Source organism: Procambarus clarkii, chromosome 8 (assembly GCF_040958095.1).
Source record: "Procambarus clarkii isolate CNS0578487 chromosome 8, FALCON_Pclarkii_2.0, whole genome shotgun sequence".
Taxonomy (NCBI): domain Eukaryota; kingdom Metazoa; phylum Arthropoda; class Malacostraca; order Decapoda; family Cambaridae; genus Procambarus; species Procambarus clarkii.
The window spans coordinates 19345208-19417296 of record NC_091157.1 but is presented as its reverse complement, the minus strand read 5'-3'; positions in this window follow the sequence as shown (position 1 = coordinate 19417296).

Below are 72089 nucleotides of genomic sequence, written 5' to 3'. Positions count from 1 at the left end.
AGAGAGAGAGGGTGGTCAACATGAGAGAGAGAGAGGGGTCAACATGAGAGAGAGAGGGGGTCAACATAAGAGAGAGAGGGGGGTCAACATGAGAGAGAGGGGGGGTCTACATGAGAGAGAGGGGGTCAACATGAGAGAGAGAGGGGGTCAACATGAGAGAGAGGGGGGTCAACATGAGAGAGAGGGGGTCAACATGAGAGAGAGGGGGGTCAACATGAGTGAGAGGGGGGTCAACATGAGAGAGAGGGGGGGTCAACATGAGAGAGAGGGGGGGTCAACATGAGAGAGAGGGGGGTTCAACATGAGAGATAGGGGGGTCAACATGAGAGAGAGAGGGGGGTCAACATGAGAGAGAGAGAGGGGTCAACATGAGAGAGAGAGGGGGTCAACATAAGAGAGAGAGGGGGGTCAACATGAGAGAGAGGGGGTCTACATGAGAGAGAGGGGGTCAACATGAGAGAGAGAGGGGGTCAACATGAGAGAGAGGGGGGTCAACATGAGAGAGAGGGGGTCAACATGAGAGAGAGGGGGGTCAACATGAGTGAGAGGGGGGTCAACATGAGAGAGAGGGGGGGTCAACATGAGAGAGAGGGGGGGTCAACATAGAGAGAGGGGGGTCAACATAGAGAGAGAGGGGGTCAACATGATAGAGAGAGGGGGTCAACTTGAGAGAGAGAGAGGGGTCAACATGAGAGCGAGAGGGGGTCACCATGAGAGAGTGGGGGGTCAACATGAGAGAGAGGGGGGTCAACATGAGAGAGAGAGGGGGGTCAACATGAGAGAGAGGGGGGTCAACATGAGAGAGAGGGGGGGGTCAACATGAGAGAGAGGGGGGTCAACATGATAGAGAGAGGGGGTCAACATGAGAGAGAGAGAGGGGTCAACATGAGAGCGAGAGGGGGTCACCATGAGAGAGTGGGGGGTCAACATGAGAGAGAGGGGGTTCTACATGAGAGAGAGGGGGTCAACATGAGAAAGAGGGGGCGTCAACATGAGAGAGAGGTGATCAACATGAGAGAGAGGGGTGGTCAACATGAGAGAGAGGGGTGGTCAACATGAGAGAGAGGGGGGTCAACATGAGAGAGAGGTGATCAACATGAGAGAGAGGGGGGGTCAACATGAGAGAGAGGGGTGGTCAACATGAGAGAGAGGGGTGGTCAACATGAGAGAGAGGGGTGGTCAACATAAGAGAGAGGGGTGGTCAACATGAGAGAGAGGGGTGGTCAACATGAGAGAGAGAGGGGGGTCAACATGAGAGAGAGAGGGGGTCAACATGAGAGAGAGGGGGTGGTCAACATGAGAGAGAGAGGGGTCAACATGAGAGGGGGGGAGTCAACATGAGAGAGAGGGATGGTCAACATAATGAGAGAGAGGGGTGGTCAACATGAGAGAGGGGGGTCAACATGAGAGAGAGAGGTGGTCAACATGAGAGAGAGAGGGGTGGTCAACATGAGAGAGAGGGGTGGTCAACATGAGAGAGAGGGGTGGTCAACATGAGAGAGAGGGGGGTCAACATGAGAGGGGGGGTTCAACATGAGAGGGGGGGTCAACATGAGAGAGGGGGGGGTCAACATGAGAGAGAGGGGGTTCAACATGAGAGAGAGAGGGGGTCAACATGAGAGAGAGAGGGGGGTCAACATGAGAGAGAGAGGGGGTCAACATGAGACAGAGAGGGGGTCAACATGAGAGAGAGGGGGGTCAACATGAGAGAGAGAGGGGGTCAACATGAGAGAGAGAGGGGGTCAACATGAGAGAGAGAGGGGGTCAACATGAGAGAGAGAGAGGGGGTCAACATGAGAGAGAGGGGGTCAACATGAGAGAGAGAGGGGGGTCAACATGAGAGAGATAGGGGGTCAACATGAGAGAGAGAGGGGGTCAACATGAGAGAGAGAGGGGGTCAACATAGAGAGAGGGGGTCAACATGAGAGAGAGAGGGGTCAACATGAGAGAGAGAGAGGGGTCAACATGAGAGAGAGAGGGGGTCAATATGAGAGAGTGAGGGGGTCAACATGAGAGAGAGGGGGTTCTACATGAGAGAGAGGGGGTCAACATGAGAAAGAGGGGGGTCAACATGAGAGAGAGGTGATCAACATGAGAGAGAGGGGTGGTCAACATGAGAGAGAGGGGTGGTCAACATGAGAGAGAGGGGTGGTCAACATGAGAGAGAGGGGTGGTCAACATGAGAGAGAGAGGTGGTCAACATGAGAGAGAGGGGTGGTCAACATGAGAGAGAGGGGTGGTCAACATAAGAGAGAGGGGTGGTCAACATGAGAGAGAGGGGTGGTCAACATGAGAGAGAGAGGGGGTCAACATGAGAGAGAGAGGGGGTCAACATGAGAGAGAGGGGGGTCAACATGAGAGGGGGGGGGTGGTCAACATGAGAGAGAGAGGGGTCAACATGAGAGGGGGGGAGTCAACATGAGAGAGAGGGGTGGTCAACATAAGAGAGGGGGGTCAACATGAGAGAGAGAGGTGGTCAACATGAGAGAGAGAGGGGTGGTCAACATGAGAGAGAGGGGTGGTCAACATGAGAGAGAGGGGTGGTCAACATAAGAGAGGGGGGTCAACATGAGAGAGAGAGGTGGTCAACATGAGAGAGAGAGGGGTGGTCAACATGAGAGAGAGGGGTGGTCAACATGAGAGAGAGGGGTGGTCAACATGAGAGAGAGGGGGGGTCAACATGAGAGGGGGGGGTCAACATGAGAGGGGGGGTCAACATGAGAGAGGGGGGGTCAACATGAGAGAGAGGGGGTTCAACATGAGAGAGAGAGGGGGTCAACATGAGAGAGAGAGGGGGGTCAACATGAGAGAGAGAGGGGGTCAACATGAGACAGAGAGGGGGTCAACATGAGAGAGAGGGGGGTCAACATGAGAGAGAGAGGGGGTCAACATGAGAGAGAGAGGGGGTCAACATGAGAGAGAGAGGGGGTCAACATGAGAGAGATAGGGGGGATCAACATGAGAGAGAGAGGGGGGGTCAACATGAGAGAGAGGGGGTCAACATGAGAGAGAGGGGGATCAACATGAGAGAGAGAGGGGGGTCAACATGAGAGAGAGGGGGTCAACATGAGAGAGAGAGGGGGTCAACATGAGAGAGAGAGGGGGTCAACATGAGAGAGAGAGGGGGTCAACATGAGAGAGAGAGGGGGTCAACATGAGAAAGAGAGGGGGTCAACATGAGAGAGAGAGGGGGTCAACATGAGAGAGAGAGGGGGTCAACATGAGAGAGAGAGGGGGTCAACATGAGAGAGAGAGGGGGTCAACATGAGAGAGAGAGGGGGATCAACATGAGAGAGAGAGGGGGGGTGAACATGAGAGAGAGGGGGTCAACATGAGAGAGAGGGGGGTCAACATGAGAGAGAGAGGGGGGATCAACATGAGAGAGAGAGGGGGGGTCAACATGAGAGAGAGGGGGTCAACATGAGTGAGAGAGGGGGGTCAACATGAGAGAGAGAGGGGGGGTCAACATGAGAGAGAGAGGGGGGTCAACATGAGAGAGATAGGGGGGTCAACATGAGAGAGGGGGGTCAACATGAGTGAGGGGGTCAACATGAGAGAGAGTGGGGTCAACATGAGAGAGAGTGGGGTCAACATGAGAGAGAGGGGGGTCAACATGAGAGAGAGAGGGGGGTCAACATGAGAGAGAGAGGGGGTCAACATGAGAGAGAGGGCGTCAACATGAGAAAGAGGGGGTCAACATGAGAGAGAGAGGGGGGTCAACATGAGAGAGAGGTGATCAACATGAGAGAGAGAGGTGGTCAACATGAGAGAGAGAGGGGGTCAACATGAGAGAGAGGGGGGTCAACATGAGAGAGGGGGGTCAACATGCGAGAGAGAGAGGGGTCAACATGAGAGAGAGAGGGGGTCAACATGAGAGATAGGGGGTCAACATGAGAGAGAGGGGGCCAACATGAGAGAGAGGGGGGTCTACATGAGAGAGAGGGGGGTCAACATGAGAGAGAGGGGGGTCAACATGAGAGAGAGGGGGGTCAACATGAGAGAGAGAAGGGGGTCAACATGAGAGAGAGAGAGGTGTCAACATGAGAGAGAGAGGGGGTCAACATGAGAGAGAGGGGGGTCAACATGAGAGAGAGGGGGGTTCAACATGAGAGATAGGGGGGTCAACATGAGAGAGAGAGGGTGGTCAACATGAGAGAGAGAGAGGGGTCAACATGAGAGAGAGAGGGGGTCAACATAAGAGAGAGAGGGGGGTCAACATGAGAGAGAGGGGGGGTCTACATGAGAGAGAGGGGGTCAACATGAGAGAGAGAGGGGGTCAACATGAGAGAGAGGGGGGTCAACATGAGAGAGAGGGGGTCAACATGAGAGAGAGGGGGGTCAACATGAGTGAGAGGGGGGTCAACATGAGAGAGAGGGGGGGTCAACATGAGAGAGAGGGGGGGTCAACATGAGAGAGAGGGGGGTTCAACATGAGAGATAGGGGGGTCAACATGAGAGAGAGAGGGGGGTCAACATGAGAGAGAGAGAGGGGTCAACATGAGAGAGAGAGGGGGTCAACATAAGAGAGAGAGGGGGGTCAACATGAGAGAGAGGGGGTCTACATGAGAGAGAGGGGGTCAACATGAGAGAGAGAGGGGGTCAACATGAGAGAGAGGGGGGTCAACATGAGAGAGAGGGGGTCAACATGAGAGAGAGGGGGGTCAACATGAGTGAGAGGGGGGTCAACATGAGAGAGAGGGGGGGTCAACATGAGAGAGAGGGGGGGGGTCAACATAAGAGAGAGGGGGGTCAACATAAGAGAGAGGGGGGTCAACATGATAGAGAGAGGGGGTCAACTTGAGAGAGAGAGAGGGGTCAACATGAGAGAGAGAGGGGGTCACCATGAGAGAGTGGGGGGTCAACATGAGAGAGAGGGGGGTCAACATGAGAGAGAGAGGGGGGTCAACATGAGAGAGAGGGGGGTCAACATGAGAGAGAGGGGGGGGTCAACATGAGAGAGAGGGGGGTCAACATGATAGAGAGAGGGGGTCAACATGAGAGAGAGAGAGGGGTCAACATGAGAGAGAGAGGGGGTCACCATGAGAGAGTGGGGGGTCAACATGAGAGAGAGGGGGTTCTACATGAGAGAGAGGGGGTCAACATGAGAAAGAGGGGGGTCAACATGAGAGAGAGGTGATCAACATGAGAGAGAGAGGTGGTCAACATGAGAGAGAGGGGTGGTCAACATGAGAGAGAGGGGGGTCAACATGAGAGAGAGGTGATCAACATGAGAGAGAGGGGTGGTCAACATGAGAGAGAGGGGTGGTCAACATGAGAGAGAGGGGTGGTCAACATGAGAGAGAGGGGTGGTCAACATAAGAGAGAGGGGTGGTCAACATGAGAGAGAGGGGTGGTCAACATGAGAGAGAGAGGGGGGTCAACATGAGAGAGAGAGGGGGTCAACATGAGAGAGAGGGGGGTGGTCAACATGAGAGAGAGAGGGGTCAACATGAGAGGGGGGGAGTCAACATGAGAGAGAGGGATGGTCAACATAATGAGAGAGAGGGGTGGTCAACATGAGAGAGGGGGGTCAACATGAGAGAGAGAGGTGGTCAACATGAGAGAGAGAGGGGTGGTCAACATGAGAGAGAGGGGTGGTCAACATGAGAGAGAGGGGTGGTCAACATGAGAGAGAGGGGGGTCAACATGAGAGGGGGGGTTCAACATGAGAGGGGGGGTCAACATGAGAGAGGGGGGGGTCAACATGAGAGAGAGGGGGTTCAACATGAGAGAGAGAGGGGGTCAACATGAGAGAGAGAGGGGGGTCAACATGAGAGAGAGAGGGGGTCAACATGAGACAGAGAGGGGGTCAACATGAGAGAGAGGGGGGTCAACATGAGAGAGAGAGGGGGTCAACATGAGAGAGAGAGGGGGTCAACATGAGAGAGAGAGGGGGTCAACATGAGAGAGAGAGAGGGGGTCAACATGAGAGAGAGGGGGTCAACATGAGAGAGAGAGGGGGGTCAACATGAGAGAGATAGGGGGTCAACATGAGAGAGAGAGGGGGTCAACATGAGAGAGAGAGGGGGTCAACATAGAGAGAGGGGGTCAACATGAGAGAGAGAGGGGTCAACATGAGAGAGAGAGAGGGGTCAACATGAGAGAGAGAGGGGGTCAATATGAGAGAGTGAGGGGTCAACATGAGAGAGAGGGGGTTCTACATGAGAGAGAGGGGGTCAACATGAGAAAGAGGGGGGTCAACATGAGAGAGAGGTGATCAACATGAGAGAGAGAGGTGGTCAACATGAGAGAGAGGGGTGGTCAACATGAGAGAGAGGGGTGGTCAACATGAGAGAGAGGGGTGGTCAACATGAGAGAGAGGGGTGGTCAACATGAGAGAGAGGGGTGGTCAACATGAGAGAGAGGGGTGGTCAACATAAGAGAGAGGGGTGGTCAACATGAGAGAGAGGGGTGGTCAACATGAGAGAGAGAGGGGGGTCAACATGAGAGAGAGAGGGGGTCAACATGAGAGAGAGGGGGGTCAACATGAGAGGGGGGGGGTGGTCAACATGAGAGAGAGAGGGGTCAACATGAGAGGGGGGGAGTCAACATGAGAGAGAGGGGTGGTCAACATAAGAGAGGGGGGTCAACATGAGAGAGAGAGGTGGTCAACATGAGAGAGAGAGGGGTGGTCAACATGAGAGAGAGGGGTGGTCAACATGAGAGAGAGGGGTGGTCAACATAAGAGAGGGGGGTCAACATGAGAGAGAGAGGTGGTCAACATGAGAGAGAGAGGGGTGGTCAACATGAGAGAGAGGGGTGGTCAACATGAGAGAGAGGGGTGGTCAACATGAGAGAGAGGGGGGGTCAACATGAGAGGGGGGGGTCAACATGAGAGGGGGGGTCAACATGAGAGAGGGGGGGTCAACATGAGAGAGAGGGGGTTCAACATGAGAGAGAGAGGGGGTCAACATGAGAGAGAGAGGGGGGTCAACATGAGAGAGAGAGGGGGTCAACATGAGACAGAGAGGGGGTCAACATGAGAGAGAGGGGGGTCAACATGAGAGAGAGGGGGGGTCAACATGAGAGAGAGAGGGGGTCAACATGAGAGAGAGAGGGGGTCAACATGAGAGAGATAGGGGGGGATCAACATGAGAGAGAGAGGGGGGGTCAACATGAGAGAGAGGGGGTCAACATGAGAGAGAGGGGGATCAACATGAGAGAGAGAGGGGGGTCAACATGAGAGAGAGGAGGTCAACATGAGAGAGAGAGGGGGGTCAACATGAGAGAGAGGGGGTCAACATGAGAGAGAGAGGGGGTCAACATGAGAGAGAGAGGGGGTCAACATGAGAGAGAGAGGGGGTCAACATGAGAGAGAGAGGGGGTCAACATGAGAGAGAGAGGGGGGTCAACATGAGAGAGATAGGGGGTCAACATGAGAGAGAGAGGGGGTCAACATGAGAGAGAGAGGGGGTCAACATAGAGAGAGGGGGTCAACATGAGAGAGAGAGGGGTCAACATGAGAGAGAGAGAGGGGTCAACATGAGAGAGAGAGGGGGTCAATATGAGAGAGTGGGGGGTCAACATGAGAGAGAGGGGGTTCTACATGAGAGAGAGGGGGTCAACATGAGAAAGAGGGGGGTCAACATGAGAGAGAGGTGATCAACATGAGAGAGAGAGGTGGTCAACATGAGAGAGAGGGGTGGTCAACATGAGAGAGAGGGGTGGTCAACATGAGAGAGAGGGGTGGTCAACATGAGAGAGAGGGGTGGTCAACATAAGAGAGAGGGGTGGTCAACATGAGAGAGAGGGGTGGTCAACATGAGAGAGAGGGGGTCAACATGAGAGAGAGAGGGGGTCAACATGAGAGAGAGGGGGGTCAACATGAGAGGGGGGGGGTGGTCAACATGAGAGAGAGAGGGGTCAACATGAGAGGGGGGAGTCAACATGAGAGAGAGGGGTGGTCAACATGAGAGAGAGGGGTGGTCAACATAAGAGAGGGGGGTCAACATGAGAGAGAGAGGTGGTCAACATGAGAGAGAGAGGGGTGGTCAACATGAGAGAGAGGGGTGGTCAACATGAGAGAGAGGGGTGGTCAACATGAGAGAGAGGGGGGGTCAACATGAGAGGGGGGGGTCAACATGAGAGGGGGGGTCAACATGAGAGAGGGGGGGGTCAACATGAGAGAGAGGGGGTTCAACATGAGAGAGAGAGGGGGTCAACATGAGAGAGAGAGGGGGGTCAACATGAGAGAGAGAGGGGGTCAACATGAAACAGAGAGGGGGTCAACATGAGAGAGAGGGGGGTCAACATGAGAGAGAGAGGGGGTCAACATGAGAGAGAGAGGGGGTCAACATGAGAGAGAGAGGGGGTCAACATGAGAGAGATAGGGGGGGATCAACATGAGAGAGAGAGGGGGGGTCAACATGAGAGAGAGGGGGTCAACATGAGAGAGAGGGGGATCAACATGAGAGAGAGAGGGGGGTCAACATGAGAGAGAGGGGGTCAACATGAGAGAGAGAGGGGGGTCAACATGAGAGAGAGGGGGTCAACATGAGAGAGAGAGGGGGTCAACATGAGAGAGAGAGGGGGTCAACATGAGAGAGAGAGGGGGTCAACATGAGAGAGAGAGGGGGTCAACATGAGAGTGAGAGGGGGTCAACATGAGAGAGAGAGGGGGTCAACATGAGAGAGAGAGGGGGTCAACATGAGAGAGAGAGGGGGTCAACATGAGAGAGAGAGGGGGTCAACATGAGAGAGAGAGGGGGGTCAACATGAGAGAGAGAGGGGGTCAACATGAGAGAGAGAGGGGGTCAACATGAGAGAGAGAGGGGGTCAACATGAGAGAGAGAGGGGGTCAACATGAGAGAGAGAGGGGGTCAACATGAGAGAGAGAGGGGGTCAACATGAGAGAGAGGGGGGTCAACATGAGAGAGAGGGGGGTCAACATGAGAGAGAGGGGGGTCAACATGAGAGAGAGAGGGGGATCAACATGAGAGAGAGAGGGGGGGGTCAACATGAGAGAGAGGGGGGTCTACATGAGAGAGAGAGGGGGTTAACATGAGAGAGAGGGGGTCAACATGAGAGAGGGGGGGGGGGAGTTGGGAGGTGTGAGACGAGTGCAGTAATAAAAGGGTGAGCCTCGTCACTTACACACCCTTCTCTGTTTGGTAAGATAACGTTTGGTAACTTTTGGTGAAGATAAAAGTTTGGTAAGAGAACCACCTACACCACTACACACTACCACTAACACACACACCACCACCTTCCACACCTCCCACTACCACACCACCACTACCGCATCACTACTACCACACCCTCCTTACTACACCCCCACTACCACACCCCCAACTACCACACCCCCCACTACCACACCCCCACTACTACACCCCCACTTCCACACCACCACTACCACACCACCACTACCACACCCCCCACTACCACACCACTACAACCACACCCCCACTACCACACCCCCACTACCACACCACCACTACCACACCCCCACTACCACACCACCACAACCACACCACTACAAGCACACCCCTATTACCACACCACCACTACCACACCCCCACTACCACACCACACATGGATCTGGACTACTAATTATGGGAGACTTCAACCATGGGAAGATAGATTGGAAGAACAGAGACCCGCATGGAGGACCAGAAACATGGAGAGCTAAGCTGCTGGACGTGGCAACAAGAAACTTTCTAAGCCAGCACACCAAAGAACCAACAAGAATGAGAGGAGAAGATGAACCAGCAATGCTTGATTTGATATTTACCCTAAATGAATGGGATATAAGGGAAGTTAAGATGGAAGCGCCCTTGGGAATGAGTGACCACAGTGTATTGAACTTTGAGTACCTGGTAGAGCTAGGACTTATCTCCCCCCAAAAAGAACTAGGAATCAAAAGGCTGGCATACCGAAAGGGGAATTATGAACAGATGAGAAGTTTCCTAAGTGAAATACCTTGGGACACAGACCTCAGAGACAAGTCTGTACAGGGTATGATGGACTATGTTACCCAAAAGTGTCAGGAGGCAGTAAACAGGTTCATCCCGGCCCAAAGGGAAAAATCCGAGAAGCAACAGAAGAATCCATGGTATAATAGGGCATGTATGGAAGCGAAGAAACTGAACAAAAAGGCGTGGAGGAACTTCCGGAATAACAGAACACCAGAAAGCAGAGAGAGATACCAGAGAACCAGGAATGAGTACGTCAGGGTGAGAAGAGAAGCAGAGAAAAATTTTGAAAATGATATAGCAAACAAAGCCAAGACCGAACCAAAGCTACTCCACAGTCACATCAGAAGGAAAACAACAGTGAAAGAACAGGTATTGAAACTTAGAACAGGCGAGGACAGGTATACAGAGAATGACAGAGAGGTGTGTGAGGAACTCAACAAGAGGTTCCAGGAGGTCTTCACAATAGAACAGGGTGAGGTCACTGTGCTAGGAGAAAGGGAGGTAAACCAGGCGGCCTTGGAGGAGTTCGAAATTACGAGAGAGGAGGTCAGGAGACACCTGCTGGATCTGGATGTTAGAAAGGCTGTTGGTCCAGATGGGATCTCACCATGGGTACTGAAAGAGTGTGCAGAGGCACTTTGCCTGCCACTCTCCATAGTGTATAGTAAGTCACTAGAGACGGGAGACCTACCAGAAATATGGAAGACGGCGAATGTGGTCCCAATATACAAAAAGGGCGACAGACAAGAGGCACTGAACTACAGGCCAGTGTCCTTGACTTGTATACCATGCAAGGTGATGGAGAAGATCGTGAGAAAAAACCTGGTAACACATCTGGAGAGAAGGGACTTCGTGACAAATCGCCAACATGGTTTCAGGGAGGGTAAATCTTGCCTTACAGGCTTGATAGAATTCTACGATCAGGTGACACAGATTAAGCAAGAAAGAGAGGGCTGGGCGGACTGCATTTTCTTGGATTGTCGGAAAGCCTTTGACACAGTACCGCATAAGAGGCTGGTACATAAGCTGGAGAGAGAGGCAGGTGTAGCTGGTAAGGTGCTCCAGTGGATAAGGGAGTATCTAAGCAATAGGAAGCAGAGAGTTACGGTGAGGGGTGAGACCTCCGATTGGCGTGAAGTCACCAGTGGAGTCCCACAGGGCTCTGTACTCGGTCCTATCTTGTTTCTGATATATGTAAATGATCTCCCGGAGGGTATCGATTCATTTCTCTCAATGTTTGCGGACGATGCTAAAATTATGAGAAGGATTAAAACAGAAGAGGACTGTTTGAGGCTTCAAGAAGACCTAGACAAGCTGAAGGAATGGTCGAACAAATGGTTGTTAGAGTTTAACCCAACCAAATGTAATGTAATGAAGATAGGTGTAGGGAGCAGGAGGCCAGATACAAGGTATCATCTGGGAGAGGAAATTCTTCAGGAGTCAGAGAAGGAAAAAGACTTGGGGGTTGATATCACGCCAGACCTGTCTCCTGCAGCACATATCAAGCGGATAACATCAGCGGCATATGCCAGGCTGGCCAACATACGAACGGCATTCAGAAACTTGTGTAAAGAATCATTCAGAACTTTGTATACCACATATGTCAGGCCAATCCTGGAGTATGCAGCCCCAGCATGGAGTCCATATCTAGTCAAGGATAAGACTAAACTGGAAAAGGTTCAAAGGTTTGCCACCAGACTAGTACCCGAGCTGAGAGGTATGAGCTACGAGGAGAGACTACGGGAATTAAACCTCACTTCGCTGGAAGACAGAAGAGTTAGGGGGGACATGATCACCACATTCAAGATTCTGAAGGGGATTGATAGGGTAGATAAAGACAGTCTATTTAACACAAGGGGAACACGCACAAGGGGACACAGGTGGAAACTGAGTGCCCAAATGAGCCACAGAGATATTAGAAAGAACTTTTTTAGTGTCAGAGTGGTTGACAAATGGAATGCCTTAGGAAGTGATGTTTTGGAGGCTGACGCCATACACAGTTTCAAGTGTAGATATGACAGAGCCCGATAGGCTCATGAATCTGTACACCTGTTGATTGACGGTTGAGAGGCGGGACCAAAGAGCCAGAGCTCAACCCCCGCAAACACAACTAGGTGAGTACAACTAGGTGAGTACACCCCCCCTACCACCACTACCACACCACTACAACCACACCCCCACTACCACACCCCCACTACCACACCCCCACATCCACACCCCCACTACCACACCCCCACTACCACACCACCATTACCACACCCCCACTACCACACCACCACTACCACACCACCACTACCACACCCCCACTACCACACCCCCACTACCACACCACCACTACCACACTGTAACACGGGGGGATGGGGTTCTAGAATGATCTTACCTACCTTTTTTTTCCCCCTCTACTCGTATTCTTACTTTTTATTCTCTACCAAGGGACTCCAAAACTTTTACTAAAGCCGACTCCACGCCACGTGGTCCTAAGACGATTGACCGACTTAGGATTCTGCAACCCGTATGACGTGACATAGGCTTTGAGCAAAACCCTAGAGTCGCCTCCGCCGCCACCACCAGACCAGTAACACTGAGCAATGATCGAGGTCTGGAGCGATCATGCTAATTAATCAACCTTGGGGCTTGATCCCCACTATAACCGATACCCTTTAAGATCTTAAGTGTGGAATTAATTAAACGGGAATGATGAATTCCGATTCGATGTTAGAATCAGCGCCCAATTCAACTCTGCCTCGTGTGGACCACGTGACAAGGACCAATTCACATGCATATAACAAACACATGGAAATAATGAAAATGCAGATTATTAACTAATTAATTTATTAAAAGAAAAACTAAAACAAAATTTAAAGATGTTCACTCCCTGTTACTTTAACACTCCCTACTTGACCTGAACGACAATGAATTGACTATCCCTATAAGAACTCATCAAGCAACTCTACCTTGGGCGACCAGCTAGACGTTCGTGCTGTCGGGAGGCCGATGATGGTAAGGCCACCTGCCCGAGTTGTTTCTCAAACCACACTAATCTGTCCTCTCTCTGATGCTCCAGGAGCCCAGAGCAGAGTATTGTTCTGCATCGCTTACCAAGTTACTTAGCAAGGTTTAAGTTATAATAATTAACCTCTGTTGTACTTAATTGATCCAGACTGGTTGAAATATTTTACTGAAGTTAAATTACACAAGCATCTAACGGCAGAGCTGTTCCCGATCACCAAATGGCTATTTGACCTTTGAGAAATAGTGGACATGTCAACTCTGATGACCTATGACCGCCAGGTCACTCCGCCTTACAACTTAGATCTGGTTCGTGACGTCACTGATGGTGACTTAACTCAATAATTAGAATACTCTTGATATTATAACTAATAATACTATATAATACAATTTGAATGCAACCTGAATAAAGACTATTTTCTCTAAATTACTGAATACTATAGAATGATTCATTATACGCAACTATGAACAGAGACGCCCGCCATTTGTGACTCAGACCTGCTAATCCCCAGAGGAATGTGCGTTGTTGAGGTCAGGTCCCTACACGAAACTTCTGGAACCTTCTGGATAATTCTTACAACAGCCTAGTTTGTTACAATACCACCACTACCACACCCTGTTATGGCCCTATTGGGTCGCAAGGGGGTTCTTTCTCTGATGTTAGTAGAGCTTGGGTATCCGGTCCCAAGTTAGTAGTGGCTTTCAAGGGGTGTGCTCCATAACGCAAGCAAATAAAAGGGGAAGGGATAAAACTGCACTTAAACTTAAATATATAATTACCATCACCAATAAATATATATATATAAATTATCACACGGGGGGAGTATAAACACTATAATATACAATATGGTCTTCCTCTGAAGACGCAGGAATGTTCCACGGTGCTCAACGATGCTTAGCCCTTGATCCTCTTGTGGCCTCACGATGAATCCTTCGATTCTCTCGAGTCTACCCTGGCCACAGGCCAGCCAAATCACCGTCCCACTGGGTGCGCCGTCGTGGAGGCCTTCAACCACAAATCCAGCCTTTAGCTGGCAGGTTCCAACCAGCTACGCTGCATAGGCCACTCCACGACCGATACTAGGGTTGCAAGCCCTAGGCAGGAGCCTCGTGTGATTACACAGATCACTCTCCTCACCACAACACCCCAGTGGCTAGTCATCTCCACCAGTCAGCCCCGGGTACGAAAATCCCTGGTTCTGCCACCTCACAGGCAGGCTAACACAACAGTGTTCATCCGGAGGGTGACTCACAGCTTCAGCAGCGAATGCGTGGAGGTTCAACGGCTGCCTTGGGTAGACTCATCCACCGTCCGATTCAGCAGTTCCAGGTCGACTCTGTAATCAGACACGTCATCAGTACTGGTTACCTTCTAGGGCACCTCACTTACAGGCTTAGACGCAAACGCCCACCTATCCACTCCATAGATGGCGTTGCTGTCCAAGCGTCACCTCACCAGAGGTCAGCAGTGGCTGTGTTATAAGCTGATCAGGACGGGAAACTAGCCCTTGTGGCCAGTATATCTCGTCCTCACTAGATGGCGTCGTCCATTTGGAGGGGGTTTCGGGAGCTGACCCACAGATGGCGTGGTCGTCACTGCTCCGGGCTCGGACGCTGGACTCGGGTCCGTAACACACCCCCACTACCACACCACCACTACCACACCACCACTACCACACCCCCACTGCCGGATGACGGATGAAGATAGAGACTACATGATGACTTAGACAAACTGGAGGAATGGTCTAGGGAAATGGCTGCTAAAGATCAACTCAGGAAAGTGTAAGGTAATGAAATTAGGCGAGGGGAGCAGGAAGCTAAACACAAGGTACAATCTGGGAAGTGAAATCCTGCAAGAGTCAAATAGAGAGAAAGATCTGGCAGTTGATATCACACCAGTTCTGTCCCCAGAGGCCTACATCGAAAGGTTATCATCAGCGGCATATGCTAGACTCGCCAACACAAGAACTGACATTAGAAACTTATGGAAGGAATCGTTCAGAACCCTGTATACCACTTATGTCAGACCAATCCTGGAATATTCAGCTCCAGCCTGGAGTCCATACTTAGTTAAACACAAGACAAAGTTAGAGAAGATTCGGCGGTATGCCACCAGGCACGTCCCGGAACTGAGAGGTATGAGCTACGAGGAAAGGCTAAAGGAGCTGAAACTCACGTCCCTGGAAAACAGAAGAGTAAGGGCAGACATGATAACCATCTACAAAATTCTCAGGGGAATTGACAGGGTGGACAAAGACAAACTATTCAGCACATGTGGAACACGAACAAGGGGACACAGGTGAAAACTTAGTACCCAAATGAGCCACAGAGACGTTAGAAAGAACTTTTTCAGTGTCAGAGTAGTTAACAAATGGAATGCATTAGGCAGTGATGTGGTGGAGGCTGACTCCATACACAGTTTCAAATGTAGATATGATAGAGCCCAGTAGGCTCAGGAATCTGTACACCAGTTGATTGACAGTTGAGAGGCGGGACCAAAGAGACAAAGCTCAATCCCCGCAAGCACAATTAGGTGAGTAGAATTATGTGAGTTCTACCACACCACCTACACGCGCATACACACACACACACACACACACACACACACACACACACACACACACACACACACACACACACACACACACACACACACACACACACACACGTATGCACGCACACACACACACACACACGTATGCACGCACACACACACACACACACACACACACACACGCACACACGCACACACATGCGCACACGTGCACACACACACACACACACACACACACGCATACACATGCGCACACACACACACACACACGCACACACGTGCGCGCGCACACACACACGCACACACGTGCGCGCACACACACACACGCACACACGTGCGCGCACACACACACACGCACACACGTGCGCGCACACACACACGGTCGCGCGCGCGCACACACACACATACACGCACACATTTTAGCAATAAATGAAACGAATCTGTTGGTAATTAATAATTTTTACTCTGTTTTGCAACAGCTAATTAGAGCAGGTAATTTATATATTTAAAAAAATAATTGCTCTTATTAGCTAGAGCGTGATACATAGGATTTACATCTCTTGCATATATATATATATATATATATATATATATATATATATATATATATATATATATATATAATGATAAATCTTTCCATTTTATGGTTTATAAGTTAATTTGTTGAAATTTGAGTTAACACTAACGTAGATATATGACCAAACCTAACCTATCTAACCCTAACCTAAACTAACACAACTAAGTCAATAATTTATGTTCCTAATATAATATAATATTAATAATTTAAATAAACTAATTGGAAACAATTTATTGAAAATTTAAAAAAATCACTTGGCCTATTAGGCAAATCGGGCCTTGCATAGTAGGCCAAAAAGTGCGTTCTGGCTACTAGGTACGATATATATATATATATATATATATATATATATATATATATATATATATATATATATATATATATAATATGTATATGAATATATATAATATAATGTGTGTGTCACACCACAAAGGAAGAAATTAGACAGGAAACACCTTAGGTACTTTCGTATTTAATAATGCAGCTTCAGAAGGACGGATTTACAATTCAGTAGTGTGGATATTCAGGCAGGAATGAGGTGAGGTGAGAAACAGTGTCTTTGTTCACAAACACAAGATAATAATGAGATAAGAGTATTATGTATTTAACTTGTAACCTGTATTAAAGCAGATTTAAACCTGCTTTAATCCAGATTACAAAATTTGTAAGGTAGGAGAGAGGGTAATGGACCCCATACTCATCCTGTGGGCAGTAGTGGACCCCATCCCCATTCTGTGGGCGGTAGTGGACCCCATACCCATCCTCATCGTGTGGGTGGTAATGGAGCCCACCCTCGTCCTGTAGGTGGTAGTGGACCCAACCCTCATCTTGTGGGCGGTAGTGAGCCTCATACCCATCCTTTGGACAGTAGTGGAGCCCATTCCCATCCTGTGGGAGGTAGTGGACCCATACCCATCCTTTGGACAGAAGTGGACCCCATCCCCATCCTGTGGGAGGTAGTAGATCCCATATCCATTCTTTGGCCGGTAGTGGACCCCATACTCATCCTGTGGGCGGTAGTGAACCCAATACTCATCCTGTGGGCGGTAGTGAACCCCATACCCATCCTGTGGGCGGTAGTGGACCCATACTCATCCTGTGGGCGGTAGTGAACCCCATACTCATCCTGTGGGCGGTAGTGAACCCCATACTCATCCAGTGGGCGGTAGTGGACCTTATACTCATCCAGTGGGCGGTAGTGGACCCCATACTCATCCTGTGGGAGGTAGTGGACCCCATACCCATCCTGTGGGCGGTAGTGGACCCCATACTCATCCTGTGGGCAGTAGTGGACCCCACACTCATCCTGTGGGTGGTAGTGGACCGCATACCCATCCTGTGGTCGGTAGTGGACCCCACACTCATCCTGTGGGCGGTAATGGACCATATACTCATCCTGTGGGTAGTGGGAGGACCACATCCCTATTCTGTGGGCGGTAGTGGACCACATCCTTATCATGTGGGCGGTAGTGGACCCCATACCCATCCTGTGGATGATAGTGGATCCCATACGCATCATGTGGACGGTAGTGGACCCCATACCCATCCTGTGGATGTTAGTGGATCCCATATTCATCCCGTGGGCGGTCGTGGACCCCACACCCATCCGTTGGACGGTATTGGGAAAAGTTACTGAGGCAGATAATGGGCTCAGGAACTGAACCCATAAATTCTGTTGCAAATGTTGAAGCAATATGTAATTATTTCACTCATAATGGTGTACTGCCAGGAATCTCATCCAAATATTCAAAGTCTGCTAGCTGCAGATACTGCACGCACACGATTGCAAACTTTCCACAACTGCAGGTGTGTGAGGGTTGGTGCATGATCTGTAACTAGTTCACCGCAGATGTGAATTGCTCGGTTCACAGACCACTGTGGACCACTTTTGGAAGCAATTGTGTTATAAAAGATTGTTTATTTATATATTTTAAACTGTGAAAGTAGCTTGTCGAGGCTGTCCCGCTGAGCTGAGTGAATTTAGGTCAAGGAAGATGAATAGATGACAAACAGAAGTAGAATATACAAGATAGATATGCAAATTTGAATAGCGCGCTTCTTCCCAATTCCCGATCCTCCGGTAGGCAGTAAAAGTAAATCATAAAATATTCTGAGCAGTCCTTAACGAGGCAAGAGTCTGTCTAACGAAGGCTTAATGCTTTTTGGATTATCATTAACGTGGCAGGAGTCTGTCTAACGAAGTCATGAGCACTCTGGTTAGTCTTTAACGATATAAAAGACTTTCTCACTGCCGAGTTAGTCTTACAGTTTTAAGTTCCTATTTATTTGTTCATATCTCCTTGCTTCAGGATTTCCGGTTTGGAAAGATAAGATGGAGGAAGTCGTTCGTTTGAGTGAGGGAAGGGGAGAAAGGGAGGAAATAAATAGAAATGAGAGAGAGGTTATTTAGGAGAACTGTGAAAATTTTTCAGCATTAAATCTAGTACTTTAGACAACCTAGACTACCAACATACCGTACTCCTGTTCTGGCTACTTCTGTACCGTAGACTATGACAACTACACATGTGTCGCAGACTCTGAAGACTATCTGTTTACCACAGACAATGTGGGCCACTTAAATACCGCAGACTGGCTATAACTCAGTAAATCGATCTTTTGAGAAAACACCCCGCGATCGTCGTGAGCGTCTCCAGCACAGAACTGTCGGAGACATGAGTGACGGTTGTGTGATCTGGGGGAGGACTGTTGCTGCCTCTACTCAGAGACAAGGATCTGGAAGATGAGAAGAAGAATATTAGATATAAAGACAAGGAACAGGATTATGAGGATCGAACAAATACCGAACAAGAGATACCACAAGTGGCTGTCAAATACTAGCGTCCTCTTTCCGAACAGTCCAATTATTCAAAGTTCGAAAATATGATTATGAACACAATTCGGAAGTGGTTGGCATGCAGGACAATATGTTTTCCACAACGCCATCACAGGTTGTCTACAGAAGAAAGAAAACTTTTAATCATAAATAATAATAATTATAATAATAATATTAGGAAAACAAATATAATTCATAATAAAATATAATACAATGTTGAGAAATTTATCTAGCCGTTTCCTCCCTGTCCCAGGCATCCCGTGGGTGTTGAAAGACTCCATACCCATCCTGTGGACGGTGGTGGGACCTCATACCCATCCCGTGGGCGGTGGTGGGACCTCATACCCATCCCGTGGGTGGTAGTGGGACCTCATACCCATCCCATGGGCGGAAGTGGGACCTCATACCCATCCCGTGGGCGGTGGTGGGACCTCATACCCGTTCTATGGGTGGTGATGGGACGTCATACCCATCCCGTGGGCGGTAGTGGGAACCTATAAAACCATTAGTAAGTGTTAACCAAGCCAAAGTGATCACGGAAAAAGTGCAGATTTCGAAAATGGTTGTGTAAATACTTGATAAAATCATTGTCTTTAGTGGTGCCTTCCAATTTATACATATGAATGCATGAAGATGCAGGAGGACACGAAATAGCCATTCATAGTTCATATAAGAGTATTTTGGGCAGGTAACCGGCCACCATCTTAGAGGAGGTGAGAGTGATGGCCTGGAAGTCCTTCCCGGACCTCCATGGTCAAGTTATAACTTGCTGATAGAAGTCCAGGGCGGACTGAAGCGTTTTCTCCTCAGACCGAAACGGACCTTCGAAGGTCACATATTGGAAAAATAATATGTGCATATATTAGCCATAGATTGGTGTTATATTGGTGATACATGGATTATAGTGGTTATTCATAAACACATTTGCGAACACACAATTTTCCAGCTCCATTTCCAGTATTCCGTCCTTTTGAATCTTACGAATTCCAGTCCCTTCTCAGCTGTTTATTTAAGAGTTTTCAACTCATTTTTAGCGAGTTTTGTGTCTGTTTTTTTCTTTCTTCCATTACGTCCCTTATTCCAACTTCCAGCATTGTGTTTCTTAGGTATTCTCAGTTCCAGGAATACCTTCATTCCAGGCCCGGGTATTGTTTTTATATCAGTCGTTCTAGTTCGAAGAGGTCGCGGTGTTTCAATTAGTTAACTTAAATGGATGACCTGATAACAATATTGTCATAGTGTCTTGATTATTCCTTTTATTTATTATTTACTTCTAATTTCCTGTTTTCTCCGCGTTCCTTCCTACCTACTTTATTTTTGTCCCCTATTTCTTGCTTCTAATTCATCTCCTGTGTGCTCAGTCATTCGTTAATTCAATTTTTTTAAGCTTGTCTCTAGTTCTTGTTTTCTTTTTCCAGGCTCTCCTTTGATTCTTCATTTATTGCAGCCTCTCTTCTCATTTCTCGTCATCCCCCAGTTCTAGCCTTTTTTCACTGCTTTATTCCTATTCTCCAGTCTGTTCCTGCTTTTCATCCAAGTTTTTCCCCCACCAGTCCATCCCAAACTTTCGAACTAATCATCTTGCACCTTTTCCAGCTCCTCTTCTTCCTGCTTCTCTTCCCTCTGCTCCTCTTTCCCCAGCTCCTCTTCCAGCCCTTCCGGTCAGGTCCAGTCTTCTTGGGTCCCTCTCCAGCACCTTTATCCTCATCCTCCTGGATAAAGTTGAGGCTCCCACACTCTCGTTAATGATCTTGAAGAGTGCCCAAGTCTCCCTTGTCCCAGTCCTTTCTTCTATAGCTAGAGTGCTTTCATCAGTCTTCTTTCATCTCTCCATCTTCCTTCTCATCTTGGCCTTCGTACCGCCCATTTTTACTCATCGTTTCTTCAACTCATCCATAACAACTGACTCATCGGATGCCTCCACAAGTCTCAGCATGCAGGAATCTTTTTGAATTGTCGTCTCGACTTATGATTCATTGAAGTTTTACCAAGTTTCTGCTCATAATTTGATGTGTTCTCTCCCTCTGGCCGTGTTCTCTCCCTCTGGCCGTGTTCTCTCCCTCTGGCCGTGTTCTCTCCCTCTGGCCGTGTTCTCTCCCTCTGGCCGTGTTCTCTCCCTCTGGCCGTGTTCTCTCCCTCTGGCCGTGTTCTCTCCCTCTGGCCGTGTTCTCTCCCTCTGGCCGTGTTCTCTCCCTCTGGCCGTGTTCTCTCCCTCTGGCCGTGTTCTCTCCCTCTGGCCGTGTTCTCTCCCTCTGGCCGTGTTCTCTCTCTCTGGCCGTGTTCTCTCCCTCTGGCCGTGTTCTCTCCCTCTGGCCGTGTTCTCTCCCTCTGGCCGTGTTCTCTCCCTCTGGCCGTGTTCTCTCTCTCTGGCCGTGTTCTCTCCCTCTGGCCGTGTTCTCTCCCTCTGGCCGTGTTCTCTCCCTCTGGCCGTGTTCTCTCCCTCTGGCCGTGTTCTCTCCCTCTGGCCGTGTTCTCTCCCTCTGGCCGTGTTCTCTCCCTCTGGCCGTGTTCTCTCCCTCTGGCCGTGTTCTCTCTCTCTGGCCGTGTTCTCTCCCTCTGGCCGTGTTCTCTCCCTCTGGCCGTGTTCTCTCCCTCTGGCCGTGTTCTCTCCCTCTGGCCGTGTTCTCTCCCTCTGACCGAGTTCTCTCCCTCTGGCCGTGTTCTCTCCCTCTGGCCGTGTTCTCTCCCTCTGGCCGTGTTCTCTCCCTCTGGCCGTGTTCTCTCCCTCTGGCCGTGTTCTCTCTCTCTGGCCGTGTTCTCTCTCTCTGGCCGTGTTCTCTCCCTCTGGCCGTGTTCTCTCCCTCTGGCCGTGTTCTCTCCCTCTGGCCGTGTTCTCTCCCTCTGGCCGTGTTCTCTCCCTCTGGCCGTGTTCTCTCCCTCTGGCCGTGTTCTCTCCCTCTGGCCGTGTTCTCTCCCTCTGGCCGTGTTCTCTCCCTCTGACCGAGTTCTCTCCCTCTGGCCGTGTTCTCTCCCTCTGGCCGTGTTCTCTCCCTCTGGCCGTGTTCTCTCCCTCTGGCCGTGTTCTCTCCCTCTGGCCGTGTTCTCTCTCTCTGGCCGTGTTCTCTCTCTCTGGCCGTGTTCTCTCTCTCTGGCCGTGTTCTCTCCCTCTGGCCGTGTTCTCTCCCTCTGGCCGTGTTCTCTCCCTCTGGCCGTGTTCTCTCCCTCTGGCCGTGTTCTCTCCCTCTGGCCGTGTTCTCTCCCTCTGGCCGTGTTCTCTCCCTCTGGCCGTGTTCTCTCCCTCTGACCGAGTTCTCTCCCTCTGGCCGTGTTCTCTCCCTCTGGCCGTGTTCTCTCCCTCTGGCCGTGTTCTCTCCCTCTGGCCGTGTTCTCTCCCTCTGGCCGTGTTCTCTCCCTCTGGCCGTGTTCTCTCCCTCTGGCCGTGTTCTCTCCCTCTGGCCGTGTTCTCTCCCTCTGGCCGTGTTCTCTCCCTCTGGCCGTGTTCTCTCCCTCTGACCGGGTTCTCTCCCTCTGGCCGAGTTCTCTCTGGCCGTGTTCTCTCCCTCTGGCCGTGTTCTCTCTCTTTGGCCATGTTCTCTCTCTCTGGCCATGTTCTCTCCCTCTCACCGTGTTCTCTCTCACTGGCTGTGCTCTCTCCCTCTGGCTGTGTTCTCTCCCTTTGGCTGTGTTCTCTCCCTCTGGCCGTGATCTCTCCCTCTATCTGTGTTCTCTCCCTCTATCTGTGTTCTCTCCCTCTGGCTGTGTTCTCTCCCTCTGCCTGTGTTCTCACCTTTTGGCTGTGTTCTCTCCCTTTGGCTGTGTTCTCTCCCTCTGGCTGTGATCTCTCCCTCTGGCTGTGTTCTCTCCTCTCTGGCTGTGTTCTCTCCCTCTGGCTGTGTTCTCTCCCCCTGGCTGTGTTCTCTCCCTCTGGCTGTGTTATCTCCCTCTTGCTGTGTTCTCTCCCTCTGGCTGGGTTCTCTCCCTCTGGCCGTGTTCTCTCTCTGTCTGTGTTCTCTCCTTCTGGCTGTGTTCTCTCCCTCTGGCCGTGTTCTCTCCCTCTGGCCGTGTTCTCTCCCTCTGGCCGTGTTCTCTCCCTCTGGCCGTGTTCTCTCCCTGTGGCCGTGTTCTCTCCCTCTGGCCGTGTTCTCTCCCTCTGGCCGTGTTCTCTCCCTCTGGCCGTGTTCTCTCTCTCTGGCCGTGTTCTCTCCCTCTGGCCGTGTTCTCTCCCTCTGGCCGTGTTCTCTCCCTCTGGCCGTGTTCTCTCCCTCTGGCCGTGTTCTCTCCCTCTGGCCGTGTTCTCTCCCTCTGGCCGTGTTCTCTCTCTCTGGCCGTGTTCTCTCTCTCTGGCCGTGTTCTCTCCCTCTGGCCGTGTTCTCTCCCTCTGGCAGTGTTCTCTCCCTCTGGCCGTGTTCTCTCTCTCTGGCCGTGTTCTCTCCCTCTGGCCGTGTTCTCTCCCTCTGGCCGTGTTCTCTCCCTCTGACCGAGTTCTCTCCCTCTGGCCGTGTTCTCTCCCTCTGGCCGTGTTCTCTCCCTCTGGCCGTGTTCTCTCCCTCTGGCCGTGTTCTCTCCCTCTGGCCGTGTTCTCTCCCTCTGGTCGTGTTCTCTCCCTCTGGCCGTGTTCTCTCCCTCTGGCCGTGTTCTCTCCCTCTGGCCGTGTTCTCTCCCTCTGGCCGTGTTCTCTCCCTCTGGCCGTGTTCTCTCCCTCTGGCCGAGTTCTCTCTGGCCGTGTTCTCTCTGGCCGTGTTCTCTCCCTTTGGCCATGTTCTCTCTCTCTGGCCATGTTCTCTCCCTCTCACCGTGTTCTCTCTCACTGGCTGTGCTTTCTCCCTCTGGCTGTGTTCTCTCCCTTTGGCTGTGTTCTCTCCCTCTGGCCGTGATCTCTCCCTCTATCTGTGTTCTCTCCCTCTATCTGTGTTCTCTCCCTCTGGCTGTGTTCTCTCCCTCTGTGTTCTCTCCCTCTGGCTGTGTTCTCACCTATTGGGTGTGTTCTCTCCCTTTGGCTGTGTTCTCTCCCTCTGGCTGTGATCTCTCCCTCTGGCTGTGTTCTCTCCTCTCTGGCTGTGTTCTCTCCCTCTGGCTGTGTTCTCTCCCCCTGGCTGTGTTCTCTCCCTCTGGCTGTGTTCTCTCCCTCTGGCTGTGTTCTCTCCCTCTGGCTGGGTTCTCTCCCTCTGGCCGTGTTCTCTCTATCTCTGTGTTCTCTCCTTCTGGCTGTGTTCTCTCCCTCTGGCTGTGTTCTCTCCCTCTGGCTGGGTTCTCTCCCTCTGGCCGTGTTCTCTCTCTCTGGCTGTGTTCTCTCCCTCTGGCTGTGTTCTCTCCCTCTGGCTGTGTTCTCTCCCTCTGGCTGTGTTCTCTCCCTCTGGCTGTGTTCTCTCCCTCTGGCTGTGTTCTCTCCCTCTGGCTGTGTTCTCTCCTGGCTGTGTTCTCTCCCTCTGGCTGTGTTTTCTCCCGCTGGCTGTGTTCTCTCCCTCTGCTGCGTTCTCTCCCTCTGGCTGTGTTCTCTCACTCTGGCAGTGTTCTCTCCTGGCCAACTCCTCGCTACATCCTTCTCACTCCTACTAACCACACACTCAACAAATCCTCCCAGAAAAAAGGCTATTATCTATTCCAAAATGCGAGTATAAGACGGATAACCTGTTTAATGTTAGTATAAGTAAGACTCTGTTTAGTGTTTTCAGGTTACAGTTGTGTGTGTAAACTAAAGTCTTTGAAAATGTAATAAGTTATTACGAAACGCGTTCAAGCATCGCGGCAGACTAGAAATAAATATGAATTTTGGAGAATTGATTTTTTCAATTACCATCGTCAGTAAAAAGAATCCCAAAAAATATTGAGAAAATTCGGGCTATAATTATTAATCTCACTTTTTCGGTCATATATAACAACATATGTTTACAAGAGAGACTGGTACCAAAATATACTAATATTATATATATATATATATATATATATGTATATATATATATATATATATATATATATATATATATATATATATATATATATATATATATATATATATATATATATATATATATATATATATATGTCGTACCTAGTAGCCAGAACGCACTTCTCAGCCTACTATGCAAGGCCCAATTTGCCTAATAAGCCAAGTTTTCATGAATTAATTGTTTTTCGACTACCTAACCTAACCTAACTTAACTTTTTCGGCTACCTAACCTAACCTAACCTGTAAAGATAGGTTAGGTTAGGTAGGGTTGGTTAGGTTCGGTCATATATCTACGTTAATTTTAACTCCAATAAAAAACAATTGACCTCATACATAATGAAATGGGTAGCTTTATCATTTCATAAGAAAAAAATTTGAGAAAATATGTTAATTCAGGAAAACTTGGCTTATTAGGCAAATCGGGCCTTGCATAGTAGGCTGAGAAGTGCGTTCTGGCTACTAGGTACGACATATATATATATATATATATATATATATATATATATATATATATATATATATATATATATATATATATGTCGTACCTAATAGCCAGAACTCACTTCTCAGCCTACTATTCAAGGCCCGATTTGCCTAATAAGCCAAGTTTTCCTGAATTAATATATTTACTATAATTTTTTTCTTATGAAATGATAAAGCAACCCTTTTCTCTATATATGAGGTCAATTTTTTTTTATTGGAGTTAAAATTAACGTAGATATATGACCGAACCTAACCAACCCTACCTAACCTAACCTAACCTATATTTATAGGAAAGGTTAGGTTAGGTAGCCAAAAAAAGCTAGTTTAGGTTAGGTTAGGTAGGTTAGGTAGACGAAAAAACATTAATTCATGAAAACTTGGCTTATTAGGCAAATCGGGCCTTGAATAGTAGGCTGAGAAGTGCGTTCTGGCTATTAGGTACGACATATATATATATATATATATATATATATATATATATATATATATATATATATATATATTATTAAATATGACCGAAAAAGTAAGATTAATGAATCTAACACGAATTTTCTCGATCTTTCGTACATTTCTTTTCACTGTTGGTGGTAATTCAAAAATCAATTCTCCAAAATTCATTTTTATTTCTAGTCTGACGAGACACTTGAGCGCGTTTCGTAAAACTTATTACATTTTCAAAGACTTTAGTTTACACATACACAACTGAATAGAACTTACACATCTCCGATTTGTTTATATCTACATTTGAGTGAGGTGGATGGGGTGAGGTGGTATTAATAGGGTATTAATTTCATCAACACAAGACAGAACACGAAACAATGGGTATTGAATGGAAGTGATTGTAGAAAGCCTATTGGTCCATATTTCTTGATGCTTCTATATTGGAGGGGAGTCTTGAGGTGGGTAGAATATAGTTGTGCATTAATTGGCTGTTGATTGCTGGTGTTGACTTTTTAATGTGTAGTGCCTCGCAAACGTCAAGCCGCCTGCTATCGCTGTATCTATCGATGATTTCTGTGTTGTTTACTAGGATTTCTCTGGCGATGGTTTGGTTGTGGGAAGAGATTATATGTTCCTTAATGGAGCCCTGTTGCTTATGCATCGTTAAACGCCTAAAAAGAGATGTTGTTGTCTTGCCTATATACTGGGTTTTTTGGAGCTTACAGTCCCCAAGAGGGCATTTGAAGGCATAGACGACGTTGGTCTCATTTAAAGCGTTCTGCTTTGTGTCTCGAGAGTTTCTCATGAGTAGGCTGGCCGTTTTTCTGGTTTTATAGTAAATCGTCAGTTGTATCCTCTGATTTTTGTCTGTAGGGATAACGTTTCTATTAACAATATCTTTCAGGACCCTTTCCTCCGTTTTATGAGCTGTGGAAAAGAAGTTCCTGTAAAATAGTCTAATAGGGGGTATAGGTGTTGTGTTAGTTGTCTCTTCAGAGGTTGCATGGCGTGTCACTTTCCTTCTTATGATGTCTTCGACGAAACCATTGGAGAAGCCGTTGTTGACTAGGATCTGCCTTACCCTACAGAGTTCTTCGTCGACTTGCTTCCATTCTGAACTGTGGCTGAGAGCACGGTCGACATGTGCGTTAACAACACTCCTCTTGTACCTGTCTGGGCAGTCGCTGTTGGCATTTAGGCACATTCCTATGTTCGTTTCCTTAGTGTAGACTGCAGTGTGGAAACCTCCGCTCTTTACCATGACTGTTACATCTAGAAAGGGCAGCTTCCCATCCTTTTCCATCTCGTAAGTGAAACGCAGCACGGAACTCTGCTCAAGCGCCTCCTTCAGCTCCTGCAGATGTCTGACATCAGGTACCTGTGTAAAAATGTCGTCAACATACCTGCAGTATATGGCCGGTTTCAAGTTCATGTCGACTAAGACTTTTTGCTCGATGGTACCCATGTAGAAGTTTGCAAACAGGACACCTAGGGGAGAACCCATGGCGACCCCATCTACTTGCTTATACATGTGCCCCTCTGGGCTCAAGAAGGGTGCCTCTTTAGTACAAACTTGGAGTAGTTTCCTTAGAATATTTTCTGGCATGTCAAGAGGAGTACAGGCTGGATCACGATACACTCTGTCGGCTATCATCCCGATTGTCTCGTCCACAGGTACGTTGGTGAACAGTGATTCTACGTCCAACGAGGCTCTTATCCCTGTGGCCCGTGTGCCCCGCAGTAAGTCAACAAATTCCTTTGGAGACTTCAGGCTGAAGGCGCAAGGGACATAAGGGGTCAGCAGGCCGTTGAGTCACTTCGCCAGTCTGTACGTGGGTGTGGGTATCTGGCTAATGATTGGCCGAAGTGGGTTTCCAGGCTTGTGTGTCTTGACATTTCCATACGCATATCCAGGTTTATATTCCCCAATAATCTTTGGCAGGTGGAGTCCGGATTTCTTGGCGTTCACAGTTTCGATCAGTTTGTTGACCTTTGCTTTCAATTCGGCTGTAGTGTCCTTCGTTACCCTTTGGAATTTAGTTTGGTCAGAGAGTATGAGGTTCATTTTCGCCAGATATTCGTCTTTTTTAAGAATGACGTATATTGGCGACTTGTCGCCTCTTCTGACAACTATCTCCTTGTTCTCACGAAGGCTTTTAGCTGCCGCTTTGAGCTCGGGGGACAATATGGTGCTTCTGTAATTGCCTCGATTCTTTCCTCCTTCCGCAATAAGTTCTGCTTTTAAGGTATCTTTGGTAGTGACCTTCTTTTGTGTCTCGAGGTCGAATATGTCATCCAACAAGATTTCCAACTCCACTTTCCGGGCCATCTCACTCGGTCTGGACATAACGTGACAGTTTATAAATCCGGACTCCACCTGCCAAAGATTATTGGGGAATATAAACCTGGATATGCGTATGGAAATGTCAAGACACACAAGCCTGGAAACCCACTTCGGCCAATCATTAGCCAGATACCCACACCCACGTACAGACTGGCGAAGCGACTCAACGGCCTGCTGACCCCTTATGTCCCTTGCGCCTTCAGCCTGAAGTCTCCAAAGGAATTTGTTGACTTACTGCGGGGCACACGGGCCAGAGGGATAAGAGCCTCGTTGGACGTAGAATCACTGTTCACCAACGTACCTGTGGACGAGACAATCGGGATGATAGCCGACAGAGTGTATCGTGATCCAGCCTGTACTCCTCTTGACATGCCAGAAAATATTCCAAGGAAACTACTCCAAGCTTGTACTAAAGAGGCACCCTTCTTGAGCCCGGAGGGGCACATGTATAAGCAAGTAGATGGGGTCGCCATGGGTTCTCCCCTAGGTGTCCTGTTTGCAAACTTCTACATGGGTACCATCGAGCAAAAAGTCTTAGTCGACATGAACTTGAAACCGGCCATATACTGCAGGTATGTTGACGACACTTTTACACAGGTACCTGATGTCAGACATCTACAGGAGCTGAAGGAGGCATTGGAGCAGAGTTCCGTGCTGCGTTTCACTTACGAGATGGAAAAGGATGGGAAGCTGCCCTTTCTTGATGTAACAGTCATGGAAAAGAGCAGAGGTTTCCACACTGCAGTCTACACTAAGGAAACGAACATAGGAATGTGCCTAAATGCCAACAGCGACTGCCCAGACAGGTACAAGAGGAGTGTTGTTAACGCATATGTCGACCGTGCTCTCAGCCACAGCTCAGAATGGAAGCAAGTCGGCGAAGAACTCTGTAGGGTAAGGCAGGTCCTAGTCAACAACGGCTTCTCCAATGGTTTCGTCGAAGACATCATAAGAAGGAAAGTGACACGCCATGCAACCTCTGAAGAGACAACTAACACAACACCTATACCACCTATTAGACTATTTTACAGGAACCTCTTTTCCACAGCTCATAAAATGGAGGAAAGGGTCCTGAAAGATATTGTTAATAGAAACGTTATCCTTACAGACAAAAATCAGAGGATACAACTGACGATTTACTATAAACCAGAAAAACTGCCAGCCTACTCATGAGAAACTCTCCAGACACAAAGCAGAACACTTTAAAAGAGACCAACGTCGTCTATGCCTTCATATGCCCTCTTGGGGACTGTAAGCTCCAAAAAACCCAGTATATAAGCAAGACAACAACATCTCTTCCAAGCCTTTAACGATGCATAAGCAACAGGGCTCCATTAATGAACATATAATCTCTTCCCACAACCAAACCATCGCCAGAGAAATCCTAGTAAACAACACAGAAATCATCGATAGATACAGCGATAGCAGGCGGCTTGACGTTTGCGAGGCACTACACATTAAAAAGTCAACACCAGCAATCAACAGCCAATTAATGCACAACTATATTCTACCCATCTCAAGACTCCGCTCCAATATAGAAGCATCAAGAAATATGGACCAATAGGCTTTCTACAATCACTTCCATTCAATACCCATTGTTTCGTGTTCTGTCTTGTGTTGATGAAATTATACCCTATTAATACCACCTCACCCCATCCACCTCACTCAAATGTAGATATAAACAAATCGGAGATGTGTAAGTTCTATTCAGTTGTGTATGTGTAAACTAAAGTCTTTGAAAATGTAATAAGTTTTACGAAACGCGCTCAAGTGTCGCGTCAGACTAGAAATAAAAATGAATTTTGGAGAATTGATTTTTGAATTACCACCAACAGTGAAAAGAAATGTACGAAAGATCGAGAAAATTCGTGTTAGAATCATTAATCTTACTTTTTCGGTCATATTTTATAATATATGTCTACAGTAAAGACTGCTACCAAAATATACTAATATATATATATATATATATATATATATATATATATATATATATATATATATATATATATATATATATATATATATATATATATAATATGTGACCGCAGAGGAAGAATTGAAAAAGGAATTTCCTTAAGTACTTCTGTATATTAATACATCTTCAGAAGGAATGAATCATTCCTTCAGAAGGAATATTAATATACGAAAGTACTTAAGGAAATTCCTGTTTCAATTCTTCCTCCGTGGTCTGACACTGTAACATTTTTCATCACGTGTTAATTTTCGTGACTTACACACATATATAATATGTGTCCATTAACACACATCTCCCGCTCTTCAGTCTATCAGAGCACATAATTACACTCAATTATCTGTTTATCAAAACTATACAGATCCATTCCATCTACCTGTCCATCAGTTCATATGTATCCTAATTCTCCGCCTGTTTATCATTACAACATCGTTACATCTATCCATCTATTTGTAGATGGATACATCTATCCATTTGTAGAACATGTTACATCCATTCTTTTATCCATCAATACACACCTTTTCCACAGTCCTATCCAACACACATCTGTTATCCGCCTCCATCTATCTGTCCAACAGTAAACATCTATCGCAGAGGTATTCTCTGTGTAATATTATTGTATACAAGGTATGTATTTGTGTGTATTCTTTTTTCCTGATGAATATGCTGTCAGCGGGATATATTACATGATCTGTGGCACCTATTGTGTGTGTCGTGCTGTGGCGGCCACTGTTGCCCATATTGTGTAGTTGCTGTTTGTATTTACTGTATATGTCTGCAGGATCGAGCTCTAGCTCTTCGACCTCGGTTTTCTAGCCGTTGATTGTCTAATGCAACGACATCTGACCTATTTCTCTATCATACCTCCTTTAAGGTTATGAAGGGAGTTTGCCTCTGCAATCTGCTCCTTTAGGTAATTCCAATTATTCACTTCACTTACGCTAAAAGAAAACTTTCTAACATCTCTAAGACACATCTGAATTTCAAGCTTTCATCCGTACCCTCTTGTTTTGTTGTTATTCCTTGTAAGCATTTCCTATGTTTCTAACTTGGCAATTCCTCTAAGCAATTTATACGTCTGTATCATGTTTCCACTCTCCCTCCTCCTTTCTAACGTCGTCAGGTTTAATTCCTTCAGTCTGTCTTCGTACCTCATCCCTCGCAGTTCTGGGACGAGCCTCGTAGCAAACCTTTGCGCCTTTTCGAACTTCCTTATGTGTTTTTAAGATGAGGGGGGGGGGGGGGGTCCACGCTGGGACGGCATACTCAAAGACTGGCCTCACATAGGCGGTATACAGTGATCTAAAAGCCTCCTAATTCAAGATTCTGAAGGATGATCTGATTTTTGCCAGAGTAGAGTATGCTGCTGACGTTATTCTATTTATATGAGCCTTTGGAGTTAGGTTATGTCCAGTTTTTTTCCTCTAGAACTTATAGTTTTCCTGCACCGTATGAAGTGTGTGTGTTCACATAGTTGTCACCTAGTTGACAATTGACAGCTCTGCAGAATCGAGCTCTTGCTCTCAGCTCAGCTGCTCTCAGCTCTTGGACCCCACCTTTCTAACCAATTTATTTTTCCTCTATTATGTCTAGTACATATATTTCTCTTACACGGGCGCGTGCACGCACACGTCTCCAGGAAACAGCCCGTACCAGCTGTCTAGCGCCAAGGTACCTATTTACTGCTAGGTGAACAAGTGCAGCAGGATGAAAGAACTCTGCTCATTTGTTTCGGCCTCTGATGGGGATCGAACCCGGACCCTTAGGACTACGACCCAAGAGCGCTGTCCACTCAGTTGCAAGGCCCCCGTGGCTGTGTGTGTATGTGTGTGTGTGTGTGTGTACTCACCTAGTTGTACTCACCTAGTTGTGCTTGCGGGGGTTGAGCTCTGGCTCTTTGGTCCCGCGTCTCAACTGTCAATCAACAGGTGTACAGGTTCCTGAGCCTATAGGGCTCTATCATATCTACACTTGAAACTGTGTATGGAGTCAGCCTCCACCACATCACTTCCTAATGCATTCCATTTGTCAACCACTCTGACACTAAAAAAGTTCTTTCTAATATTTCTGTGGCTCATTTGGGCACTCAGTTTCCACCTGTGTCCCCTAGTGCGTGTGCCCCTTGTGTTAAACAGCCTGTCTTTATCAACCCTGTCAATTCCCTTGAGGATCTTGAATGTGGTGATGATGTCCCCCCTAACTCTTCTGTCTTCCAACGAAGTGAGGTTTAATTCCCGTAGTCTCTCCTCGTAGCTCATACCTCTCAGCTCGGGTACTAGTCTGTTGGCAAACTTTTGAACCTTTTCCATTTTAGTCTTATGCTTGACTAGATATGGACTCCATGCTGGTGCCGCATACTCCAGGATTGGTCTGACATATGTGGTATATAATGTTCTGAAAGATTCCTTACACAAGTTTCTAAAGGCCGTTCTTATGTTAGCCAACCTGGCATATGCTGCTGCTGTTATCCTCTTGATATGAGCATCAGGGGACATGTCTGGCGTGATATCAACCCCCAGGTCTTTCTCTCTCTCGGACTCTTGAAGTATTTCATCTCCCAAGTGATACCTTGTATCTGGTCTCCTGCTTCCTTCCCCTATCTTCATTACATTACATTTGCTTGGATTAAATTCTAACAGCCATTTGTTCGACCATTCCTTTAGCTTGTCCAGGTCTCTTGAAGCCTCAAGCTGTCCTCCTCAGTCTTAATCCTTCTCATAATTTTGGCGTCGTCAGCAAACATTGAGAGGAATGAGTCTATACCCTCTGGGAGATCATTTACGTATATCAGAAACAGGATAGGTCCAAGTACAGAGCCCTGTGGGACTCCACTGGTGACTTCACGCCAGTCTGAGGTCTCACCCCTCACTGTAACTCTCTGCTTCCTATTGTTTAGGTACTCCCTTATCCACTGGAGCGCCCTACCAGTTACTCCTGCCTGTTTCTCTAGCTTATGCATCAACCTTTTATGGGGTACTGTGTCAAAGGCTTTCCGACAGTCAACAAAAATGCAGTCCGCCCACCCTTCTCTTTCTTGCTTAATCTTTGTCACCTGATCGTAGAATTCTATCCATCCTGTAAGGCAAGATTTACCCTCCCTGAACCCATGTTGATGGGTTGTCACGAAGTCTCTTCTCTCCAGATGTGTTACTAGGTTTTTTCTCACAATCTTCTCCATCACCTTGCATGGTATACAAGTTAAGGACATTGGCCTGTAGTTCAGTGCCTCTTGTCTGTCACCCTTTTTGTATATTGGTACTACATTAGCAGTCTTCCATATTTCTGGTAGGTCCCCCGTTTCCAGTGACCTACTATACACTATGGAGAGTGGTAGGCAAAGTGCTCCTGCACACTCTTTCAAGACCCATGGCGAGATTCCATCCGGCCCAACAGCTTTTCTCACATCTAGCTCCAATAGGTGCTTCTTGACCTCATCTCTTGTAATTTTGAACCTATCCAAGGTCACCTGGTTTGCTGCCACCTCTTCTAGCGCCGCGACATCTCCCTGTTCTATTGTAAAGACCTCCTGGAACCTTTTGTTGAGTTCTTCACACACCTCTTTGTCATTCTCTGTGTACCTGTCCTCGCCCACCCTAAGTTACATCACCTGTTCCTTCACTGTTGTCTTCCTCCTGATGTGACTGTGTAGTAGCTTGGGTTCGGTCTTGGCTTTATTAGCTATATCATTTTCATACCTTTTCTCAGCTGCTCTTCTCACACTGACATACTCGTTCCTGGTTCTCTGGTATCTCTCTCTACTTTCTGGTGTTCTGTTATTACGGAAGTTCCTCCATGCCCTTTTGTTCTGCTCCTTTGCTTTCATACATTCCTTATTAAACCACGGATTCTTCCTTTGCTTCTCTGTTTTTTCCTGTCGGGCTGGGACAAACCTGCTTACAGCCTCCTGACATTTTTGGGTGACATAGTCCATCATGTCTTGTACGGACTTGGTTCCGAGTTCTGTGTCCCAATGTATATCGCATAGGAATTTATTCATTTCCTCATAGTTTCCCTTTCGGTACGCCAGCCCTTTGGTTCCCAGTTCTTTTTTGGGGGTGATAATTCCCAGCTCAACCAGGTACTCAAAGCTCAATACACTATGATCACTCATTCCCAAGGGGGCTTCCAACTTAACTTCCCTTATATCCGACTCATTTATGGTAAATATCAGATCAAGCAAGGCTGGTTCATCCCCTCCTCTCATTCTTGTCGGTCCCTTGACGTGTTGACTTAGAAAGTTTCTTGTTGCCACATCCAGCAGCTTAGTTCTCCATGTGTCTGGGCCTCCATGTGGGTCTCTGTTCCCCCAATCTATCTTCCCATGGTTGAAGTCTCCCATGATTAGAAGTCTGGATCCGTTCCTGCTAGCCACAGAAGCTGCTCTCTCTATTATATTGATGGTGGCCAAGTTGTTTCTATCATATTCCTGTCTGGGTCTTCTATTATTTGGTGGGGGGTTATATATGACTACTATTATAATTTTCTGTCCTCCAGTTGCTATGGTGCCTGAAATGTAGTCACAGAAACCTTCACAGTTCTGAATTACCATCTCTTCGAAACTCCAACCTTCTCTTAGTAGCAGAGCTACACTACCTCCTCCTCTCCCTTCTCTCTCTTTCCTCACTACATAGTAGCCCTGTGGAAACACTGCGTTTGTTATGATTTTCGTTAACTTTGTTTCTGTGAGTGCTATTATGCAACCCGTTCTCACACAAGACAGCACATATATGACTAAATGCTTAAAGTCAATATGTTGAATATGAATTAGTAAATATGTGATATAGTCCCAGTTACTTTTTTTACCAAGGCCCAAACTCTTCCTCACGTACCAATTTACGTGTCACAGTACCCGTCCGTCAACATAGATAGCAGAATATTCGTGATTGGTTCAATTATAAGGAAAATTGTAGTTTTCAGGTCCCACATAGGTTGTGAAATTTACCTACTATTGTCCATGCTCTTAGAATATTACAGATCAGCTACTTCCTATTGAAGGCTCGTAGTTTTGTTTTGAGAAATATTAGTTGTTCTTAGTAAATTATAATAAGCACTAAAAATTATTACATAGAATAACAGTCATTCACCAATCAATATTATATACCATAGTTTGCGCTTTACAAATCTTTAAAGGATGTTTTGTAGGAACGCTAACAGAAAACGATATTACGTTGGAATGTCAATGGGGTAAACTACTGCAAACAGGAGAGTATTGTGTCTACTATACCAACTATAGCTAGGATGGGTATATTGTCACCTACCGCCTGTTAGGTGGGAAAGGGGTCCAATACCACCCACAGGATGGGTATGAGGGTCACATCCATCCACAGGATGAGTATGGGGATCACATCCACCCACAGGAAGGGTATGGGGTCCAATACCACCCACAGGATGAGTATGGCGTTCACTACAACCCACAGGATGGTGTGGTGTTTGTGTGTTACTGAGGAAGTCTTGGTTGTAGGGTTGAGGTAAAGTCATGATTTGGTTACTGACTTTAATACTTAATATGATTACATGACTAGTAGCTACCAAGCTTGGCTGGCGTCCTGTACGCTCTCTTGTTTGCCTTCCTTCTCTCTGGCGTCTCAGCCGCCGCACATAGAAAACGGATGGTACCATTTTCTGTGAACATGACATCCCTCCTTTTCTTTAAAAAGAATGAATACAGGATGTCTACCATGCGTGTAGCACAAAGCAAAGTTATTGACACAAAGTAAGTTATTAACATATCAAGAGATACTGCATACATTTAACATTAATTAAGCACACAAAGAATTTAAACAACTTAATCTTTTCCACAAAGGATTTCAATGTTAAAAATACATATGCAATGTTAAACAAACATGAAAGAAACTGTAATACAAAGTTACAAAATATTGAATGAGATATCTGCATTATTCAAACAATATTAAATTTAGTTTAGCACAATAAGTAAATACTTTTCATTACATAGGAACACAATTAATCATCAAATCGTGTAGGGCGTTTAACATGACGTTTAGGACGAGAGTCCTTAAATGCAATAACATCCCTTGATGAATTGTTTGTCGGGTTATAACTATTTTTTTCTTTTTCTTTTGCACGACTTTGCACTTCATCATTTTCTACACTAGTTGGAATCACTTTGAAATAAGCCATATTACGTGTTATACTATGATCTCTATTACTAGCTGTTACCATAGTTCCTTTTACACTAATCACTTTATATGGTTTTGTATCATACGGCATATCTAACTTTCCCTCTTTTTTCTTTTTAACGAGAACAGTGTCACCAACCTTTATGAACTGTTCCTTTGCATGTTGATCATGAGCAATTTTCATTTTGCCCTTGGCTAGTGCATCCTTCTGAGCGAGACGTTTATCCGTTACCTCGGCTGGCATGACGGGTAGTGCGATTCTCATAGGACGTCCAAATAAAAGTTCACCAGGTGACTTGCCCAGTGTTCCATGCGGTGTTGCACGGTAGTTCCTGAGAAAAGCATACATAGCTTGTTTCCAGGATCGTCCTTCGGCATGAGCACAGCGTACCGCTTTCATGAGAGGTTGCATGAATCTCTCAACTTCTCCATTTGCTTGAGGATGTAGTGGCATCACACGGCGGTGTTTGAATCCAATATGCTCAGCAAAGTTGACAAAGTCTTGTCCATTGAATGGCGGTCCATTGTCTGTCTTGACAACTTCAGGAATGCCAAAGTTTGAAAAGATCTTGTCGAGTTTCGGGATGACAGCCTTTGCAGATGTGGAAGTGATGATTTCTACTTCTGGATAACGTGAGTGATCATCAATGACTACCATCAAGTACTCTCCAGTTGGTAGTGGTCCGCAGAAGTCCATCGATACTTCCGTCCATGGTGCAGCAGGTAGTGGTGAAGGTTGTAGAGGTGTTGGTCTTGAAGTATCCACTGCAGCTTGGCAAGGGACACAGGCATCATGCATATCCTTTGCTTGACGATCAATGCCAGGAAACCACACCTTTTCTCGTAGCAGCTGTTTGGTCCTAACAAGACCTTGGTGTCCTTGATGTGCAAGCTTCAGAGCACGTTGCTGGAGAACAGCTGGAATCACGATACGAGTACCTCGCAGCACAGTGTCGCGTTGTTGCGTAACACTTAATTCTGTCTGGATGCGTTCAAGTGCTTTGAATGCATCTTGGTCAACTCCTGAGGGTGGGATGCGTGGAAACTTTTTCTTAGTCAATGCATCCACTGTTGCTTGCAGAGTTGGGTCCTCTAGGGTTGCAGTACGGATTTCATCAAGAGTGAGAGCCTTAGGGACTGCATCACAGGTTACAGAGTGTACATATTCCTCGGCAACTTGCTGATGCTTGGTGATGGAGAAACTGTTGGCAGGATGTCGACTGATGTAATCAGCGGGATTGCCTGCACCCGGCTTGTATTTCACCGTAAAGTTGTATGGTTGCAGACGAAGAGCCCATCTCTCAATGCGAGCTGGTGGTTTGGACTTTGGATTATTGAAGATGGTCTCCAACGGTTTGTGGTCAGTGACTATCGTGGTGAAGGGTGCACCAAGCAGATACACATTGAAGTGTTCACAGCCCCATACAAGAGCAAGAGCTTCCTTCTCTGTCTGACTGTATCGTTGCTCAACATCTGTGAGAGAACGGCTGGCGTAGGCAATTACTACTCTGGAATCTGGTTGACCAGGTTTGTGTTGGGCTAAAACAGCACCTAATCCAACAGGACTAGCATCCACCGTTAATTCAGTGTCCATTGATGGATCAAAGTATGCAGCAGTCGCATTCTCTACTAGTGCATCTTTCACAGCATCAAATGCATTTTGCTCGATATCGCTCCAGTACCATGATGCGTTTTTCTTCAGGAGCTCACGTAGAGGCTTCGTAATGGTAGCAAAATCTGGAATGAAGCGAGAACAGTAGTTTGCCATTCCCAGAAAACTATGTACTTCAGTGGACGTTGAAGGAGGTGCAGCATTCTTGATATCTGCAACTTTCTTAGGATCTGGAGACAGACCTTTGTCACTAAGTACATGTCCAAAGAATTCAATTTTATGTTGATTGAACTCACACTTTGCTCGGCTTAGCGTCAAATTCTTTTTTCGTAAGCGTTGCAATGTTGCACGAAGAGCTTTGTCGTGTTCAGCTTGGGTACGGCCATAAACAATGATGTCATCAGACATGTTGTCAGCATTAGGTATGTCTTGCAATACCTGGCTGATGATGTGCTGGAATACCTCGGCAGCACTGTTAATACCAAAACTCAGGCGCTTGTACCTATACAGACCTCGATGTGTCGTAAACGTTGTGATGAAGCGACTCTCATCATCAAGTTCAAGCTGATGATAGCCCTTGTTTAAATCTAACTTGCTGAATACAGTTGCACCATTCAAGCGGTAGATCATATCATCTACAGTGGGTGTAGGATGGCGTTCACGCATTATTGCCTTGTTGGGAACACGCATGTCCACACAAATGCGTATCTCATCTGGATTCTTCGGCTTTGGTGGAGTGACAATTGGGCTTACCCATGGTGTTGGGCCTGTTACTGGTTCAATGATATCTAGTTCCATCAGCCTATCCAGTTCGGCATCAACTTTCTTGCGAGTATGGAATGGTTGTCGGCGATGTGGTTGGGCAACTGGAATTACATCTGGGTTGATATGCAGATGTACTTTGCTATCAGTATAACATCCTATGGATTTAAATCGATCAGAAAATTCAGCAACAATACCATCAACATTGTTTGCAGATTCCACTGCTACAGCATTAGAAAGCTGAAGTAGCCCCAATTTGGTTGAAGTCTTGTAACTGAGTAAAGACTCCTTTGCATTCCTAACAACATGGAATGTAGTAATGAGCATTGCATTCTTTGACTTAATCTCTGCAGTGAAAGTTCCAATCACTGGCAAGGCTACCTTTGAAGCATAGGCAGTGGCTTTGCCATTATAGTTCTCAAGCTTTGGGAACTGTTTTTTAAATTTCTCATAGTGGCACTCAGCAATGGTGTCAATGTTTGATCCAGTGTCAATGAGAACCTAAAGACAAATACCAGCAATGTATACACATGTCTCTGGGTTGTTTGGAAGATCATTCCATTCTGTGTTTGCTTGTACTCCATAAGTATAATCACATTCACTGTCATCTGAGACTGGTTGTAATGAAATGTTGTCTTGTATATTATTAACATTCTGGATATGAGGTGCAATATTGTGTTTACCACCTCGACCCCTATGACCTGATCCTCGTACAGTGCTTTTATTCATTGACTGTGGTTTCTTTAGTGCGGAACGACACATAGCACCAAAATGACCTAGTTTTCCACACTCATAGCACTTCTTACCTTGAGCAGGACAAACATTACCTTGGTGCGGGTAGTCTCCTCCACAATTGTAACATTTATTGTTGACACCCTCTGATGTGGGTCGTTGTGACTGCTTGAGTCTTGTTCCTTGACCCCAGTTGTGACGTGGTTCTCGGCTAAATTTACTGTTAGGTTTGGCATGATATCTTCTTTGATTACGATGTCCTCCCTGAACCTTACATACCTCATCACTGTTAGTAACAGTTTCAGAACCGTTGTTGGCACTGCACTCCATGACACGAGCATCACGTGCAGCATCTTCCATTCGACGAGCAATATCCAGTATCTTGGTAAGAGAACTTTCATCATCAACAAGTTCTAGAGCTCTTCGACGGAGACGTGTAGATGTGCATGTTTCAATTATTTGCTGTTTGATTTCTTTGTCAACATCAGCAAACTCACAATGGGCTGCTAAACCCTGCAGACGTGTGTGGTATTGATCCACAGTTTCATTAGAGAGTTGTTTTGCTCTCCTGAAATGCATAATTTCCATTGCAGTATTTTGCCTTGGTTTGAAATGCTCTGTTAGTTTGGCTTTGGCAGTGTCATAATCTTTGGCACCACCAGTGTCTTTCAGTGTGTCAAAGATGTCACAAACTCGATCACCTGCATAATGAAGTAGAAAGGCACGCTTTCTTTCAGCACTTTTGATGTCAGAAACTATCAACAAATTTTCAAACCTTTTAAGCCATTTGACCCACCTCTGTGACAGGTTTGTCTGGTCACAGTCAGGATCAAATGCAGGAAACTGAGGTATATTTGCCATTTTTTACTGAATAAATGTAACTTATCACTTAAATGTTCCTCAGAATATTAAACACTTACTGCACTGTATATGTTAGTCAAGAATTCACAGTAATTACTTTAATTTTGCAAAGCACACAAGCATTTTAATGCAAAAGTTCACAACAGTGCACAATATAGCAGCAACTGACTTCTTACCTAGCCCTTGTGTACATGTGTTGTTCCTACTCACAGCAGCAGCACAGCAGTTGGCACAGCAGTTGGTACAGCAGCAGTTGGTACAGCAGTTGGTGCAGCAGTTGGTGCAGCAGTTGGTACAGCAGTCAATTCAGTGTGATGAATTTTGTAGCACGAAACGTCGTTTCGTAACCAAAACATCAGGTTTTGTACACATCAAAGCGTCGTTTCGTACACAACGTCGGCAGATTCCTCAGTACACAGTTTCTTCAGCACAGCTTGGGTAGCACACAGCATTGGTTAACACACAGCATCGTTTAGCACACAGCATTGGTTAGCACACAGCATTGGTTAGCACACAGCATCGGTTAGCATACAGCATCGGGTATGGCGCTCACAGCTTCTCTTCCTCCTCCAGGCAGCATGCTTCTCCCTTGTGTTTGAAACTGAACAAATACCTGCGTTCACAGTTCATCCTCGTCGCCAATGTGGTGTTTGTGTGTTACTGAGGAAGTCTTGGTTGTAGGGTTGATGTAAAGTCATGATTTGGTTACTGACTTTAATACTTAATATGATTACATGACTAGTAGCTACCAAGCTTGGCTGGCGTCCTGTACGCTCTCTTGTTTACCTTCCTTCTCTCTGGCGTCTCAGCCGCCGCACATAGAAAACGGATGGTACCATTTTCTGTGAACATGACAGATGGGTATGGGTCTCCAACCACCCATAGAATGGGTATGGGGCTCCAACCACAAATAAAATGGGTATAGGGTCCAATAACACCCACTGGATGTGTATGGCGTCCATTGCCGCGCGTCGAGCTCGAAAACCGCAGCATTCATCTCAGAACCATGCCAATTTCACACAGATTCCTTAATAAACGTAAGAGTTTTATATGTCACAAGAAAGATAGAAATATAAGTTTCATTCTAAATACCTTACCATGGGCATATTTAAATTTAAAGCGAAGATACGTGTACTTTTATAATAGCCGAGCTTTAACCCCGGACAAATTGATCGACCGAGCAACTCTCTCTCAGAACAATGTTTATTTCACGTGAATTCGTTAATAAACTTATATGTCTCAAGAAAGGCAGACATATAAGCTTCACTTTAAACACTTTACCATGGACATATTTAAAGTTCTAATGAAGATACATGTATTTTAAAAATTACGGAGCTCCCACCCCGTACAGACTGAACGACAGAGCAACTCTCTCTCAAATCAATGTTTATTTCACGTAAATTCGTTAATAAACACAAATGTTTTATATGTATTAAGCAAGATAGAAATAAGAGCTTCATTTTAAATACATTACAATAGACATATTTATAGCTCAAGTGAAGATACATATGTTTTTATAGTAGCGCTCAGTAGCTTGTCGGGCATGGAGTGCAGACGCCTACGCACTTGCCGATATATTGTATAATTAACAAAGATACGCTAATAAAGCCTAAAATCTTATATGCCTCCAGAAAGACCGAGATATGAACATTATTATGATTTCACCAAATGAAATATATCATGTTCGAAAACAAAGATATATCAATTTTAAATTAAGTTTCGACTCTTGCTCGGGCGAGAGAGAGGGAGCGACTCTCGCCCCATCTATTGGAGATTCTGTCCACTAAAGACCCAAAGCTACTCAAACCCTCCTAGCATTATTTAAGTAATGAAGTAATATGGTATATTTACTATAATGTGGGTGCTGAATGCAGAACATGAGAAAACATATATTTACTCCAAACTAATATAATTTCATTATGAAATAAGTAAATAAGTAGCATCAAAGGAAGTCGACGGTCCAAGCGTCAATGTTGTGGAGCGACTTATCCAAGATATATCGTTGTTTGGAAAGTGTTTGTTGGCATATCCAGTTGTCGCACAAATTATCACAAATTTAAATTATAATGTTAACAAGTAGAATACGTATTTTTAATAAAATCTAACATAACTAGCCAGAAAACATTTAACATTTATTAAAAAAATATATGTTTGGAAGTTAAATCGACTTCATAGGACAATAGTTTTGTTATATATACTCGTTATTCGTTGACATGCGTTCGCTACTTAAACTACCATGTACTGTACTTATGTAAAATGTCCCATGTCTCTTCGCTCATCTCACCGAACCCAACAGGCTCTTTGATATATTGTTTAATTAATTGAGATTCACAAATAAAGCTTATAATTGTATATGTTATCAAAAAGGCAGAGCATATTTTAGTTCATTTATTATGCACCCCATACCCATCCTATGAGCGATAGTGGAGTGTTACAGAGGCACATAATGGGCTCAGGGACTGAGCCCCACAATTCATATAGCCAAGCAAGTTATAATCTTGATAAGCTAGTTACAAAAGTCAATGCACATTGTCACATCAACAATGGGCTCGAGTCCGACCACAAGTACAGTTTATAATTTAAGCAACTGACATATATGGAGGGCTAGTGTCACAATTGATATGTTTGTCCTACACATAACCCCCTCTCCCCCATCCAATGGGCAGCGGTGGATAGGTTACAATCAAGTCGTTTTTTGCGTTTTATTCAGAGATTAGATCTTATTGGGTGAGGAAAGATATTCATATTTTAAAGAAGGCTTCTTGGCTTCTTGGCTCTCCATTGATGGAAAATATACAACTTTTGAAAATCAATGTTAGTTTGATCTAGATATTGTAATTAACGAAAGTATTTATGTCATCTGAAAGGTAGAAATATAGGCTACATTTAAAATCCTTTGTCATAAATATAACTGAAGTGAAAACGAAGATATATGCGTTTTGATAGTTACTTGATGGCTAGCTCTGAGAGGGTGAAGCCCTGCACACCAGCCAATAAATTGTATAATTAGTTTCCATATATTTTAATTAATCTTAAAAATCTATATGTCAGAAGAAAGGAAGATGTAGCCGTTAATGTGACAACATTTAAAAATATATATATCTTAAGTTAAATAAATAATACCACCTTATCGCCGGTGTCCGGACACATGAAAATTACCTAGGTATCAGTATCCAGCCAGGCGGGGATCACAGGCTGCACAATACTGATAAATTATGTAATGCACTACTTGTGGTCCATCTCGAACCCATTTATGATGTGACGACTTATAGTGAATTTTGTAACTAGCTCATCAAGATTGTAACTTGCTTAGCTAAATGAATTGTGGGGTTCGGTCCATTCATTTTCTTACTTTATTATGCACCCCATAATACACATCCCGTGGGCGGTGGTGTAAAGGATTACAGAGGCACATAATCGGTTCAGGAACTGAATCCTCTAGTTCGTTTAGCTAAGCAAATAACAATCTTTTGACGCTAGTTACAAAATTATTAATGTACACATACTTATGCATACACGTACATATTCATACGTATACATATATACATACACATACATATTTAATCACCACCACAAATACACACATCAGTAATCTTTTGTCACAAGTGATTCAACAAGAGGCTCACAACAGTCACTATACAAGGCACTTTACATTTATGGTGAGTCACACAGTTACTAGTCTTGCTGCACACCCACCCAACTGGGCGGCAGCTTTACAGTCATGTGCTCCACACCCACCCAACTGGGCGGCAGCTTTACAGTCATGTGCTCCACACCCACCCAAGTGGGCGGCAGCTTTACAGTCATGTGCTCCACACCCACCCAACTGGGCGGCAGCTTTACAGTCATGTGCTCCACACCCACCCAACTGGGCGGCAGCTTTACAGTCATGTGCTCCACACCCACTCAACTGGGCGGCAGCTTTACAGTCATGTGCTCCACACCCACCCAACTGGGCGGCAGCTTTACAGTCATGTGCTCCACACCCACCCAACTGGGCGGCAGCTTTACAGTCATGTGCTCCACACCCACCCAACTGGGCGGCAGCTTTACAGTCATGTGCTCCACACCCACCCAACTGGGCGGCAGCTTTACAGTCATGTGCTCCACACCCACCCAACTGGGCGGCAGCTTTACAGTCATGTGCTCCACACCCACCCAACTGGGCGGCAGCTTTACAGTCATGTGCTCCACACCCACCCAACTGGGCGGCAGCTTTACAGTCATGTGTATGCATTACCTACAGTAAGCAAATTTTGGATACTTCGCTAAGATTTCGGGCAGCACATCATTATGAATGAAGTACTTACACATTTCATGGACACTATTGATGTTGTTATCTTTAAATTCCGCGATTTTTCACATTTCATTATATAATGACGCAAAGTATGCGAATAGTTCTGCTGACAGAGTTTACATTTAGTCAAATCTACATCATCAGATGTTACAAACTTCCAGAGGTACTTGTAGCTGAGCCTAAACCTAGCAGTGGTAACATCAAGAAGTCTGCTAACATTATTGGATGACCCATAGACGAGCGATTCATCAAAGTTTATACAATATTGTGAAATTGAGAGTCAGTGTAGTAACATAAATTGGTAAATCATAAATATTGTAAGTTAAGAATCTGATGCATGTGTGTGTGTTGGGGGGGGGGGGCGGGGGTTATACCTTTGGTAAGCGAGAGTGGAAAGTAACCTTAGACGTACTGCGGTCAATGTGGGGGGGGGGGGAGGGAGGGTGGGAGAGTCAAATCCACCCTCCAACATCTGGGCATAGTACCACCAGCCTCCACAACACTCCATCAGCCTCCAGCTGATGCTTGTAGATGCTTCATCTAACCTCACTTATGTCACACATTAACCTACAGTTCCTGTGATATTTAAACTCATCACAGTGGCGTCTCACCAATATAAACTGTATTGGATTTTGTCCCGAAATAGCTATATGCTGACTGGACGTGTATGTATGTATGTATGTATGTGTATGTATGTATGTATGTATGAATGTATGCATGCATGTATGTATGTATGTATGTATGTATGTATGTATGTATGTATGTATGTATGTATGTATGTATGTATGTATGCATGTATGAATGGATAGATGGATGGATGTATGTATGTATATGTATGTATGTATGCATGTATGTATGTATGTATGCATGCATGTATGTATGGATGGATGTACGCATGCATGTATGTATGGATGTATGTATGCATGTATGTATGTATGTATGTATGTATGTATGTATGTATGTATGTATGTATTTATATACGCATGTATATACGCATGTATTTATATACGCATGTATGTATGTATGTATGTATGTATGTATGTATGTATGTATGTATGCATGTATGTATGTATGAATGTATGTATGTATGTATGTATGTACGCATGTATGTATGTATGTATGTATGTATGTATGTATGTATGTATGTATTCCCAATCACGTTAAAGACTCCCCCTCTATCATCCAGTTTAAGAGAAAAACAACTATGTACTAAATAATCGACTCCTTGTAACTTTAATTATGCTGACCTTCCTATCTGTATTCAGACTGAGCCTACCATCATTAGAGGTGATTATAACGCTAGACATAGGAATATTGGTAATTCGCAGTTCAGTAATCGTAACGGCAACCAACTGGTGTCACTATTAGGTAGTCACGATGATGCACAGATTGTGGGTGACCTTGAACCGACGAATATCTACGGAGGTATTCTTGATCTATGTCTCGGTTTCAACGTCTCCCACACCGTGTGCGCCTCGTCAATAGTGCCAGTTATGGCGTCTGATCATCTGCCCATATTAGCCACTGTAAGCATTGGCAGTTCTATCCTCCCTGGTGGAGTGTTCAAGCGGAAGAGGCTGGCTGTGCCCATCGATCAACGAGACAATCTTATTGCTCATGTGTCAGATTGGTGCAGTTCATCTGAGCCTTCATCAGTTGAAGATTTTAGCAATGAGCTCACAGGTACTATCGAACAGTTTATAGAATCACTTGATTCATCGTCCAGGCCACGTAACCCAAATTACACTGGTCATAGCACTTATGTTTATTATAATGATTCTAAATTGCAGACACTAAAACGCACTGCCAGAATAATTGGACTAGCTTGTAGAAGGACCCGCACTGCTGAAATGCTTCTGCTCTTTCAAGCGGCTCTGGCTAAGGCCAGGGAACGTATGGTGGAGCTGAGGCAGACAGACTGGGAAACTTTTGTCCGTGGTCTCAATTCTCACACGCTACTAAGTCGGGCATGGAAGGATATCAACAAGATCAAAGGGAAAAATGCTGCAGAGATCTCGTACCCTAATCCTCTGCACAGAGCAAATGAGCTTGTTGGTGCTTGGGCCACGACTTCCAGCTTTGACAGTCTTCCTCTACCCTCACAGAATGAATTAAATGATAGATATACTGATAGGGCAAGGTTCCTTGACTTCATGCTTCATCAAGAGGATGACTGTGACATGCTTTTACTGAATACGAACTAGATTCTGCTCTACATAAAGGCAAAGCTACATCACCCGGGGACCTTACCTTACATTGAGGTGCTTCCGGGGCTTAGGGTCCCCGCGGCCCGGTCGTCGACCAGGCCTCCTGGTTGCCGGACTGATCAACCAGGCTGTTGGACGCGGCTGCTCGCAGCCTGACGTACGAGTCACAGCCTGGTTGATCAGGTATCCTTTGGAGGTGCTTATCCAGTTCTCTCTTGAACACTGTGAGGGGTCGGCCAGTTATGCCCCTTATGTGTAGTGGAAGCGTGTTGAACAGTCTCGGACCTCTGATGTTGATAGAGTTCTCTCTCAGAGTACTAGTTGCACCTCTGTTTTTCAACGGGGGTATTCTGCACATCCTGCCATGTCTTCTGATCTCATGTGATATTATTTCTGTGTGCAGGTTTGGGACCAGCCCCTCTAATATTTTCCACGTGTAAATTATTATGTACCTCTCCCGCCTGCGCTCAAGGGAGTACAGTTTTAGGCTCTTTAGTCGGTCCCAATAGTTTAGATGTTTTACTGAGTGGATTCTAGCAGTAAAGGATCTCTGCACGCTCTCCAGTTCAGTAATTTCTCCAGCTTTGAAAGGTGCTGTCATTGTGCAGCAGTACTCCACTCTAGAGAGCACAAGCGTTTTGAAAAGTATCATCATCGGTATAGCATCTCTAGTGTGAAAAGTTCTTGTTATCCAACCTGTCATTTTTCTTGCAGTTGTGACGGCTACTTTATTGTGGGAGGATGGGGTTACTGACGGCATACTGCATATGCTTCTGCTAGTTCCAGGGAATACCTTTCTTCAATTGTATAATATGAGCTATGTAACTGGGGAGCTTCCTAAGTCATGGACCAACAGTGTTATTATTCCCATTCCTAAACCTCACCAGCCGAGTGCTTTTCGCCCAATCTCCCTCACTAGTTGTCTCTATAAGTGTCTTGAGAGGATGGTTCTCAACCGTCTCCTTTACAAAATTATTAATATGTTGTCTCCCCAGATATATGGCTTTATGCATGGAAAGAGTGTACATCACTGTATTACCACATTCCTCACCCTGCATACTGATAGGTCATATACCACTTTCCTAGATCTTAAGTCAGCCTTTGACATTGCTAACCCACACGTCATTCTGAGAGAACTTGCTAAAATGAATGTTGGAATGTTAATGTTAAAAATTGTTCAAACTGAAATAAATATATAACACTGTACGGTACAGTTGTGTTTAATTATGTTTTGCGATTCCTTTGGAAAAGGTATTTGTGCACCAAGTACTACTAGGTCATTATGAGATATGCTGAATGTTGTCAATATACCATCTGAATACGCTTCACTTTGCGTTAATCATTGGACGTCCTAATGATTAAGGTCCCCAAAAGGACTTAATCAGACCTCAGTGGATAATTTTACTCTCCCTCTCTCTCTCTCTCTCTCTCAGAGCATCCCCTTATGTGTTGTATGTGGGTGCTGAAGTTCAGTCTCTTGTCTATGTATAGGTGAAGGAACTTTCCATAATTGTTATTGCTAATGTTTACTTGTAATACTGGGTATACATCCGGTGTTCTTACCCTCGACCGCGGCGAGGGTAAGCCGTGGTCCTATGGTCTGAAACCCACAAATATTTACAATGGGGGGGGGGATAACATTTCCTCTTCAAGCACGCGCACACAAATGAACTATGTTACTTAACTGGAAGCACTCGTACAACATAATTTACACGATTTCTCAAGATAATTATACTTCTTACCAGCATATATACACTATAGTACCTAGGAGGTTCTCTTCAATGGTATCTAAGATAATTAAAAGAACCCAAGCAAACCACTGTGGAAATGTGCAGGACAAACATATCAATTGTGACACTAGCTCTCCATATATGTCAGTTGCTTAAATTATAAACTGTACTTGTGGTCGGTCTCGAGCCCATTGTTGATGTGACAATGTGCATTGACTTTTGTAACTAGCTTATCAAGATTATAACTTCCTTGGCTATATGAATTGTGGGGCTCAGTCCCTGAGCCCATTATGTGCCTCTGTAACACTCCACTATCGCCCATAGGATGGGTATGGGGTGCATAATAAATGAACTAAGCTAAGCTCTGCCTTTTTGTTAACAGATACAATTATCAGCTTTATTTGTGAATCTCAATTAATTAAACAATATATCACAGAGCCTGTAGGGTTCGGTGAGATGAGCGAAGAGACATGGGAGATTAAATGGGATTCTTGTAATGTTATTTGTCTATTTTGCTTGCTTTTATTTGCTTTTATTTTTTTTGCTTTTATTTGTCTATTTTGCTGTCTAAAGCTTGCCCGAAACGCATTGCGTAATAGTGGCTTTAGGCATTGTATGTACTAGCTCTATCTATATATCAATCCATTAATGTAACATCACTTGTATGTATGTACCTTACCTGAATAAACATATTTATTTATTTATTTATTTATTTATTTGTACTCACTGAATTTGTGCGCCCCTTGAGGGACTTGAAGTAGAGGGGGTAGAAATAGCCTAAGCTGCTCTATCCCTTTGAGATGTATTTATTGCTTATCTCAATAAACATACTTGAACTTGAACTTGACATGGGAGATTTTACATAAGTACAGTACATGGTAGTTTAAGTAGCGAACGCATGTCAACGAATAACGAGTATATATAACAAAACTATTGTCCTATGAAGTCGATTTAACTTCCAAACATATATTTTTTTAATAAATGTTAAATGTTTTCTGGCTAGTTATGTTAGATTTTATTAAAAATACGTATTCTACTTGTTAACATTATAATTTAAATTTGTGATAATTTGTGCAGAGAAGTGCGACAACTGGATATGCCAACAAACACTTTCCAAACAACGATATATCTTGGATAAGTCGCTCCACAACATTGACGCTTGGACCGTCGACTTCCTTTGATGCTACTTATTTACTTATTTCATAATGAAATTATATTAGTTTGGAGTAAATATATGTTTTCTCATGTTCTGCATTCAGCACCCACATTATAGTAAATATACCATATTACTTCATTACTTAAATAATGCTAGGAGGGTTTGAGTAGCTTTGGGTCTTTAGTGGACAGAATCTCCAATAGATGGGGCGAGAGTCGCCCCATCTCTCTCGCCCGAGCAAGAGTCGAAACTTAATTTAAAATTGATATATCTTTGTTCTCGAACATGATATATTTCATTTGGTGAAATCATAATAATGTTCATATCTCGGTCTTTCTGGAGGCACATAAGATTTTAGGCTTTATTAGCGTATCTTTGTTAATTATACAATATATCGGCAAGTGCGTAGGCGTCTGCACTCCATGCCCGACAAGCTACTGAGCGCTACTATAAAAACATATGTATCTTCACTTGAGCTATAAATATGTCTATTGTAATGTATTTAAAATGAAGCTCTTATTTCTATCTTGCTTAAGACATATAAAACATTTGTGTTTATTAACGAATTTACGTGAAATAAACATTGATTTGAGAGAGAGTTGCTCTGTCGTTCAGTCTGTATGGGGTGGGAGCTCCGTAATTTTTAAAATACATGTATCTTGATTAGAACTTTGAATATGTCTATGGTAAAGTGTTTAAAGTGAAGCTTATATGTCTGCCTTTCTTGAGACATATAAATCATATATGTTTATTAACGAATTCACTTGAAATAAACATTGTTCTGAGAGAGAGTTGCTCGGTCGATCAATTTGTCCGGGGTTAAAGCTCGGCTATTATAAAAGTACACGTATCTTCGCTTTAAATTTAAATATGCCCATGGTAAGGTATTTAGAATGAAGCTTATATTTATATCTTTCTTGTGACATATAAAACTCTTATGTTTATTAAGGAATCTGTGTGAAATAGGCATGGTTCTGAGATGAATGCTGCGGTTTTCGAGCTCGACGAGCAATGAAAACTGCCCCTTTTATAAAACTTCAAATATTTTCGGTTTTACTTAAAATATTTGTCTGGTAGAGGTTTAACATATAGTTCGCGTTTTTGTCTTTCTTGTGACTAATAAATAATTTTGGTTTAATAAGTCATCAAGATGTTTTCAACAATATTTCACATGTATTTCATGTGAACAATGTATTTCAACAATACAATACAACAAATACACACATTGGTACATTATTGCAAAGGCACTATACTATATATATATATATATATATGCGAACAAGCCTGAATGGTCCCCAGGACAATATGCAACTGAAAACTCACACCCCAGAAGTGACTCGAACCCATACTCCCAGGTGCAACGCAACTGGTATGTACAAGACGCCTTAATCCACTTGACCATCACGACCGGACAAAATGAGGTGATAGCCGAGGATATTTGAACCACCCCACCGCCGGCACTCGGATAGTAATCTTGGGCATAGCATTTTACCAAATCACCTCATTCTTTGGGGCACACGTGAGGAACACAAATGCGAACAAGCCTGAATGGTCCCCAGGACAATATGCAACTGAAAACTCACACCCCAGAAGTGACTCGAACCCATACTCCCAGGTGCAACGCAACTGGTATGTACAAGACGCCTTAATCCACTTGACCATCACGACCGGACAAAATGAGGTGATAGCCGAGGCTATTTGAACCACCCCACCGCCGGCACTCGGATAGTAATCTTGGGCATAGCATTTTACCAAATCGCCTCATTCTTTGGGGCACACGTGAGGAACACAAATGCGAACAAGCCTGAATGGTCCCCAGGACAATATGCAACTGAAAACTCACACCCCAGAAGTGACTCGAACCCATACTCCCAGGTGCAACGCAACTGGTATGTACAAGACGCCTTAATCCACTTGACCATCACGACCGGACAAAATGAGGTGATAGCCGAGGCTATTTGAACCACCCCACCGCCGGCACTCGGATAGTAATCTTGGGCATAGCATTTTACCAAATCACCTCATTCTTTGGGGCACACGTGAGGAACACAAATGCGAACAAGCCTGAATGGTCCCCAGGACAATATGCAACTGAAAACTCACACCCCAGAAGTGACTCGAACCCATACTCCCAGGTGCAACGCAACTGGTATGTACAAGACGCCTTAATCCACTTGACCATCACGACCGGACAAAATGAGGTGATAGCCGAGGCTATTTGAACCACCCCACCGCCGGCACTCGGATAGTAATCTTGGGCATAGCATTTTACCAAATCACCTCATTCTTTGGGCACACGTGAGGAACACAAATGCGAACAAGCTTGAATGGTCCCCAGGACAATATGCAACTGAAAACTCACACCCCAGAAGTGACTCGAACCCATACTCCCAGGTGCAACGCAACTGGTATGTACAAGACGCCTTAATCCACTTGACCATCACGACCGGACAAAATGAGGTGATAGCCGAGGCTATTTGAACCACCCCACCGCCGGCACTCGGATAGTAATCTTGGGCATAGCATTTTACCAAATCACCTCATTCTTTGGGGCACACGTGAGGAACACAAATGCGAACAAGCCTGAATGGTCCGCAGGACAATATGCAACTGAAAACTCACACCCCAGAAGTGACTCGAACCCATACTCCCAGGTGCAACGCAACTGGTATGTACAAGACGCCTTAATCCACTTGACCATCACGACCGGACAAAATGAGGTGATAGCCGAGGCTATTTGAACCACCCCACCGCCGGCACTCGGATAGTAATCTTGGGCATAGCATTTTACCAAATCACCTCATTCTTTGGGGCACACGTGAGGAACACAAATGCGAACAAGCCTGAATGGTCCCCAGGACAATATGCAACTGAAAACTCACACCCCAGAAGTGACTCAAACCCATACTCCCAGGTGCAACGCAACTGGTATGTACAAGACGCCTTAATCCACTTGACCATCACGACCGGACAAAATGAGGTGATAGCCGAGGCTATTTGAACCACCCCACCGCCGGCACTCGGATAGTAATCTTGGGCATAGCATTTTACCAAATCACCTCATTCTTTGGGGCACACGTGAGGAACACAAATGCGAACAAGCCTGAATGGTCCCCAGGACAATATGCAACTGAAAACTCACACCCCAGAAGTGACTCGAACCCATACTCCCAGGTGCAACGCAACTGGTATGTACAAGACGCCTTAATCCACTTGACCATCACGACCGGACAAAATGAGGTGATAGCCGAGGCTATTTGAACCACCCCACCGCCGGCACTCGGATAGTAATCTTGGGCATAGCATTTTACCAAATCACCTCATTCTTTGGGGCACACGTGAGGAACACAAATGCGAACAAGCCTGAATGGTCCCCAGGACAATATGCAACTGAAAACTCACACCCCAGAAGTGACTCGAACCCATACTCCCAGGTGCAACGCAACTGGTATGTACAAGACGCCTTAATCCACTTGACCATCACGACCGGACAAAATGAGGTGATAGCCGAGGCTATTTGAACCACCCCACCGCCGGCACTCGGATAGTAATCTTGGGCATAGCATTTTACCAAATCACCTCATTCTTTGGGGCACACGTGAGGAACACAAATGCGAACAAGCCTGAATGGTCCCCAGGACAATATGCAACTGAAAACTCACACCCCAGAAGTGACTCGAAGTGACCTGCCAGCAGACCTGCTGGACGTGTGGTTGACGGCCTCCACGACGGTGCCCCCAGTGGACCTGTGTTTTGGCTGACTTGTGGCCAGGGTAGGCTCGGCATTCTCGGAAGACACGTCTTGAGGCCACGAAGAAAGCACCGTGGACTCAGCACCTAGCTTCTTGATCAAGAGTCTTCAGCAGAAGACTAGATTGTGCATGATCCCCTTGTAAAGTGTTAATACCCCTCCCCCTTATGTACTCTTTTAACTTATATATTTAAGTGGTGATGGTACTAATTATAATATTAAGTTCTTAACTTTCTTTCCCTACTCCCTTTTAAGTTACTTGCGTCACGGATCTCATCCCTTGATAGCCACTACTGGCTTGGGAACGGATACATATATTTTCCTCTAACAACATCAGAGTGAGAACCCCGTTGCGTCCCGAGAGGGCCGTAACATAATTGGCATCCCCAGCGGGATCCGTCCCCTTGTTAAGTATGTTTGACAGGGGTGGTGAAGTGGCGTAATCCCTGTATATAATTCCCCCTGTGTGACGATTGTGACGTTATACGTCCTGTGCGGTGCTCAGTGACTAAGTGCGATATTGTGCAGTGCGGTGCTCGCTGTGATTAAGCGATTAAGTGCAATATTGACTAGTGCGGTGCTCAGTGATTCAGTGCAATATTGTAGAGCGAAGTGTTCGCTTGGACTCAGTGCAATATTGGGTAGTGTGGTGCCCGAAGTGATTATGTGCAATATTGGCAAGTGCAGTGTTTGGTGCGATAAAGTGCAGTATTGGCGTAGAACAGTGCTCGGTGTGTTAAGTCCTAACGTGTAAGCGGTGTGTTAAGTGCTAGTTGAGTGTTCCATCTGTGACAATGGCAGAAAAAGCTACCATCGATGATCTGGACGATGTTCAGGCTTTTCTGAATAGAGTGGATTGTCTTGCCAGATTAAAGTATCTGAGCAAACCAGAGCTTGTACTAGTGAGCGCCTACCTGGAGATAAAGATCCGTGCCAGTGATTCCCGTGTGGAGTTCTTGTCCAAGGTTCACCGGCACCTGAAGGCAGAAGAGAAACAGGAAGGCGAGACTCCTAGTACAAGGGAAGGTGAGGAGATAGCTTCCATGGAAAAGGAAGATAAGGGCAGCGACGTTGACAGTGATGCAGGTGAGCTGAATATAAGCTTGCTAACTGTCAAAATGCGTGCCTTGGAAATTAATCGAGAAATAGAGTGGAAGAAATTAGAAATGGAAAGAGAAAGACAAGATAAAGAATTGGCGATGAGGCGTTTAGAATTAGAACGAGAAAGAGATAGAGAAGAACGAGAAAGAGAGAGAGAAGAACGAGAAAGAGAAAGAGAAGAACGAGAAAGAGAAGAGAGACGAGAGAGAGAAGAACGAGAAAGAGAAGAAAAAGAAAGACAGAGACAACATGAACTAGAAGTATTACGATTAGGCGCTGGACAGAGACAAACTGGAGTAAGCGGTTTCGATCCGGTAAGGAATATCAAAATGGTCCCCTAATTCAACGAGAGAGAAGTTTCGAAGTTCTTCGCAGCCTTCGAGAAAGTCGCTGCCTCTTTGGAGTGGCCAAGGGAGAATTGGGCCATCATGATACAGTCAGTTTTGACTGGGAAGGCCCAAATCGCCTACTCTACGTTATCCCTTGACGACTCCGGCGATTACGATATGGTGAAGAAAGTGGTGCTCATGGCGTACCAATTGGTACCTGAGGCATATAGGCAAAAGTTCCGAAACCTGAAAAAGACCTCAGAGCACACTTTCACCGAATTCGCCACCATCAAGGAGCGACTTTTTCAAGAATGGTGTGCCTCTCGGAAGGTGGAGACCAAGGAAGACCTCGAGCAGCTGATTCTGCTCGAGGACTTCAAGGATTGTTTGTCTGTAGACCTGAAGACGTACTTAGAGGAACAGCAGGTAGAGACCTTGAGTGCAGCAGCCACCATGGCTGAAGAGTACATCCTGACTCATAGGCCGTCTGCTAAGTACGTCCCAAGGAATTACCAGCGCCGGTTCGACAGACCTCATGATGAAGAAGAAAGACCCGTCCCACAAAGTGCTAAGAAGACGCCCCCAAGTAGCCCCCGAAGAACAAGTCCTAGTAGTCCGAAACACTTTAGTCCAAGGAGGAATATGGTGTGCTGGACTTGTGGGCAGAAAGGGCACGTAGCTGCTAGGTGCCGAGGCAGAAGAGGTGGCAGCGCACGAAGGGAGGTGATGTTGATGAGCTGTGTTACACCACCAGTAGGAAACCAGTCTACGACGACGCAGGAAGGACCAAGTTGGTTGGCCCCTCACACTTCAACCGGGTATGTAACGAGTGATCATACTGGTAGATCAATTGTAGTGCTCAGAGACAGTGGAGCAGCCCAGTCCCTGATCGTGAAGAGCTCGTTACCCGAGGGAGTAAGTGTGGATGGGAGACCAGAGGTTATCCTGGTTGGGTTTCCGAGAACGCAGTATATCGCCCCCTTAGTGCCAGTACATCTTGACTCGCCTTATTTCAGCGGCACATGTGCGTTGGCAGTAGTCGATACCCTCCCTGTGGCTGGGATTGACGTGGTACTAGCCAACGACTTGGTGACCGATTGGAGCACCAATCATCCCAAGGTTGCAGACGAGTCTACCGGAACAGCACGGTCTGAGGTAACAGGCAATGGTAATGTCCAGGTAAAGACAGACCCGGATGTAAACATATTTAATTTGTCCTCTCACCCGCAGATCGATGATATTCTAGCAGAGACTTCTAATTCTTCTCTCGACAAGGAACATGAGGTTAAGAAGGCAGAGGTACCTGAGCTAGAAGAGGGGCCTCGTGTGCAGGCACCCACGGATACCAACGAGTCTGGAGCGAAGGCGGAGGTGTGCTTGCGGTATGGCAAGTTGCAGCGTGTAGTGGACCAGCCAGAGATTCCCCAGATGTCAGAGGTATGTGAGGTGTGTTCAAAAGGTCTAGTGCCCTCTTTGGTCCAAGCCAGGCTAGTGGATGGTGCCGGCTATGGACATGACAAGCTCAGGAAACTTATCCCTCGACTTACCAAATGTTTCCTATCGGTATTTTGTTTGTTTTTCGTATGTGTTCTTGTTTGTGCTCTCAGTGAGGACCGGTGGACGACCCGACGAATGATGGCCCCCATGAACATCGTGAAGAGGTCCCAGGGACTGGAGATTTGGACTGCAGGTGTTGCAGTTGAAGGAGGGACCTGGAAGGTGATAATTGATACAGGAGGTACAACATGTGATAATATGAGTGACTGTTACCGACAGGTTGACACCCCTCGCGTGATGGCTGAGCCTCAATGCAGCGTTATGCGGAACGTTGGTCGACCTGACGGTGGCAGAGTGAATGCCATCTGCAACGTACAAGCAGCCCTGTTGGGACTAGGTTTAAGCCTAGTAGTAGAGTATACTGTAAGTATTTACTTACCCACTGTCGCTATCACTCTGAATTATCAGGCCCCTGTATTCCAGGTTCCTGTCTCCCTGAAGGACCATCGGACCGGCTCCAGAAATGCCGTCTGTGGTCAGCCATCATCGGTGCCACGACATAGAGAAGTGTCGAGTCACCCCAGATCGTGTCAAAACCAATCCGTACTCGAGAGAGGTGAGATGATGCCCCTGCTTGACATCGCAGTAGAGACGTGGAAGACGTGGAAGATTACGTCAGGCAGATCATTGCCTTCTATCTACAAGTTCCCTTTGTGCCAGGATTCCTCAGTACAGTTCTGTAGACGAGACAGCCTCGCCATCCCAGATTATAGAGCATGTGTGTCCATTTGGAGTTGTGTCGTCGTACTAATTTGGTTTGTGTTTCTTTTTATAGAACCCCAAACCAAATTCTTTTTGGTGGGGAGGTGTTACGAACCCGGATCCAGCGTCTGAGCCTGGAGCAGTGACAAACACGCCATCTGTGGGTCAGCTCCCGAAACCCCCGCCAAACGGACGACGACACCTGGTGAGGACAGCATGTACTGGCCTCGAGGACCAGTTTCCAGTCCCGTTCAGCACTCTACACCGCCGCCACTGACCTCTGGTAAGGTGGTGCTCCGACGACAGCGCCATCTATGGACTGGATACGTCAGGTGTTTGTGCCCAAGCCCGTAAGTAAGGGGTCTTAGTGTGTCCCAGTCATTGATGACGTGTCTGTTTACAGAGTCGACCTGGGACCGCTGTATTGAAGGTTGAGTCAGTCTACCCGAGGCAGCCAGTCTCCATACTGTGAAGTTTGCTGCAGCTGTTGTGACGTCGTCCCCCCGGAAGAACACTGTGGTGTGTTAGCCTGCCAGTGGAGTGGCAGTGAAAGGATTTACCCGGGACCGACTGTTGGAGACGATCGTCCACTGGGGTACTGAAGACAGGAGGGTGATTTGTGATATCACACGAGACTCCTGTCTAGGGCGTACCCCTTTTATCGTTCGTGGAGTGGCCGTACCAGCCTTGGTGGCTCAGTACCTGCCAGCAGACCTGCTGGACGTGTGGTTGACGGCCTCCACGACGGTGCCCCCAGTGGACCTGTGTTTTGGCTGACTTGTGGCCAGGGTAGGCTCGGCATTCTCGGAAGACACGTCTTGAGGCCACGAAGAAAGCACCGTGGACTCAGCACCTAGCTTCTTGATCAAGAGTCTTCAGCAGAAGACTAGATTGTGCATGATCCCCTTATAAAGTGTTAATACCCCTCCCCCTTATGTACTCTTTTAACTTATATATTTAAGTGGTGATGGTACTAATTATAATATTAAGTTCTTAACTTTCTTTCCCTACTCCCTTTAATGTTACTTGCGTCACGGATCTCATCCCTTAATAGCCACTACTGGCTAGGGAACGGATACATATATTTTCCTCTAACAACATCAGAGTGAGAACCCCGTTGCGTCCCGAGAGGGCCGTAACAGGCTCTACAAGCCTTTCTTAGTGGATTAGAGCTGGCTATCGCAGCCCATCTTCCGTATTGGAGACCCCGCGCTTCTGGGAAGCAAAAAGGAACCAAGTTTATTGAGCAAAAGAGTGCCAAACTTGGAAAATATTCGGCGACGACGCTGGGCGGCGGCGCTGGACGTTGAGGGCCTGGAAAGGTGTGGCGGGCAAGCCTAGCTGTGACCGGGTCACATCCACTGAGGGTTTTGGAAGGACGACACCGTTCCTAGGACAAGGAGCAACGCCTTGTGGAAGGGGCGAGTGTGGGAAAATAGTGATTGGCTCAGTGCCCATCGATGAACCAGGATTGGGGTAGCTGAATCTCAGGGATTGGAACGGCGAAGACGCGAAGGCTCCACGACTCCTGAGGACCTGTGGAACGTTCCTGGATCGTCAAGGATCGACTCAGGAAGCGTGGGAACCTCTCACCATCGAGGGACAGGCGTCGTGAGCCAGGAATGTAAGGTAGATCATTTTCCCTCCCATTACCCCTTGTGTGAGTAGGCTAGTTAGGCCACAATATTTACTTATGTATGTGGCAATAGGACATTAATACTTTAGTAGTAGAATAGGCTGCAAGGCAGCTTGTGTCCAGGACTGTCAGAGGGGACAGTGTGTATGGACGGCAGGACAGTGATGAAGAGGTGCCGACGTGGTGAAGAGGCCCTCCTGTGAGAGAGTGTGGGACTCCTGTCTTTCGGCACAGTTGAAGGAGTGTTGGAGGTCGTGGAAGAAGAGGCTGACGATCTCCAGACTTATTATCCTTATTTTCATATTCATGTATTACTTGTGATTGTATGTGTGATCATGTAATTTGCATCAGTAAATTCCCACTTTTATCATTGTGTTTAAGTGTGCCTCCATATATAATATTTCTCTATGAGCATACATGAAGGTTATCATAGTACCACCTAGGGAACACTACGTTCTCTATAGAAGTTCTTATTGCCTGGAGAGTGGCAAAGACAGCACGGACCTATATAAAAGTGTACCCTTAGCATTCCGATCAGTATCAGTGCCTGAATGGTGGCAATTAGTAACGTAGTGGCTAGAGAGAGGTAAAGCCACACAGACCTTCCTGGGAGAGTACCCTGGGCCGACAGTCTAGTAGCAGATCTATGGGAGTAGCAACCTTCTGGCTACAAACAATATATAATACACCCACTGAACTGCATTGCTGGGGTGCAGATATAATAACCCAGCTGGCGACCTTGTTAAGAAGATAGAGAACAGGCGGGAAAAAAGTTCCTGTAACCTTTTTGTCTGGCAGGCAAGACTCAGGGAGGTTATTGTTATAAGGTAAGCCTGAGTCTTCCTTCACTCCTCCACGGGTCTAGGCCGGAACTGTTAACAGCAGTTTCCCCGTGTTTGACTGAAGGGCTTCCAGGTTGAATCAGTGGCACCTCCCTTTTTGTGGTGGAAGCAAAGACCTGTGGACGTGGGCATTTTTGGTCCTCTCTTGTGTGACCAAGGAGACTCCGGTGAATCCCGAGAGTCGGAGGGGCTGAGTATCCAGCCTTTTGAGCCCCTAGCAGCTGAGTGCTAGCAGAGCCCCGGCCCACCCCCACGTGACAGTGTGTGTGTGTGTTTTACTCTAGTTGAACTTTTCTAGTTGTGCTTGGATTTGAGCTTCGGCTCTTTGGTCCCTCCTCTCAACCTTTAATCAAATGGTGAAAAAATTCCTAAGCCTTCTGGGCTCTAACATATCTACATTTGAAACTGTGTATGGAGTCAGCCTCCATCACATCACTGCCTAATGCATTCCATTTGTTAATTACTCTGACACCGAAAACAGTTCTTTTTTTATATCTCTGTGATTCTTTTGGATACTAGGTTTCTACTTGTGTTCCCTTGTTCGAGAACAACCTCTTCTAACTTGCCTGTCTTTATCTGATGGGTCAGTTCCTCTGAAAAATTTGTATGTGGTAATCATGGCTCTTCTAATTCTTTTGTTCCCCAGTGAGGTGAGGTTTAATTCATGAACCCTTTCCTCGTAACTCATACCCATCTGCTCTGAGACTAATCTGGTAGCATACCTCCGATCTTTGTATTGTTTTGTCTTGTGTTTGACTAGATATGGACACCACGCTGGAGCCGCATACTCCAGGATTAGTCTGACGTATGTGACATATAAGGTTTTTAGTCATTCCTTGCACGTTTCCTTACTTACAACAGAAGCAGTTATGTGGCCCAGCCCCGTATATGCCGCATTTGATGTTATTTCTACGTGGGCTTCAGGTCGGGGGAGAGGGGGGGGGGAGGAGGTCCGGGGAGATATCAACACCCAGAAATTTCTCTCTAACTGATTTCTGAAGTATTTTATCTCCCAAATTCCATTATCTTTTTGTCATATTTCTCCCCCTCCTTCCCCCACCCCAGGGCATTGCTACCCCAACAACCCAGGCCACACATGTCCCTCTCCAAATCGCCCCCCCCCCCTTCCTCTTCCACATAACTATCTAAATCTTGCACATAACTACTGTCATATATATTCCTCTACTGGCAAACTATTCTTTCCATTGTTTCCTCTCCTCTGCCACAACTTCTCCTACCCCCCCCCATTACTAAACCCCCCCCCCGACACAACTACCCCTATCCTCCATTACTAACCCTCCCCCCCCCCCCCGGCCACAACTACCTCTATCCCCCCGTTCTCTTCCCTCAAATACCCCCATTCCACACCACTCAAACCACCGTCCTCTGCCCAGGGAACATCGCCAAGTCAATTTACAATTTTTTCATTTTTGCAGAAAATGCAAAAATCTGAGACGAACTTTTTTAAGCATTAATCTCACTCATGCGAGACGTGTGTTAATGCCTGAGGAGTGAGGCAGCTGAGGAATGTGGCCCCTGGGCGGCCGGCCCGCTGAGAAGTGAGGCATCTTGGCTGTCAGCCCGCTCTTTTAGTATGCATAGGAGTCATTTGTGAGGAACAGTGTCAGAAGCTATCTGACAGCCCAGGAAAATCCAGTCTACCCAGCCCTTTCTTTCCTGGTTGACTGTTGTCGTTTTGTCATTAAACTGTTACATTCTCCTTTGCCGAATCGATGTTGATTCCTGGAAACTAAATTGATAAGTTCTAGATGATCGATCGAGAAAACTTCTTTGATCAGTGTCTAATATCATACAGGGAATACTTGTTAGTGGAGCCGATCCGTAGTTCAGTGGTTTCCAGTCTCCCTCCTTCCTTGTATGTCGGTACCACTTGATTGGTGCCAGTACCGAGTCGAGAAAATGTAAGAAAATGCTCGTACCCTGTGCGGCTGGTCAACATGGGAAACACAAACACACACACACACACACACACACACACACACACACACACACACACACACACACACACACACACACAATCAAAGAGAGCAATAAGTGAATGCTTTACACCCGAGACATTCCTGCCCCTATCTCACCCTGGCCAGTTTTCTCAACACTCCGCAAAGACTTAACCCACCACTAATTAAAGCCACTGAAACTGCTCTAATTAACTGCTACTGGCGTCACCTTTGATGCAGATATCACCATGACAACCACCACACTGGCAGAGTTACCATGTAAATAAGGGATCGAATTTTGTGGACAATAGTGACAGTGTAGTCAGGCTTGGGGTGGGATGGTGATAGGGGGGGGGGAGGGGCGGGGGGTGATGTATGGTGTAACTGTGCACTAGTGGTGGTGATGTCTATGGTGATGTACTCACCTAGTTGTGCTTGTGGGGGTTGAGATCTGGCTCTTTGGTCCCGCTTCTCATCCGTCAATCAACGGGTGAACAGGTTCCTGAGCCTACTGGACTCTATCTTATATACACTTGAAACTGTGTATGGAGTCAGCCTCCACCACATCACTGCCTAATGCATTCCATCTGTTATCTACTCTGACAATAAAAAAATTTATATCTAATGTCAATTTCCACCTTTGTCCCCCTAGTGCTTGTGCCCTTGTGTTAAATAAACTGTCTTTGTCTACGCAATCAATTCCTTTAAGAATCTTGTATGTGGTGATCACGTCCGCCTTAAATCTCTTTTCTTCCAACGCCGTGAGGTTTAATTCCCCTAGTCTCTCCTCGTAGCTCATGCCCCTGAGTTCGGGCACTAGTCTGGTGGCAAACCTCTGATCCTACTCCAATTTAGTTTTATGCTTGACAAGATACGGACTCCATGCTGAAGCTGCATACTCCAGGATTGGTCTGACATACGTGGTATACAAGTTTCTGAATGATTCCTTACACAGGTTTCTAAAGTACGTTCTAATGTTAGCCAACCTGGCGTATGCCGCTGAGGTTATCCTCTTGATGTGGGCTTCAGGGCAAAGGTCTGGCGTGATATCAACCCCCAGACGTCCAACAGACTAGTGGACCAGACCACCAAACCAGGAGGCCTGGTCAGAGACTTGCCAGAAGGGACATTGAATCCCGGAACCAACCAATAGGTAGAAAAGGGGTTGTGGTTGACAGTTGTGTAATTGGTGAGGTTGATATGGAGGTGGTGTTGATGTTGTGGACTGGTGTGGTGAAAAAAAACACCACTTTCAGTGGTGTTTTTTGGTGGGGTGGTGTAGTAGGTGGGTATGGTTGTGGAGTTGATGTGATGGTATGGTTGATGTGGTAGTTTTGTCTTTGTAGTGGTGGTGTACATAGTGGTGTACAGTGGTGGCGCTGCACTATAGAAAGGATGGTGGAGTGGTGGAGTACATTGATGGTGTAAGGGAGAGAGCGAGAATGATGAACAGAGAGCGAATAGTAATATTAGAGTGAGAGAGAGAGAGAGAGAGAGAGAGAGAGAGAGAGAGAGAGAGAGAGAGAGAGAGAGAGAGAGAGAGAGAAGAAGAAGAAGAAGAAGAGGTAAAGTGAAACTTCCCACCATACCTCTACCTGACCTGAAGCATCACTCAACTCAGCCAGAAGATTATCCAAAATCGACAGTTTTGCTGGAACTGGATGCTGGAAGGGATGGGATGGGATGAGGGGAGAGGGATGGAAGAGATGAAGGGCGGTCATAGTGTGGTAAAGGGGGGGGGGGGAGGGAGGGTAGTGATAATGAAGAAGAGGAAATCATATTGAAGTAAGCTGCCTCTACTTTTAGGTATTGTGCCTCAAAAGTTGATTAAACTTTTCTTCCTTTACATGTTTATGTTTTATATTTTTTTTATTTTCACTTTGTGATTAACCCCAATATATCTTTCAAACATCAAGACCAAATAAACTATTGTAACTTATTAATGTTATTTCGTACGCATTGATTAAATCTGAAAGTTAACCGTAGGACTAAAAGCCTTTCTTTAATGTTTTTTTGTATTTACATTGATAATTTGGCAAGTCCAAATATAGTGTCATTTCTCTGTTAGAGTTTTATATTAGGTGAATGATGTTTAGTTTCATGTCTGGTGTTTAGTGTCATGTCTGTGGTGTTTAGTGTCATGTCAGTGGTGTTTAGTGTCCTGTCAGTGACGTTTAGTGTCATGTCTGTGGTGTTTCTCGTCGAATGGTTATTCAGGTCGTTTTAGCGAGATTGGTCTCACGTTCTGAGAAACCTGTGAGTGAATGTAACGAACACTGCAGTCTTGTGCCTCCCTACTCCTCCTGCCCCGCCTGCTTAAGTGAGAGAGAGAGAGAGAGAGAGAGAGAGAGAGAGAGAGAGAGAGAGAGAGAGAGAGAGAGAGAGAGAGAGAGAGTGAGACAGAGAGAGAGAGACAGAGCAGACTCACACGCTTGTGGTTCTCACCACAAAGTATTCACCAAAATCTTCCCCCAACAGGCTGGAGCTTCAAGTTGTTGTGTCCTTGTCTTTCATCCCGTATTCTCCTAGACACATTTGAGCATGTCCAGCCTCCCGGGATCTGTCGGTCTATTGGTGTTAGCCTCGCACCACCATCCTTTTCTCGCTCCTTCTCTTTCCAAACACCGACACTTCGAGTTTCCTGAGCTTCTCCTTGCGGTTTAAACCCTCTCAGTTTTCTTAACAAAGTTTGCATAAATCATTTTTCAGTCTCTTATTTCTGATTGGAGGTTCATAATTTTAGAGTTCCATGCCGAAGCTGCATGTAGTGGCGCTAGTCTCACATTCGTGAATTATTGAACCTATAGTACCGACCCCCATATCAGCTACGAGCCTCCTACGTCGTGTTTTTCACATCCAAGTAACAACCTTTTCTGTGGTACTGTGTCGACGGCCTCCTGGTAATTCAGGAAGATGCGTTGATGAGCGTGATTTCCTCATATTATTTCCGGAAACTTATCACATTGGATTTTTCCTTCCTGGAAGCCATATTTCAGACAGTCCAAGTGGTTGGGCACCATTCCCCTTCCCCTTATCCCGTCCTTTCCCAAATCCTTATCCTGATTCTTATTATATGGTCTTAGCACTTTCGCCCGACTTTTTACTTCTCTTCCTTGTAGCCGTATTTGTTTACCAGCTTGACTGTTGTCCCCGGGCGGCCGGACACCTGGGCCAGGAGTCTAACGCCGACTGGGATATTATATTGCATATTGGTGAATCTTGAGTGCGTTGAAGTTGCCCTTGCTTGCTGTTTTAGTTCCTTAATGTGATCATATACCAGTATACACATCCTGAAAGTTGTAGTGGACTCTATACTCATCCTGTGGGCGGTAGTGGCCTCTATACTCATCCTGTGGGCGGTAGTGGCCTCCATACTCATCCTGTGGGCGGTAGTGGACTCTATACTCATCCTGTGGGCGGTAGTGGCCTCTATACTCATCCTGTGGGCGGTAGTGGACTCTATACTCATCCTGTGGGCGGTAGTGGCCTCTATACTCATCCTGTGGGCGGTAGTGGCCTCTATACTCATCCTGTGGGCGGTAGTGGCCTCTATACTCATCCTGTGGGCGGTAGTGGCCTCTATACTCATCCTGTGGGCGGTAGTGGCCTCTATACTCATCCTGTGGGCGATAGTTGACTCTATACCCATCCTGTGGGCGGTAGTTGCCTCTATACTCATCCTGTGGGCGGTAGTGGCCTCTATACTCATCCTGCGGGCGGTAGTGGACTCTATATCCATCCTGTGGGCGGTAGTGTGTGTTGGGGGGGGGGAGCTCCATACCCATCCTGTGGCTGGTAGTGGACCCCAGTACCCATCTTGTGTATGGCAGAGGACCCCCTCCTCCCCCCAACCCATTCTTGTAAGGGGTAATGGAACCCGATACTCGTGTTGTGGGAGATAACGGACCCAATACCCATCCTGTGAAAGGTATGGACTCATAAAGATTCTGAAAATGGTGTTGGACACCCAGTATCCATACTCTGAGGTGTTAGTGGACTTCACTAATCTTGTGACAGGTAATGGATCCAATTCCCATCATGTGAAATGTAATGGAAAACTTGAAAGGCATACATAATACCTGAATCCATCTGAACTTGAACATACAGTTAGCTAAACAGGTTTACACCACTGATAGGCCAGCAATAAGGTTTAAAATACATATCAAGTATTTCATAGTAATACTAAGCCAGTTATACATGGTTTGTTAACTTTAACAGTCTGTTAATACTCAGTCTTTTATCAAACTAACAGCAGTGATCCCAGGGAGCTTTTAACATAACGAGTGAGAGTCATTGTTAAATTATTTGAACATAGGGAGTGTGGTTGGGGGGTATCGAGTGTGCGGGGGTTTGAATCCTCCTCGTACTTTTTACTGATTTTTCTCATAAATTATGATTATTACAATAGACCTCATTCCCACTTCGTGGTGAGAGCGGCAGAAGGGGTCTCAAGTCACATAAAGGGTTTAAGAGCTGGAACCCATTATGTAACAATATCTTAATAGGACCAATTGACCTCAATGGTGAGATTGGTATATATGATATGAATATAAAATAAATGTATTATATCAATATAAATAAAAATGGAAATGTTCGTTTGTGCATAACCGCTAATCTCCGAACGTTCTTGACCGATTGCTTTGAAATTTTCACACAACGTTCCATTCGCATACGAGCAAGTTTTTGTATGCATACTGTATAGATGTCACGTCTGTGACGGTAAAAAAACATGCTTTTTCTGAAAAACTGTGTTTTTCAGATGTTTTTCACATGAGGGGGAAATCTTCGAAACGTCTCTACCGAGTCAGAGAGAGAGAAAGACCTGGTGGTTGATATCACGCCAGACCTATCTTCTGAAGCTCATATCAAGAGGATAACATCAGCGGCATATGCCAGGTTGGCTAACATAAGAACGGTCTTTAGAAACTTGTGTAAGGACTCTTTCAGAACATTATATACCACATATGTCAGACCAATCCTGGAGTATGCGGCCCCATCATGGAGTCCATATCTAGTCAAGCATTAGACTAAACAGGAAAAGGTTCAAAAGTTTGCCACCAGACTAGTACCCGAACTAAGAGGCATGAGCTACGAGGAGAGACTACGGGAATTAAACCTCACGTCAGTGGGAGTGAGAAGAGTTAGACGGGACATGATCACCACATACAAGATTCTCAAGGGAATCGACAGGGTAGATAAAGACAGACTTTTTAACACAAGGGGCACACGCAGTAGGGAAAACAGGTGGAAAATGAGCGCCCAAATTAACCATAAAAACGTTAGAAAGAATTTTTTTAATGTCAAGTAGAAGACAAATGGAATGCATTAGAAAATGTGGTGGAGGTGACTCCATACACAACTTTAAGTGTAGATATGATAGAGGCCAGTAAGCTCAGGAACCTGTACATTAGTTGATTGACCGTTGAGAGGCGGGACCAAAGAGCCAGAGCTCAACCCCCGCAAACACAATTAAGTGAGTACAATTAGGCGAGTACATATTCACACATACACAAGCACACACACACTAGGGGAGTCTCCTGAAACTCATATCAAGAGGATAACATCAGCAGCATATGCCAGGTTGGCTAACATAAGAACGGCCTTTAGAAACTTGTGTAAGAAATCTTTCAGAACATTATATACCACATATGTCAGACCAATCCTGGAGTATGCGGCTCCAGCATGGAGTCCATATCTAGTCAAGTATAAGACTAAACTGGAAAAGGTTCAAAGGTTTGCCAGCAGACTAGTACCCGAGCTGAGAGGTATGAGCTACGAGGAGAGATTACGGGAATTAAACCTCACTTCGTTGGAAGACAGAAGAGTTAGGGGGGACATGATCACCACATTTAAGATTCTCAAGGGAATCGACAGGGTAGATAAAGACAGGCTGTTTAACACAAGGGTCACATGCACTAGGGGACACAGGTGGAAACTGAGTGCCCAAATGAGCCACAGAGATATTAGAAAGAACTTTTTTAGTGTCAGAGTGGTTGACAAATGGAATGCATTAGGAACTGATGTGGTGGAGGCTGACTCCATACACAGTTTCAAGTGTAGACATGATAGAGCCCAATAGGCTCAGGAACCTGTACACCTGTTGATTGACGGTTGAGAGGCGGGACCAAGGAGCCAGAGCTCAACCCCCGCAAGCACAACTAGGTGAACTAGGTGAGTACACACACACACACACACTATACTTTATAGATATAGAGATGCTTTTATGTAACCATGTAACCACAGAGGCTTGGATTTCTGATTCAGGACATCATTTGAAAAATTTCAAATTAAACTTCATAATAAAAGTTAATTATTGTAAGTAGTTCAGGTGACAGATTTTTTACTTTTGATCAGATCTACATCAGCAGGACTCTTAGAGGCACTTATATAAGAGCCTAGCAGTGGTTACGTCACAAACCCGCATGGTTTGTGAAACGTCCCAGAAACAAAATTAATGAATATCTTAGGAAAGAAGCCACTAGGGCTGTGAGGGGGGCGCGAACCTACGACATAAACAATGCCATCCACATACTCTACCACTGGAACACCACGACTTGTGGTAGAAGGCCTAGTGGATATCCTCATTGATACACATCACGTTAGTGTGATTTCTGTGTGGATATCTTAAGGGTAATGAAGTGTCCGTAAGTGTATCTTCCCTTTGGTGAAGTGTGTGTGTGTCCTCTCGACCATTAGTGTGTGTCCCCACGAGTGTGAGTGCGAATAATCGAGTGCAAGCGTGCCGTAGCAAGTGTGCGTGTACATTAGGAAGAGTGAGTGCTGCTTAAAAAATACAACAGTGCCCCAAAGAGTGTGCATGCATCCGTGTGAGTGCGAGTGTGTAGAGTGTATTCAATCACGTGCCATGAGTGCATTGATTTGTGAGGGCACCACGAGTCTCTCCCAGCGAACAGGACTCGTGCTTCCTAGAGAGTGCAGACGCGTTCCATCCAGTGTGAGTACGTCTTCGTTAGTATGAGTGCGTTCTCGAGAGTACAAGTGCGTTGGAGGAAGTAGCTGAGAGAGTGAGAGAGTGATTGAGTGAGAGAGAGAGAGAGAGAGAGAGAGAGAGAGAGAGAGAGAGAGAGAGAGAGAGAGAGAGAGTGAGAGAGAGCAACAGCAAACGCCTCCCAGCGACCGTATAGAGGCAATTTCCCCAGGGAGGTCCCGGCACCTCCCCTGTCATCTCTGTTTATTTCTGTCTCTTCGCTGTTTTCCGTTGCTCTCCGTTGTCTTGCATCCCGTTGCTCTCTTAACTATCCGCTGTCTTGTATTCCGTTGATCTCATTGTTTCCGTTGCCTTACGTTACACTTTCTTATCCTTGGCTGTTTGCCGGTGCGGATTCCTCCACCGACAGTTGTAATGTTTTGATAAATTCTTGGTTTTCGTTGGTTTCAGGTTGCGTTAGTGTTCTGTTGATATTGTGTTCTCCAACTGTTTTCTGTTATCTTCTCTTGGTTAATGTCGTGTTCTTGATTGGTTTGTCTTACATTGTCATCTACGTAATAGTAATTGTTTACAATCCCTGTTTTATAAAAAAATATATGAGATGATACTGGGGAAGAAGAAGAGAAGAAAGAAGAGGAGAGGGAGAGAGATGGAAGAAGAGAACGTAAGAATCCAAGAGTGATAAACAAAAGTGCAGAAAGCCCATTGACCTATTCGAGGCAGCTCCTATTGGTCTATACGGGACAGCTCCTATTGGTCCATACGGGACAGCTTCTATTGATCCATACGTGGCAGCTCCTTTTCATATCCTCCTATTAAGGGCTATTCATGCTCGTGCCACCTCTTGGGTGACTTAATCTTCATCAATCAGTAAATATCCTCCTAATCCTATTCATATATTTCTCTAGCCTGCGCTTGAAACAAACCAGCTCTCTACGTCTGTTATGTTACGCGGTGATTGGTTCCATAAATCAACAACCCTCTTTCTAATCCAGTATTTACCCAGGTCCTTACCTGAATATCACCTCATCCAATTTATATATAAATTGTTTCGTGTTTTATTCTGTGTTGATATATTAAAAGTACTTCCTAAAGTAAATACTCCCCTACTATTAAATACTCCCTCCTTATATATCTCATCCAGTTGTACACCTAAGGTATAACAACCTCTTCTCTTAAGTCTTTTTAAGCATGGAAAGATTAAGAGGATTTCATCTCTCTCAGTAAGAGAGAGTTCTACTTCCTGGGATTACCTTTGTCACCGTCCAGCGTGTGAGCGTTCAGGTCATTGGTGATTGTTAGGGTTTATTCCGGAGACCAGACCTAAGCTGTGTGGTGAAACGTTTGGGCAATAACAAAGGCCCAGTGAAGCTGAGATGTGGTATTAAATGCTTTATTTCTAATCTTTCTTAAAGAAAATAATCTTCCAGTGTCATGTTTGCTCAGTAAGAAGGAGGGAGGGAAGTAGGCGGCAAAAGTACTAGTAACATCGCTAGTAACATCTTTTGTAATCCCCAGTTACAGACCCCCGCTCCTGTGTCAAGTAAGTCCACTATGGGCTCACCATAGCCCGTGCTACTTGGAACGTTTTGTTCCCAGTAGCTGAATCTTAAACAACAACAACAACAACAACAACAAACTTTGTAATCGTTCTTTGCATGTTTGTCTCGTGGGTACACAATCCGGCCAGTTCCCTCCCCCCCCCCCCCCTTCCATCTGACCCCATTCCTCCCCCCCCTCTCCCTCTTCTCTTGATGAAGTCGTTCACCGATGACACCTCGTCCCAGTTATCGCTTCCTTAGTAAGGCTTACAACCACGTCTCCCCCCGCAACCCGCTCTCGCACAGGACAGCACATATATGACTTATTGCTTATAGTCACTGTTTCGCTTAAAAATAAGTATATATGTGACATATTCTAAGCCATATTTTTTTCAAGGCACTAACTTTTCCTCTCAGTTTTACTAAACAATAGAGATTTTGTACAAAATTTGACAATATTCTGAGTTACTTTACAATTTATTTAAATATTTTAGTTTTGTTTTATTATTTTTATAAAACTGTAATATCAATATAGGTATTGGTTCAGTACTAATTGTAATATCTTAACATACTAAGAAGGTTAGGTTAGGTCGGTGGTTTTCTATTCACCATTTCAACGTAAACTCATATATTCACAATAAATTAGTATGTCACATATGCACTTATTCATAACCATGATATTGACTATAAGCAAGTGCGAGAACGGGTTCCCCCTCCCCCCACCCCCACTCGCGCCGGTGGGAACCTGCGCGCATAAATCGCGCGACACCCGGATGGCCCACTACCGCCTGGGCCATTGTTAGTGGGCTGTTGGTGGACGTTATGGGCCAGCGTGTCACCGTGGCCCGGCTTGTGGCCCGGGGAGGTGGAGGAGGGGCAGATCTGGCCCACACTAATATCTCTTTCACTATCGCGTCCACTGCCCTTAATTAGGCAATCTTGGAGGGAGAGAGGGGGGGGGGACGAGCGCTTGTTTACACCGGCTAATTCTTTACGAGAGTCGGAAGTGGCTCGCATATAGACATACTCAGCGTCTCCAGGGGGGAAATCAGAGTAGTAGTTGATGTCTATTTCCGCCATCTCCTCCTCCTTAACCCCAACCCCTAACCCACCTTCCCTCCCCCCTCCCCTGCCCCCCTTCCCCCTCCCCCCTTCCCCCTCCCCCCTTCTTCCCCAGCCACCACCACATATTCCGTGCTTATTGTGGGCATCCTTCCGTAACATTGTAGAGATGAATCTCAGAATGTTTGATTTGTAAGATAAACCAAGTGGGTTATATCCATGTGAGTTGATGAGAGGTGTTTGGAAGGGGAAGGGGGTGATTGGTGGGAGGTATTGGGATTGGAGGAGTTTCGAGGTGATTGGAGAGGAGCAACGGAGGGAGTGGAAGTGTTTGGAAGGGTGGGAAGTGATTGTAGAGGACAAGAAGGGGTTTTAAAGGTTTAAATATGATTGGAGGTGGGAGGTGCTTAGAGACGATTGGAAGGATTTGAAGGAGATTTATGGCTTGGAGAGGATAGGAAGGTGTTAGAAGGTTATGGGACGTGATTGGAATGGGTGGGAGGTGTTTGTAGGGAGTGGGGGAGGGTAATTGGAAAAGGTGGAAAGGGGATTGGAAGACTGGGATGCAGTTGGAGAGGAGATGGGATTAGATGGGGGAGGAGATTGGAAGATTAGCTATCCTATTAAAATGTCTTAAGTTCATCACATTTCCTCGATTAGCCACTTGGTAAAAAATACAACTGTGAGGCTAAATAATACAATTGTATAACTAAACAGACACGTACGACCCTAACCAGCCGAACAATGTGCCCAAAACACCAATATTATCATTTGATCAACCCTTTCACCTCTTTCAACTTCCCTTTCATTGACGCACCCTTCCACATCTCTCCCATCCCATTAACACACACTCTCTCTCTTTCCTTCCCAGGCGCTCCTTCACAGAGTTAATCTCGTACTTGACTGCTGGTGTTGGTGGATGGGGTCGAGGAAGTGCAATGCCACATTCCAGCCCAGCAACATATAGTCCTTATGATCACCGGTTATAAGGTTATTCCTTCCCATTTACCTGTCTCACATTACCCCTTCTCTTCCACTTCCCCTTCGCTCTCTATTATCATATTTAAGGATAGAACAATTATTATTAAGAAGATTGATTTCCGTCAACTAAAAATAAACAACAAAACACTGAGAGAGACGAGAACACACACAC